The following is a 55058-nucleotide window of genomic DNA, read 5'->3' as shown; positions in this document are numbered from 1 at the left end:
CGTGTTCTTCATCGGCTACCACCACCAGTCAAGGCGGGATTAGGATTTTCGCAAACTCCTCAACACTGAAAAGATGATGGTGTGTCTCTCCCCGCCCTCCCCGCCCCGTAATTACAAATGGAAATGTATTTAGAAAATAAATTAAGATTTAAATCAGGGTGGACGCAAGACCTTCCCTCTAGATTTTCTTAAATAAAAATTCCTAATGAAGTCATCAAAGCTGACCAGTTTTTCTGTTTTCCCTTCCTCTAGACTTAGTTCAACTGCCTGTCCCCAAATCCAGCACTCGCAGGCTCTTAAACCCAACCCACGCCGTGTCTCGCAGGTGCCAGCCCCACCCCACCAGGGATTCCCCCTCCTTCGCTCCTCCCACCTGACCCTTCGCCCCGCCCATCGGGCGCGCCGTCCTTACGGCAGCGCGCGGTCGCCGAGGCCCGGCAGCAAATGAGCGCAGGCGGCCGCGGCCCTCCGTCGTACCCTCGCATGCGCATGCGCGCTCGTGCCGGGCGCTCCTGAAGACCTGGCGGAGCCCGGCGCGGATGGAGGCCTGAGGGCGGCGGGGGCGGAGCGCACCGCGAGCTGGGGGCATGTCCGCGGCGGGCGCCGTCTAGAGGAAGGCCGAGCAGCCGCCACCACGCTCTCAGTCGCGGCGAGACGCAAGCGAGCCAGGCCTAGGGCCGCGGCGGCGATGCAGCGACGGCGGCGCCCTCCGCCGCCAGCTTCTCAGCTGCCCGAGGGCTGCGGGGGAGGCGGCGGCGGCCGCGGCGGGAGCGAGGAGGTGGAAGTGCAGTTCTCCGCCGGGCGTTTGGCCTCAGCCGCGGCGGTTGCGGCGGCGGCGGCGGCCGCGCGCAGCACCGAGGAGGAGGAGGAGCGGCTCGAGCGCGAGCACTTTTGGAAGATCATTAATGCCTTCCGCTACTACGGGTAAGAAGCCCGTGGCGGACCCCGGCGCAGCCCATCGAGGTGCCCGCTGGTTGCGGCGGACCCGCCGGAACGGGGGCGCCCGCCGCGCTCGCCCTCGGCCGCCACGCCTCCGGGGCACCCGGACCGGGCCGCCAGATCTGACCTCCGGGCCCCTGAGTCACCTCGTACCACGTTAGCCCTTCCCGGCCCTGCACAGCCGCGTGTCTGCCGCGCCGTCTGCTGCTCAGCCTCGTGTCTTCCAACCTCAGGATCAGATTAGCTCTCTTGCCTTTCATCCCTCGTTAAAGGTTTGGCTTTGAGGCCGGTGGGGGTGACCGGAAAAGTGCTGTTAACAATTGCAGATAGAAGATGATGGTGGTAAAATCGTCCAGTGCTGGGCATGATCTGTATGTGTTGTCGATGTCCTCCAAACTGAACACACGGAGAACCCAAGTTCACCTACACGTGGGATGCCGTAGGACGAATTTTCCCAAACTGTTGGCCAGTTCTTGTGAGAGCTGCGTAAGATTTCCACCCCAACCCCCTTGGCGCTTTGAATGTACAGGCACATTAGTGGTGAATGATGGCGCTCAATGTCTTTAACTGGTGGGTGAAATTAAGGTCGGAGGTGGTCCGGATGCTCTACAATTTAAGTATTAAAGAGGGAAATGAGAGAAGGCACAGCAAAGAACCGCTTTTATGATCTTTTCTTCGGCAGATATGTATCGAATTCTCACTGTGGGCTGGGCACGGTGGTAGGACTTTTAAACTCCCTAACTTCCACTTTTCTTTTTTAGATAGATGTTAAAATAGCTTAGTCGCAAAATTCTAATTCCGAGATCTGAAAGGGACTTAGATTTTTAGGTAAATATAGCACTTTCATTCGTGTTAAGAGATGAGGCCACCGACGGCTGTGTTCTGAGTCTGCAGTTGGAATGAGATACACGGACATGACCTGCACAAGTAAAACTTGTTCCCTTAGATGGGCTCCTGCTGTGCTTTATGCAGACTTCTTTTTTTTTTTTTTTTTTAATTGCTTGACTGTGACCTCTTCAAGGGCAGGGACTGATCCTTATTTATTTTTGTGTCACCAGAGCTTGGCATATGTTGTTGAAGCTCTATTTTTAACAAATAAGACAAGTAGTAGCAAAGAAATGCGTTTGTCATTCCCAAGTAGTCTGAATTTGTGACAGGTCGGTAGTTTGTTACTTTTTTGAATTGGGAAACTTGCTTAATAAAAACTTAAAGTTATTTAGAATCTGACTACATTTGTAACATGACATTTTGAAATGCAAAGATCTTGGTGAAATAATTTACTGATTAAACCCAAGCACAGGAACCGTGGACTGCATTACTTATGGAGCCCAAAAGGGAAGTAACTCATATGGGTATTTTACTTAGTATCAACACAGGGAGGAAGGCAGAAAACCACAGAATTGAATTTGATGCAAGTATTGTGCCTTCAAGAATCACCACAGGGAGGGGAAACAACTGACCTTAGATTTAGATAGCTAGGAGAGGTAGGTACAGAGAAGTCTGGTACATTTTACTATGAAAATTCTAGAAAGAATATTGGAATATTTTCTGGAAATACAGTGAATCACAGTGGACCCAATTAGTTAAAATGTGTGTTTGTGCAGATTCATATATAAAATTGATACTTATGATTAGGTATCAAATGGCCCTTTTTGTGAGAGCACAGAGACCTTTGATCTGGCACGAGGGCTCAAGTGTGGCAATATAGAGAAGAGTGCTTGTGTGAATGTTCTGGTGGTTGTGATAGTTTCCTATACTCATCCCTCTGTTTAATGTGGGATTGAGGACAGTTTCACTTTTTAAAAACAATCCTTTTTATTTGTGTGTACTCTTTTTTTTTTTTTTTTTTAAGTGTTTGTTTATTTGAGAGAGAGAGAAAGAGAGTCCCAAGCAGGCTCCTATCAGCGCAGAGCCCAATGCAGGGCTCTATCTCATGAAGAGTAAGATCATGATCTCAGCTGAAATCAAGAGGCTTAACTGAGCCACTCAGGTGCTCCTGGCATGTACTCTCTTGATGAAACATTGAAATAGACTGAAAATAGTATTAAAAAAATGTGTTTTAAAACATCACTTGAAGGACTAGGGGGTATGGAAAGCATTTTGTAGCAGAAAATACTCTGAGTTGTTACAGTCCAACATTTTATGATCTTCTAGACCTGCACTGTGGTACCGTAGTCACTAATCACATCTCGCTAAATTTAAGCTTAAATTAATTAAAACTTAATAAAATGTAAAATTCATTTTCTCAGCCTCACTAGCCACATTTCAAGTGCTTTTCAAATGTGGCTGGTGGCTGCCATATTGGACAGTGCAGATGTAAACCTTTCCATCACTGCAGTACGTTCTGATGGACGATCCTGTTCTGAAGCTTTAGTGAGTACTTCTAAATTGTGGAGTTTACTTTTATTGCTAAGTGTCTTTTAGTTATTATATAGGAGACTTAGATTAAAAATCACAAGGCAAGAATTGTCTTGATTAATGTTTTTCCAATGGCTTCCAACTTTGTGTTTCCTACAGATTATGCATAGATGATGTATTTTGATTAAGGCAAAAACGATTCGAGTATTGTAGCAAATAGCAAAAAAAAAAAAAAAAAAAAAAAAAAATTTGTCAGTCCTAAAATGAATGAAGATAACTTGGTCATGGAGAAGATACTACAGTTAAAAAATCAAAGGTCTCGTCAGAAACATCCTGTTTTTAGAAATAGCAATTAGGTGAGATTCAAAACATGGAGAGGTAAAGTTCTTTTGTACAGGTGAAGGAATAGCCATATAAAGAGGCAAATAGCTTGCCCAGGCTTACACAACCAAGTTGTGGTAGAGTCTGGCCTGAAATCCAGAATTGTTCACTAAGATTTTACCCTGCATTAGCAAGCAGTGATACTTAGTAAGACAGTTTTAACTGTGAGGTTTTTTTTTTTAATGTTTATTTATTTTTGAGAGAGAGACAGAGACAGAGTGATCTGGGGAAGGGGCAGAGAGAGGGAGACACAGAATCCGAAGCAGGCTCCAGGCTCTGAGCTGTCCTCACAGAGCCTGACATGGGGCTTGAACCCATGAACCACAAGATCATGACCCGAGCCGAAATCGGACACTTAACCGACTGAGCCACCCAGACGCCCCTAACTGAGTTTTTAATAAATATTTAAAATGGATTGAGACAGACTTTCCTTCTGAAAAGATAATGCTTTGCCGTTTGGAATTCTAGAGTAATTCAACAGGTGCAGAAGAATGGGTCTATGACCTTGGCCCTTGGCTCAGACCCAGCAGTATCAGACCCACGCTGATGAAAGGAGACTAAATCAGAGTTGGGGTCACTGCCGAGACCAGCCTTCCGGAGAGAGCTGAAGGAAATAATATCCCAGAGCTATCCCAGGAAATAATGGCTGCTCACTCTCCTTTCTCCCCTTAGCCACCAGAGGATATGGCCTCTTGCCACTGAGTTCAGAACCAAGGAGAGCCTGAAGGTTATAAAAAATTCCTTAAAAGCTGTTTGGGAAACTTTGTTTAAAGGGCCAGGCAATGAATGTTTTTAAGGTTGAAAGGCTAGGTAGTCTCTTACAGCTATTTAACTCTGCCCTGTATGGAAACAACTGTCGGCAGTATGTGAACAATTGGGCATGGCTATGTTCCAGTAAAACTCCTTGTAAAATGGGCCTAGTAACCAGGGGGCCATAGTTTGCCCACCCCTTTCTTAAAGTACATTGGTAGGGTAAGCATCTTTAGAACAGTGAAGCTAGCCCCATTTAAAATAATATAGTAAGGGGGCACCTGGGTGGCCCAGTCAGTTGGGCGTCTGACTTCGGCTCAGGTCATGATCTCTCGGTTTGTGAGTTCGAGCCCTGCATTGGGCTCTGTGTTGACAGCTCGGAGCTGGAGCCTGCTTCAGATTCTGTGTCTCCCTCTCTCTGCTTCTCCCCCACTCATGCTCTCTCTCTCTCTCTCAAAAATAAAGCTTAAAAAAATTTAAAATAATGTAGTAAGGAGTAGACTCTCTTCTCAACTTCTAAGACCTCCCTTATTTCAAGAGAGACACTGTGGGTGTATGTTATGGATAGTTTGGCACACCATAGAGTAATCAAGGGTTAAAAGATATGCAGCCTCTCATCCTGTTCTGTGTTGTTAACATCACTTCTGTATCAGTAATTGACAGCAAATACGTGTGGGCTCTTCTGACCAATCTATAACTTACCTCAACTACCCTGCAAACGTGGAAATTAAGTAGTCTTCATCGAACATCAAAAATGGCACTTAGGGAACATAACTGAACGTGTATTCACTGCTCTTTGCATATGCTGAAATCTGGAGATTCAGTGGGGACAAGACTGTTTTTTAGAATTCATAGGGAGTGGTAGACTTAGGCCGGGTACAGCATTCCCAGGGAGCAGGCCTCTTAGGAATCTTTGGGAGACCTAATGAGGGCCTGGGAGAGGTAGTGATTTGCAGACAGTTTATGAAGTAGAGTCAAAAGGATCTGGGGCTTGTGATTGTGGGATCTGTGAGAAGAGGCATTTTAGGATGACTCATTTGTTTCTGACCTGAGTGGATGTATGGTGTGCCATTCATCAGCCATATGGGAAGAAGTGCCAGGTTTTTTGGGGGGATGATCGTGTGCTACGTTCAGTGTGTCTGTTGAATTTTGAGGTGTGCTGAGAGAAACGTTGAGCGGCATCCAGTGGCCAAGAATACTAGAAATGAAGTACTGTAAGACTGTTTTCACCATTTGACTGTGAGCTGTAAACCTTCACAACTCCACTGTTTGCCTAACACAGTATGGTCACTTTTAATTATTCTTTAGTGTCATAATCTATTTTATAGGAACGCAAACTGATGCAGTCCTTCTGAAAATCAGTTTGTGTTAACCTGAAAAATACTTACTCTTTTTTTTTTTTTTTTTTTTTTTTTCTTTTTTTGAGTTTATTGATTTTTGAGACAGATAAGAGCATGAGCAGGGAAGGGGCAGAGAGAGAGAAGGAGAGAGAGAATCCCAAGCAGACTCCGAGCTGTCATCGCAGAGCCCGATATGGGGCTGCAACTCACAAAACTGTGAGATGATGACCTGAGCCGAAACCAAGTCAGATGCTTAACCGGCTGAATCACCCAGGGGCCCCTACTTACTCTTTCTAACTTGGTAATTCTTCTTTTGGGAATTTGTAGCATTTTTTTTTTCCTAAAATATAGACCAATTTAGAACAGAAAGTTTATCATATAGACAAGTGCAAGTACCTAGATGTCCAGTGTTTGGGAAATATGTAAATTTTGGTTGCATAGATGGGATAATGAACAGTCATTATATAGTCTTTTGTGCTGTAGTCATTAGAGAACTTTTTTTCTGATCTGGGAAAATTCCTTTGATAAAGATGAAGGATTACAAGTGCTTCTGAAAACTTGGTGTACATGTGAATCATTTGGAGATCTCGTTAAAAGGCAGATTACATTTCGGTAGGTCTTCGGTGGGGCGTCGGATTCTTCATTTCTAGTTACCTCCAAGTGATCTGCTGTTCTGTGTATCACGTTTTGACTAGAAAAGCACTTAAGTGACTTTGTCTTAACGACAAGGAGAAATATGTCAAAAAGTTAGAAGTGATTGCCTCTAGAAGAGGAATTATTAGTAGCTTTTTTCCTGGAGGACTTTTACTTCTCTACATTTTTTTTTTTTTTTTTGTATTTTCATTAGGTAAATTAGATATACCTATATTTGAGCTATGTTTCAGGCCCTGGGCTAAGTGATATGTGTGCATTATTTTGTTACATTTTCAGTAAAATCCATTGGGTTGGCAGAGGAGTATTACGGTAGCCACCTCATGGAATTTTATGGAGATTTTCCAGAATAATCCATGTTTAGTGACTTTTGATGTAGGGCCTGGCTTTTATTAAATCTCAATAAATGACAACTTCTGTCATCATCATCATCATCATCACTGTTATGTATTACCTTGTTTTGTGTATGAGACAATTGGGGCACAGAGGAAGGAAGTAGCTCTCCAAGGGTTGCACAGCAAATAGGTGGCATAACCTGAATTTCAATTCATATATGTGTTTTGACTCCAGAGCTCACTATTACACTGTCTCCAGGGGGGAAAAAGCAAACATGCATGCAGCCACTGCCAATTTCATTTTCATCTATTCACGTTACCTCGCCATTCCCCCCTCGCCCCTAACTACCATAGCCACCACATTAAGCTTCTAAAAGCACAGTCAGGTTATTGCTTTAGTCAAGAGCTTCCTCAGAATGTCTTTAGTACTATTCAGAAATTAGTGATGTGGCATAAAAATGAGAATTATTTGGATGAATAGAAAGGTTCAGTCAATCAAATGAAAAAGTGCTTTTCATTTTTATTTAGTATGGAGTAAATGCCAAAGAGTGTTTAGAAGAAACATAAACATTGACTGACTTGTTTGGATGTATAAAATGTAAAGAACGATACAGTGAATACCCAGAAATCTAACACCTGGGTTAAAAAAAAAACAAAAAACATCCTTTCCCTTTCCCTTCAAAGAACATCGCTTTATTGAATTTTCACTTACTTGCTTTCCTTATAGTTTTTCTACTTGTATTCAGTCCCTGTAATGTATTGTTTATTTTTATAAAAGGTGGAATTGTACATTACGCATTTTTCTGCAACTTGCTTTTTTCGACAAATACTTACATTCGTGAGTTTTATCCATATTATTGTGTCTAGTTGTAGTTTATTAATTTAATTACCTTCCATTGTATGATTATACGGTACTTTCTTCATTCATTTTACTGGTGATGGACCTTTAGGTTGTTGTTTATAACAGTGCTATTAAGAAGATAGTTTCTTGGTGCCCATTTGCGAGAGTTTCTTGAGTATGTGTCTAGGACTATAATTGCTATGTCATAGGGAGTGTGTGTATTAAGATTTACTGGGAAATGCTAAATTATTTTCCAGAGTGGTTGTACCAATTTATGCACCTACCATCAATCAGTATATATATGTATACATATTTATATATTCCTATAGTCAGGCTTTTAGATTTTGCCCATCTGATTGATATAAAATGGCACTCATTGCAAATGTAGTATTTGACTTTTTTAAATGATGGTTTGTTTTTTTTTTCAGATTTTATAAATAGATAATCCCCAAAGTGACCTTTAGAGTTATCTGGAAACTTCTGGATTGCAAATTATGAATAATATCATGTAAATTTCATTTTTTTTTTGTTTACTACTTTTGTAGTGCATAAGATCTTTTGTGATTTTTAAAAATTTAGCTTGGTTGGCTGTTAGTTAATTTCAAAACACATTTTGTGTATTCTAAAGTAATTTCAGAGCAGTATTCTGCTCTGATAGATTTAAAGCATTCAACTAGTTTGCTGAAAATTTTAAGCTTGGAAATTAAAATCATAAAAATAAACTCATTGTACGTTAATCCTCTTCATGTTTTCTTTTACCCCCCAAATGGTGCAGATGTTTACTTTGCTACTTGTAAACTCTTTGTCTTTTGTTTGTCTAAAGAATTTGTAATAAGGTGAAAATATAAAATTTCTAAGTTGGTATCCTTTAAGAAACCAAAAGATTGTAAATAACAGGACAGTATCCAACATTATAAGGAATAATTGTACAGAAAGACAACCTTAAAATAAGATTGGCCCTGGTGAGAATTCTTTCGCCAATTTAAAAAACACCTTTTATGTTTTAGCACCAGTATGCATGAGCGAGTGAACCGAACAGAAAGACAATTTCGATCACTTCCAGATAACCAACAGAAACTACTTCCTCAGTTTCTTCTTCACTTGGACAAGATTCGGAAATGCATTGATCATAATCAAGAAATACTACTGACCATTGTGAATGATTGCATACATATGTTTGAAAATAAAGAATATGGAGAAGATGTATGTGAAAGTTTGTTCTATTTTTATTTTAGGGTTTAACCTCTGTCTTTTGAGGTCTTTATCTTTCTGGATTTCATTTTTATATTTTGCATGAGTCATTTGCTCTACTCAGAGAGTGTTTTCACTTACATGTTCAGGCATTTGATTAGGCTTAATAGGATAGTACGCCAGAAACTGGATTTGTTCACTGATTTTTTTTCTCTAAAAATAGTACGATAATTGTTACCATATGGATATACATTTCACATAGTATTCTGACTGTTCTAGCATGTAGAGTTAGTGACTTAAATTTTTGTAAACAACTTTAGTAGCCGTGTAAAATTAATTTCCCTTGCTAAACTCATTGTCAGTATCTTGTATCTATTGATATTTATCTTTTACTTTAAGAAATTATTTTCACTTCTAAATCTCAAGGGACTGGCAGTAATAGAAACTGAAGTCCTCTTTTTGTATCCACAGGATAGATACAGTTGGGCCACTCCAGTGTGAGCCTCTCCATGCTGCCCCATCAATGACCCGGAGGGACTTTCTTCCCTCTCTTAGAGAGAGATGTTCCGTCTCCATAGGAGCTCAGTTCTGGTCCTCTCCTGAGTAAAGACTGCTTAATTATATGGTGGTTTCATGATTAATGGACCTTAATCTATTGAGGGTAGAAGTGAGACCACCAAGCTCTTTTCATTTAGGATCTCAAGCTGCACTTGAATCCCGGTTGAGGTGAGAGGCTAGTGATTTATCCACTAAACCATCTATATGGCCCCCGAGTAGCATGTCTGTGTGACCATATCCAAAATTGATTACTTTGTCAGAAGCTAATTGATTTCTGTTTTTTAAACAGGGGAATGGAAAGATTATGCCAGCATCTACATTTGACATGGATAAATTAAAATCCACACTGAAACAGTTTGTGAGAGACTGGAGTGAAACCGGGAAAGCAGAAAGGGAAGCCTGCTACCAGCCAATCATTAAAGAAATTTTAAAAAATTTTCCAAAAGAGAGATGGTAAATAGTATCTTATTTTTAATCCATTTCTTTAAAGATAAGCACTAAGTTTTTCTGTAAGAAATGTCACAGTCTTGATTCATTTTTATAGTTGCTGTGTGCCTGTATTTTTTCATATATGGATATGTGGTCTTATGTGTGTTTTTAGATGCTTTGTGTGAAGCTGTGTTAATATTTTGAATACTCTTTGCTGTAGCACTTAATCACTCTAGAAATTTGTAAGGTTAGATGTTCATTATCAGTGATGTTTTCCTTTTATAATTTGCTTATGGCAAAGCAAAAAGCTTCAGACTAATTTAATTTTCCTTATTACGACAAACTTGTAAGTAAATAGGGGATTTATAGCTTAGAGCAGAGATTCGTCACTTTTTTGTGCCATGAAAACCCTACGCAGGCCACTTTTCTGAATAACATTTCTGAATGGATCAGATAGAAGGCATAAGATTACCAAGAAACCAATTTTGAAGCACAGCTATAAAAATATTTAAAAAGCTAATTTGTGCTAGAACATGCTTTGTATCCTGTATTGCACTAAATCAGATCTAGCAGCAAGTATAATTATTGTACTTTAAAAATGCCAGTGTATGTGTTATTTTGAGAATCTCAACAGCTTCAAAATAACAGATAAGTTGCATACATTTTACACTTCTTACATATTCTCCCTAATCACCAGTTCTTAACATTTTACACTTACTTCATTATTTCTTCTTCCTACTTCCCTCCCTCCTTCCCCTGCTTTATAAGTATGTCTAAAACCACGTATATGCACAGCTACTATTTGAACCATTTGAGAGATCATTTTGTGTGTACATGATGTTTTGTTTTGGTTTTTTTACCTCTTAATACGTCAGAATTAATTTCTGAAGAACAAGAATATACATAAATACAGTGCAGTTATCAGGTGGAGTAAAATTTAATACTGTCTTCTAATCTACAGTCTGTATTCAATTTTTATAAATTATCCTGAAAATATTCTTAATAACATTTCTTTCTAGTCTAGATCCAGCCCTGGATATTGTATTACATTTCATTATAATATTTTAGTTTTTAATCTGGAACAGTTCCTTGGCCTTTCTTTTTCTTTCATGACATTGACATTTGTGAAGAATACAAGGAAGTTATTTTATACACTGTTCCTCAGTTTGAGATTATCTGTTTCTTCATGATTGAATCTGGATTATATGTCCTTTTGAAAATAATACATAATTGATACATAATTGATGTGTTCTTTTTAGGATGTCACATTTGGAGTAGTGCAATGTCTGTTAGTCCATCAATAATAATTTTAATTTTGATTACCCATTCAGAATGTCATTCAGTTTCTCTACTGTTCAGTTACTGTTTCTCCTCTTACAACTGATAAGCAGTTTCTGGGGAGACACTTTGAGACCATGCAGTTAATTTCCTGCTCCTCCTCAAACTTTCTCTGCCTTAGAATTGTCAGCCAGTGAGGATTTTTGCATGAACTAATCTATCCTGTGATGGTTATGGAATGGTGATTTTCTTTTTTTTTAAGATTTTTTTTCTTAACATTTATTCATTTTTGAGAGACAGAGCATGAGTGGGGTAGGGACAGAGAGAGGGAGACACAGAATCTGAAGCAGGCTCCAGGCTCTGAGCTGTCAGCACAGAGCCTGACGTGGGGCTCGAACTCACTAACTGTGAGATCATGACCTAAGCTGAAGTCGGATGCTCAACCGACTGAGCCACCCACGTGCCCTGGAATGGTGATTTTCTAACTTTACAATCATCAGCATTCTATTATATCTGTAAACTATTACCTGAAAGGACTAATGGTTCCTATTTTATTTAGTGAGTAATGATCCATTCCTGTTGGTTTGTTGTTGTTCAGATTGCCTCAGCTTTAGCCAGCAGGAGTGCCTTCAAGTTGGCCCCTTTGTCCTTTCAGCGTGGCCCAATTGTTTTTTAGCGCTTCCTTATTTCTCTGGCACAGTAAAATATTTTAGTCCCATTGTGTATCTTCCCGACTTTAGCCTTGGAATTGGATGTTTTTCCAAGGACCCAGTTCCTTTAATGTGGAATGGTGTATAGAAACCAAGATCAGGCCCTAGGCATTTTTGTTGTTACTAAGATGTCACTGCTTTTGAGCCTTTTAGTGGATAGAACACACACACACATATTAGAAATCATTAGTTCATACTAATCCCTTCAGTTCCAGTCTAACCCCAAAGGTTTCCTTCTTGGCCTCCCTGTTCCCTATATCTGTCTGCCTTTTTCCACAGTAAGAACCCTGGCTTCTGACAACATCAATACATTTACTCATTCACTCAGTCCTACAGTACTCACATAAGGCTTTCAGAATTGCTACCTCCATACCACTATGAAAAACAAACTACCCACATGAGTTTAGGATTTGCTAGCAATTATTTTTTCCCCTAAACTAAGGTTATTCACAAAAATATTCTTTACAGGTTACTCAGAGTCACTTCCTTTCAACCCCCTACCCTCAGTGTGGTTGTGTGTTTAATTTGAAATTCAGTACATCATGGTTTATTTCTGTTTGCTTTCAGTTCTTAGGGTTGTTCTGTCCTCCCCCCATTCTCCATCCTTGCTGGTATATATTTATTTTTTTGATTCATGAGCTGTCAGCTATCAACTTGTGATAATCAGAAAAAGTGTCATTCCCTTTCCTATTCCTTTGATAGCCCATCTCTTCAATCCTCATTCTCAGTCCCACACCCCATGTAGGTAATCAGTATCATTGATTTCTTGTTTGTCCTTGTTTTTATTTTTTGTTTCCTATGAATGTAAGCAGATACAGGTTTTCTTCTAAATTGCCTCCTTTTTTCAAACACAAAATGTAGCAGCCTGTATATTTTATGTTGCATTCTGCTTTTTTCACTTAACAGTTTATCTTAGAAATAGCCAATTGTTGGGGCTCCTGGCTGGCTCAGTCGGTAGAGCATTGACTCTTGATCTCAGGGTTGTGAGTTTGGGCCCCACGTTGGGTGTCGAGATTACATAGTGTTACAATTAATGACCATATGCATGTGTATTTTTGTACTGTTGGAAGTGTATCTTTAGTGTAAATTCTTAGACATGGGATTACTGAATCTGAAAGGTAAATGCATGTGGGACATAAGTGTATTGGTTACCTGTTGCTATAAAAGAAATTACCACAAGTTTAAATGCCTGTTGCTGTAAAAGAAATTACCACAAATTTAACTGCTTAAAACAGACACATTTATCATTTCACAGTTTCTGTGAGTCAGAAGTCTGGACATAGCTTAATTGAGTCCTTGGTGTAGGATCTTTAAAAGGTTGCGTCAGGATGTCTCGTGGGCTGTGTTCTCATCTGGTGGCTCGACTGTGGAAATACCTGCTTCCACACACACTCATGTTGTTGGCAGAATTCATTTCATTGGGGTTGCAGGACTGAGGGCCCTAGCTTCCTGTTGTCTGCCATGGGAGTCTGCCTCAGCAGTTTTGTCTTGTGAGCTTTCCCCAACTGGTCACTTACTTCGCCAGGCCGGCAAGGAGACTTTAGAAGCCTTCAGTGGAGTTTTTATGATGTGATGTTATCACATGGTGACTGTTGGTTCGAAGAAGCAAGTCATAAATCCCTGCACACACTAAGGGGAGCAGATTATATATAAAGGCGTGAACACCAGTAGGTGGGGCACTTTAGGCTCTGTGCCACAGTTATTGCCACATAATCCTATAAGGGCTGTACTGTTTTGCCTTCTTGTCAGCAATGTACAAAAGTGCCGGTTTACTCACAGCCTTGCCACACACTGTGTGTTCACAATCATTACCAAGCTTGTAAACTTTTGCCAATCTGATGGGTGGAGAATCGTATTTTGGCCTACTTCTTATTTGCATTTCTCTTGCTATGAAAGAAATTGACTAGTCTCATATGTTTAAGGGCCATTTTATACCTTGTTTTGAGAAATACATATTGGTGTTTTTCCCCTCCTTTTAAAAAGTTGAGGTGAAATGCATGTAAAAAATGTGACAGTTTTAAAGTGAACACTTTGATGGTAGTTAGTAAATTAACAGTATTGTGTATCCATCATCTCTTACAGAGTTGGAAAACATTTCCACAACCCATAATAAATCCCATACCCATGAAGCGGTTACTCCCCATTCTCCTTACTCCACCCCTGACTTCTGTTTGTCAGAAGTTTGACGATGAGTTGCCTAGATGTGGTTTTCTTTGTATTTATCCAGTGTGGGCTTTGTTTTGCTTTGGGAGGCTTGGGTAGATATGTATCGCCAAATCAAAAATCAAAAATTGTTTGCTCTTATTTCTTTCCCTTCTGGGACTGAATCGTATGTTTATGAAACTGCTTGACATGGTCTGTAACGTGTCAGATGGCTCTTTTCCCACTAATTCTTTCTATATTTTAGTTTGGGTAGTTTCTATTGACCTTACTTGAATTTCACGAATTCTTTATTATGCCAGTCTGTTGATAAACCCATTGAAAGACTTCTTTAATTCTGATACAGAATTTTTAAAAAATTTCTAGTACTTCCATATACACATACCTTTCTCTGTGTGTTCTCTCTGTGCTGACATTTCCTGTTTGCATGTGATCTACCTTTTCCACCTGATGTTTTAATGTATTTTTTATGTTTAGGTTTTAAAATTTTTTATTTTTTTTAATGTTTATTTTTGACACACACACACACACACACACACACACACACACACACACACACACACAGAGTGTGAGCGGGGAGGGGCAGAGAGAGAGGGAGACATAGAATCCAAAGCAGGCTCCAGGCTCTGAGCTGTCAGCACAGAGCCCAATGCGGGGTTCAAACTCCTGAACCGCGAGATCGTGACCTGAGCTCAAGTTGGATGCTTAACCAACTGAGCCACCCAGGCGCTCCTATTATGTTTATTTTTAAATCCCTATCTGATAATTCCAACATATGTGCTGTTTGTGGGTCAGTTCTGATAATCGTTTCCTCTCATAGCAATGGGGTACATTTTCTTGCTGCTTTGCATGTCTCATAATTTTTTGATAGAATGCCAGACGGTGTATGTAAAAGAACAGTAGGAACTGAAGTAAATTGACAACCAGAAAAAAGGCATTCTCCTTATTCTGGCAAGCCATGAACTTGGGAGATTGACTGAATCTCTTAAATGTTTTTAATACTTGATATTATTGCATGTATTAGCTGCTTCAATCACGTAAGAAAAAATGGTCTAAACCTTGCATCTAGAAATGTGGCAATGTAACCATTGTCAATTTCTAGATTGAAATAGTTTCTAAGTTTTCATCTGCATCTCACCTTTTACTTCATTCTTGTACATTGATTTGTGTACATTGATTTTACGATCTTTCCTGAATTAATTGATAGGAAGCTGTTTGCAATATTAAGCACTTGGACTCTCAAGGCATGAAAATATAGTTATTTCTTCAGCAGTAGATGACCTACTAGGTCCACAGGAAGCCATTTGTATATTGGAACTGTCCTCTGCCAAAGATAAGATTGAGGCTCTCTTATTTAGTCAGCCTTTTACGTGTAATGACAGCTAATCCACCTTGTTTGAATATCTACACGTCTGTGCCATGCAGATTGTAGCTCAGTACCATGAAAATCACCCACTGTATTTCTCCTTGTGGTCAGTAAATTTTTGGCCCGCTGTGTTCTTAACATCCAGTTGAGGGGATAATAGATTGATTATATACTTGTGATTCCTGTGTCACTTAAAGCTTTCATTCTTTTATTCCATTGTTGATGACAGTTATGACACTTCACTGATTTTCAGTTCTGTAAATATTTCTTCAATCAGATTTATAGTGTTCTGGGTCTGAAACCCAGATATAGCTCAGTAAGTGAGTAACGTTGGAAGCACAGTTGAAATTATTATTCCAGCCATATTATTGCTCCTGGAAAAAAAAAAAAAAAAAGACCAGGGCTTATTTCTACATGTCCAAATAGCCAATCTATAAGATTCAGAAGTAATATAGGTAATAATTCACTGATTGTGCCCTGCAGATATAATTTAGGAAGAAGTTTTCTAATGACATGTTTTTGTAGAAAGAAGTTTATCCATAGGTTTCAAAGCTAGGCAGATTCTGAATACTTCAACTACTAGAAATGCTTGACGTGTATGCTACTCACTCACATTTTTAGTGTCCGCAGACTTGTTAATACATTTTATATTCCAAGTTTTATCAACGAGGATACAGTGGGTGTCTAATTTTTTATAACACTGACTTTTCATGCTTTTATAGTCTTTATTATGTTTGGGTTGAAGATGATTTGTCATAGATGAAATTGTGTGATCTTTGTGATACGTGGAAACCACCCCCCGTTTTTTTTCCTGTATGTATGGTTTCCTTGTTGGATCAATGACTTGCAAATATTTTCTCCAACTCTATAGGTTGTCTCTGCACTTTATGATGTCCTTTGACATACAAAATTTTATAATTTTGGTGAAGTCCAGTTTATCTGTTTTTTCCTTTTGGCACTAGTGCTTTTCATGTCATGTTTATGAAATCACTGCCAAATCCAGTGTCCTGAATACTTTCTTTTTGTTTTGTTTTTAAGTTTATTTATTTTGAGAGAGAGAGAGAGAGAACGAGCAGGGGCGGGGCAGAGAGAGAAGGGGAGATAGAATCCCAAGTAGGCTCCGTCCTGTCAGCACAGAGCCTGACACAGTGCTCCGACTCAAGAACGGAGTCGAAACCAGGAGTCGGATGCTCAGCTGATTGAGCCACCCAGGCGCCCCTCCTCAATACTTTCTTCTAAGAGTTTTATAGTTTTAATTCTTAAGTTTAGGTCTTTGATCTGTTTTGAATTAATTTTGTATATGGTATAAGGTAAAGGTCTAACTTCATTTTTTTTTACATAGGGATATCCAGTTTTCCCAGCACCATTTCTTAAAAGACTAGCCTTTCTGCATCGAATTGTCTTGGTTCTGTTGTTGAAAATCAATTGACCATATGTGTGAGGTTTATTTCTGGGCTCTCTATTCTCTTCTGTTCTGTTGGTCTATACATTGGACCTTATGTCAATGCCATAGTATTTTAATCTGTGTAGCCTTGTAAATTTTGAAGTCAGGAAGCTTAAGTCCTTCAGTTTATTATTTTTCAAGGTAGTTTTGGCTTTTTGGGACCCCTTGCAATTCCATATGAATTTCAGAATCAGCGTTTCCATTCTTGTGAAAAAAAGGTGTTGGAATTTTCTTAGGGACTGTTAAACATGTAGATTGGTTTGGATAGTATTGATATCTTAACGGTGTTAAATCTTCCTATCCATGAAGACATGATGTCTTTCTATTTATTTAGATCTTTAATTTCTTTAGCAGTGTTTTGTAGTTTTCAGTGTACAAGTCTTTTTTTCCCCCCCTTGGTTGGATTCCTTCCTTAAGTATTTAGTTCTTTTCGATGCTATTATTATAAATGGAATTAACTTTCTTAATTTTTTCTTTTGGATTGTTCATTGCTGATGTATAGAAACACAGCTGATTTTTATGTGTTGATTGTGTGACCCTGCAACTTTGCTTAACTTATTAGCTCTAGGAGCTTTCTTGTGGATTCTTTGCAATTTTCTAATATACAGGTTCGTGACATCTGCAAGTAGAGATGGATTTTTACCTCTTCCTTTCCCATTTGAATAGCTCCGGCCAGAACTTCTGGTACAGCATTGAACAGCAGTGATAAAAGGGAGCATCCTTATCATGTTCCGGGTCTTTCTTTCACTATTGAATTTGATGTTTTTAGCTGTAGGTTTTTCATAAATACCCCTTATCATTATGAGGAATTTTCTCTCTATTCCTAGTGTTCTGAGTGTTTTTATCAAGAAAAAGTGTTGCATTTTTCTGTGCCAAGTGAAAAAATCCTCCCTCTTTCCTTTGTTCTATTAATGTTATGTTACATTGACTGATTGTCTTATATTGAACCACTCTTGCATTCCTGACATAAATTTGCATTTGTTCATGGTGAACAATCCTTTTAATAGTTGTTGGGTTCAATTTACTAATATTTTGTTGAGGATTTTTACATTTATAAAAAGGGTATTCTTGATCTGTTCTCTTTTTCTTTTGTGAAAACTCTTGTAAATTTTCTTTTCCTGTGATGTTGTTACCTGATTTTGGTATCAGGATAATGTTGGTGTCGTAGAATGAGTTAGGAAGTGTTCTTTACTTTTTTGGGAGTTTGAGAGGAAACGGTGTTCATTTGTCATTAAATATTTAATGGAATTCACCTCTAAAACCATCTGGTCCATGGCTTTTCTTTATTGGGAGACATCTTTATGTCTTTGACTAGGGAATATTGAGGTGGCAATGTTGAAATATGCTTTTAATTTTTCTTTAAGATATGAAGTCTTCTTCCTCAATAACGTTTGTTTTGATAACTCAGGGCTCAAGTTGGAATAAATAGCTAAAAATCACACAGTTGTTAAAGGCTATCTTTGTTTACTTTAATACGTGCTACAGATTTTCTTATCCTACATTAGGATAACAGTCAGTTAAGCATCCAACTCTTGATTTCAGCTCAGGTCGTGATCTTGCAGTTCGTGAGTTTGAGCCCTGCATCAGGCTTCATGCTGATAGTACAGATCCTGCTTGGGATTCTCTCTCTCTCCCTCTGTCTCTCTGCCTCTCCCACATGCATTCTCTCTCTCTCTCTCTCTCTCTCTCTCTCAAAATAAGTAGACTTAAAAAAGAATTATGATATAATCTCTCATTTCCTTATTTTTCATAAACAAGTGTTTTCAATTTTATGGACTTTTATAAACATTGATATATTGTAGATCATATTGTAGGATGTTATACTCATAGTTTCTAGTTGGTGCTGTCAGTGTATATATTCAGTGCTCTGCTCTAAAAATAATAGCTGAATAGCTTCTATAAACATAAAATCCAGGTATTTCTCAAAATTCAAATTATTTCTGTTTTTGAAAAGTAGGTTATGAAGTGAGACTCTTTATAATTGGAATGTACCAAATTTTGGGTATTTTTGGAAAGCTAAATGCCAAATGCTTATGTCAGCATCATTTCTAGCACTTTCGACATGACTTTGTTCATACTCATTTAGTCACGATCAATGAATCATGTATATTACCATGCTGTCCAGTCAGTATAACAATGTCAGCTATCAGGCGCCTGGGTGGCTCAGTTGGTTAAGCCTCCAGCTTCGGCTCAGGTCATGATCTCATGGTTTGTGGGTTCGAGCCCCGCGTCGTGCTCCGTGCCGACAGCTTAGAGCCTGGAGCCGGCTTCAGATTCTGTATCTCCTTCTCTCTCTACCCCTCCCTCGTTCATGCTCTGTCTCTCTCTCTCTGTCAAAAATAAATAAAACGGTAAAAAAAAAAAGCTTTACGATAGGGCTTGCCATTGTTAAATTTCCTGGTGAACTAATACAGAAGATTATTTTGCTGTTATCTATCTACTGTTATTATTACTATTTCTACTGAAAGATAGAATGTGGACTGGTGAGAAAAGGATGGATTAACTCTTAATGATTGTAATCATTTATTTTAAAATAAAATAATAATTAAATGATTTTGATTTGGTAAAACATATCACAGTATTCAAAAATTTAAAAACTTAACAGCATTTAAAGTCTCTTTCCCATAACTGTTACCCAGCCACCCATTTCCCTTCCCTGAAAGTAAATAATATTATAAAAGTAGACTGGTGTATTTAAACTTTGAATGGAGTGTGCCAAAGTATCTGTTAGCCTTCTTTTTTTGGTGCCATTCTTGGACCTGGTGAGAACCTTTCATTATCTTTTCCTATGTCATTTGTTTTTCTTGTTTAATGTAGGTTGGTTTCCTTATAGTTGGTAAGATGAGCTGTCATAGAACCTTAAAAACATGAAGCTAATAAAACAGTAAAGTCAATATCTGTATTAAAGTCATAACTTTGCCATAAAAAAGTAAACCCCTCGTCCTTGGAAGGGACATTAATACAGCCCTTCAGAATCCAGGTTGATTCTTAGCTCAGTCCTGGTCAGTGTTGAGTCTCAGATAAATTTCCAGGCCCCTATTTATGCCACAGCAAGCACATGGGAATTTGATGTCTTCATATTTCAGGCTGGATTTGACTCGAATTTATGTCTGCTTGGGTTCTTTTTCTTTTTTTTTTTTTTTACTTTTCATTTCAGATATTCTACTTTTATTCAGTCTAAACAAAACTGGTATTGGTCAATAACAAATTTATCAAGGCAAAAAATTTAGTTTTAGATAACAAGTCTGGAGGGAAAAAAGCTCTTTTACTTCACTCTGTACACTCACTATTGGTTTTACTCATGATTAAGTAATTATCACTCATGAAGAAAAACAATTTTACTGCCTCAAAGTAAAGACTAAAAGTACACTTCTTCCTCTTTTTCAATTAAAAAAAATTATTGTGGGACAGCAAAGTCAAATTTGCATTTTATAGAACATAAATTACCAACAAGGTCCTGACCTAGTAATCAAAAATTAAATCTCAAAATTTAAAACCAAGAAAGAGGCTAAATTACACACATATTTTGACCAAACAAATTCTGGAACATTTCCTAAATAAAAAGTAAGCACAATTATTACATTCCAGGTTTCAGAGAAGAGGCATTAAGGATTCATGCCATAAGTTTATTTACAAACATATTGAGTATGTTGAATTCAAGAGTTTGATCCATTTTTCAGAGAGACTGCACTTCTTAAAATGCTCCTTTTCACATCTGTTTAATGGATTAATTAAAACATCCTTATTTCTTTTTTTTTTTCATTTTTTTTTTTTTTAACGTTTATTTATTTTTGAGACAGAGACAGAGCTTGAACGGGGGAGGGTCAGAGAGAGAGGGAGACACAGAATCTGAAACAGGCTCTGGGCTCTGAGCTGTCAGCACGGAGCCCGACACGGGGCTCGAACTCACGGACCGCAAGATCATGACCTGAGCCGAAGTCGGATGCTTAACCGACTAAGCCACCCAGGCACCCCAGACGTCCTTATTTCTTAAGCAGTTGGTGTCTTACTATAAAAAAAAAAAAAGGTGCAGCAAATCCAGGTCCAAAGTACGTAGTCATCATAACAAGTAACCACCACTTGTTTTCCACTGAAAATGGCAAATTCTTCCCTGGGCCCTCCTCATAGTGGCTCCTACGGACCACAGAGGTGGTGAATCTCCGATGCTTTGTCCCAACATAGCGCTGTTGGAAGTTCTGCGAAAAGCGCAGCACCCCCAGAGATAGAAACGACAGCACCAAACCAAGTTGTCCTCTTTTCACCACCTTGTTCCCTGGTGTGTTGGGTTCTTTCTTTCTGAAATTTTAGTGGAGGCTTTTTCTAACTGAGCCGTCTCTAAAAGAGAATATATTTAGATATGCATAGAATTAACTATGCCTGTGATCATTAAAATATTTTTTTCCTATGAAAACACACTTGTCATGAGTTGGTCCAGTTTGTCTCTGTTTAGAGTTTTTATTTTTATTTGTTTGCTTAGAGTTTTTAAATGCCTGAATTTACAAGCACAGGCAGCTTTGAAGCCACAGATTGACACATGTATTGGGGTCTCTGTTCATTAAGGAAATGCTGTTTAATTGTGCCGGATGCCAACCATTTCAGTAATTACTAGCTTCTAGTCTGTTTAGGGTTTAAATAGACTTGGACTCTGCTTTAGTGAGCAGAGTTGCTCATTGAAATTAGCAATGTAATTTTAAAGCTTTTTCTTAAATACGAACATAAGCACAGTAACATTTCAGTTGGTGGTCTGAACTGAATGGATGGAGAGTTTTAATTTTTCAGGTGACTATCTAATCATTTAATCATTTGAATTTAAGAATTTTATGCTATAAAGTTTATAGCTGCTAAGGAAAGAGAGTCTTGAGTCCTGAGATGAAAAAGCACAGCCATGTGAAACTGTATTCTCTTATGAATTCTGAAAACTGTCAGACTGTATATTTAGGTCCTAATTTCATTAGCCCATCCTAGTTTAGAAGAATTTGAAGTGGTATTTTGTTTGTGTGTGGGAGAAATCTATCATGTCTGCAGTTCACTCCAAAGAGATAACAGGTACACAATTGCCTAGTTGAATATATTTTTGTCTCATATAGTTGGGCATTAGGATGAGCTTTAAAGAAGCATTTTTTTCTACTTAGATTAAAATAAGGACTATATAATTTATGAAAGGATTCTTTTAGCTAAAAGAAACCATTTAAAACGGGAAAATAGAGGAAATGTAGACTGCCAAATAATTGAAGAGTAGAGCCTGAAAATTTAGATATACCCCTCATCCTGAAAGCCCTCTTAGGCCAAAGACAAATATTTCAGATGTCTTTCAAACAAGATCTCAAGCTCTTAAAATTCAGGATTTCAAGTGCTTACAAATCTAGAGTAATATCTCAGTGGGAAAACAATGTATACTAATAACCCAGTAGAAAAATAGTGTAAATAGACAGTACACAGAACACGAAATACAAGGAACTCCATCTCCTAAGAATATGCAAATGTGAAAAACACACTAAGATGCCATTTTTCACCTATTACAATGCAAAGTTTAAAAATTACATAACTTACTGAAGACCTGAAGAAACCTCTAGCTTGCTGATGGAAGAATAAATCAGTACAATCTTATGGAGGGCAACTTGGTAATATTTAACAAAATTTTAATGTTTATCTTTTGACTCTTGAAATTCAATTTTGGGGAAGCTTTCTACAGATATATTTATTCCTGAATGTGAAAGATCATCTATGCCAAGGGTATTAATTTTAACATTATACTAACAAAAGATGGGAAAGAATGGAAATGTCCTTAGTAGATTTTGATACATTATGTTACAGTCATGTAGTAGAATACTTATTCAGTCATAAAACAGGTTAAGGAAGCTCTGTGTAGGAGTAGGAGAGAGGTTCCAGACGTGTAGTGTTGGGATGGCAAACTTCTTAAAGGGCCAGCTAGTAAATATTTTAGGCTTTTCTCTGTTGTTGGGGGACACAGCCACAGACCATATGTCTATGTGTATGACTGTGTTGCAATGAAGTCTTATTTACAGAAACAGGTGACTGGTCTGTGGGGCATAGAAGAACTTGGAATATAAACTATAACAGAGGTATGAAGTGCTGAGAGCACTGGGTAGTGAGTTCAAGCTTTGCCTGGGATATTTGGGAACGACTTCATAGATGAATGAGGTAGGTGATCATTTAAACTGAGTTTCTGTGGGTGTGTAGGAGCTCTGAAGATGAAGGTGAGGAGGAGGTGTTTTCTGGAATTGGTGAGGAGTTGTTTGATACGTGGAGTTCTGTGTTGAGAGTGGAATGAAGAGGTAAACTGGGATCATATTTTTGAAGGGGCTAGACACTAATGGGGTTTCTAACCCATTTTCTACTTCGAATAAAAAATATTTGAATGCCTACCTCTGTTAGACCTTTAAATTTTGCCATATTTACTTCAAGGCTGTTTTTTTTTTTTTTTTTTTTTTTTTTTTTTTTTTTGCGTGGGTTTTTTGGCATATATTTTGTAAAAGAAACATTATAGACACAGTTGAAACCGTGCCCTGCAAACCATGCTGAGTATATATTCTTATCTCTTTCCAGAGATAATAGCTAATATGAATTTGTTACTCTAGCCTTCCGACATTAACTACATGTTCATACACCTTTATAAACAATATATTTTATTGTTCTTTATATTGTAAAAGTTCAAAGAATGGTTTGTGGTGTCATTTCACAATTGGCTTTTGCTCAAAATTGTGTTTTTACCATTTCTGTGTGTGGATCAGCCCCGGTCAATGGAAATAAAATGCAAGCTGTATATGTTATTTTAACTTCTGTAATAGCCACATAAAAAGTCACAGGTGAAATTAATAATATACTTTAATAGCCCAGTGTATCTGAAATATTATTTCAGCATATAATCAGTATGTGAGATTATTAATGAGGTATTTTACACTCCTTTTTTATACTAGATCTTTGAAATCTGGCATCTGTTTCACACTTGCAACACCTCTCAACTTGGACTAGCCACGTTTTAAGTGTTCAGTAGTCGCAAGTGGTTAGTGGCTTTTACTGTATTGAACAGAGAACTGCTACGGTTCAAGCAGGACGGAACACTCCCAAGTGCTTGAAAGTTGCGCGCGCTCCTGACCTCCAGGGGTCACGTTGACCCAAGAGAAAGTCTTTTGTGTTTTGGAACTTGCTAATCCTGCAGCCGCAGCACAGAAATCATTCTGTGTGCAATAAAGGAAACCTCTCTCAAGAAGAGCAATTACTGCTGCTGATGGATGGTTGGAGCACGGAGCGCGGGACAGGCACGATGCACGGCCTCTTTAGACACGCAGGGGCCCCTGCCCTGTCCTTACAGGAGTACGCTCTTCATTCTTGCTTGTCTGGGGTAAACTGCTGAAACTTTTCCTGCTCTTCTCAGGGGTGCCACATTGGTAGCAAACATACTGCTTCTCCATAGTCGGACCTTAGTAAGTAGGTAGACCTGTTAGCTTACATTTCTTTGCGAAGAATCTCCAGCAGCATCATTTGATTATTGAGCCCCACGTAATATGCCTCTATGCCTGGTTTTCTAAGTTTTAGTCAAGGTTAAAGTCACCTCACCCCAAAGTCTATATGTAGACTTCTAGTTCTCTTACTTATCGCAGAAATATCTTCATTGAAATGCTGTAGAGTTGACCTGGAGTCCTAGCGGAAACTGCCTTTTAGCATGTTTTAGTTTCATACACATTAAATTAGAGACACTTTCCATTATGCTGTTAGTATCCCTCATATAATAACCCAATGAAAAACAAATCTAGCTAAGGACAAAAATTTAGGGAAAAATTCTCACCATGTCATTCATTCATTGCTTGATTTTTGACTGTTTTTTCAATTCTGTGGCATTTATTTTAATGTGTCTTTTATATACCCACATAAATATATATTACATAATAGATAGATCTATCATGATCTCTGCTCTTAGTCTGGGGCCTTGATATAGTCTGCATTGCACGGCTTGATAGCTTTTTAGTAGTTTTATATGGCACTTTCTGCCACAAGGTGGGGGTAGAGAGTTCTATAGGCCTTTTTAGGTAAGGAGAATTTGGTCATAAAGTTTAGCTTTCCATAAGTTAACAAAATAATTGTCCGGCACCATTGTTAACACAACTGCCCCTTAGGGTTAGCAGGATTTCTAATTTCTTCATGGTAATATTTTACTCAGCTCATCAGCCATTCAGAAATTATTAGTGATTATTTTTTATAACAGTTTACTCTATGAATTTACTTCCATATCATTTACTTTTTGTTGCATTACTTTGCCTTTTTTTTTTTTTTTATTTTTTAATCTAAGGTGAGAACGGTCACTTGGGAAAAAGGCATGTTTTGATTGGGCAAATAGGAACTGAGAAAAATAAAGAGGTAATTCTGGGAGAGTGAGGGTTTTGGTGGATCTGATAGGGAGTGGAAATGAGAGAGGCAGGCCTGGGTGAGGTGTCACAGTGGCATGTCCTTTAAACAAAGGGTAGCAAAGAGTTCTATGGCTTGTAGTTTTACAAATTTTGATAATAAAAATATGTATATGCTTGTTAGATACTGGTGCAGGTAGGTCTACACCAAGCGAGAGGACGTTACCCATTCTCTTCATTAGAAATGTAATCAGGGGCGCCTGGGTCAGTCAGTTGAGCATCGAACTTTGGCTCAGGTCACGATCTCATGGTCTGTGAGTTCGAGCCCCGCGTCGGGCTCTGTGCTGACAACTTGGAGCCTGGAGCCTGCTTCGGATTCTGTGTCTCCCTCTCTCTCTGACCTTCCACCATTCGTGCTCTCTCTCTGTCTCAAAAATAAATAAACATTAAAAAAAGAAAAAAAGAAACGTAATCAGAGGCACCCGGCTGGCTCAGTCAGAAGAACGTCTGACTCTTGATCTTGGGGTTGTAAGTTCGAACCCCACGTTGGATGTACAGATTACTTAAAAATTAAAAAAAAATTTAAAGTTTAATCTATAAAGTCAATTAAAAATTAAAGTGTTGGGGTGCCTGGGAGGGTCAGTTATTTGAGTGTCTGATTCTTGATTTCAGTTCAGGTCACAATCCCAGGACCATGGGATTGAGCTGCATATCAGGCTCCGTGCTGAGCATGGAGCCTGCTTGGGTCAGTCTCTCTCTCTCTCTCTCTCTCTCTCTCTCTCTCTCTCTCTCTGTCTCTCCCTCCCTCTGCCCTTCTCTCCCACTTGCATTCTCTCTCTAAAAACAAAACAAAAAAAGAAAAAATATTAAAGTGTTCACACATAGAGACATTGTGCATAACCTGAAATAAGAAAGCATTTTATTTTAGTGAAAACTGTTCTATGACCACTTGGCATCAGTTTGCTCATATCAAATATTAAAGAATGTCTATATCAGAATAAGCCTACTTGTCAGAAATAATTTTTAACAAATCTTGGATGTGCCTTACTGTATATATAAAATTAAAGAGTGAAACTAAAGAGACTTTGTTAAGGTTGTTATGCAAATACATATGTAATATGTTTCAGACTGGATGACCGTGGACAAAGTCCCACGTTACTATATTTATAGACTGAATTGTCAAAAGCCCCATGGTTCTGTTTGTTTCTTCTTCATTTCAGAATGGGAAATGCTGAGGTTACCATATGGGCCACTAGTGAAAAGACCTGTTGCTATTTGGTGGCGCACACCAAACTTAAAGACCATGTGGTATAAAGATTTAAAAAAGAGTTCTACATGGGAGTAGATTTGGAAATTGGATTTTTTTTTTTTTTTATAAATTTTTTTAATGTTCATTTATTTTTGAGAGAGACTGAGCATGAGCGGCGTAGGGGCAGAGAGAAGAGGGAGACACAGAATCCGAAGCGGGCTCCAGGCTCTGAGATGCTTAACCCCCTGAGCCACCCTGGCGCCCCTGGATTTGATTTATGAGCTAAATTTGGAGAATGCAGATGATAATGAAATTCCTTCTTAATTGACATGATGGCAGCTGATGTCTATAAGATGCCATTTTGGTTCCCCTAGAGTTCTATTTGACTGGAATTTCTGAGAAAGTCCCTTGCTTTGCTAAGGCTGTTAGCCATTTGAAAGTGGATGGTGAGTCTTACGGTGAAGAGAAGTTGTGACTGTAGTGTGATGCTAATCGGTGGAGAGCCAGTGGTTTGGTGTGACCTGCTTGCCACTATCTGTGCTCAGTTAGGAGGCGCTTCCTCACTTTGCCCATGAGGACACCCTCCCTCCAGGTTCTTGTGCCGGCAAAATCCGTAGACTCTTACAGATACACCTAACACGTTAAAATCTACATACATTTTATCTTAGTCACACAAACCATTGTATTTGCTACAGACTTTAGAAATAATGTATTGTTTTACTGTTCCATGATAAAATAATTTTGTTCAGTCTTTGTGTGTATCGGGATCCCTTCCCTGGGGATAATTTGTCTTCTTGAGGTAGTTGTTGTTCAAGTGACAGCTACTTGGGAATATGAGTGTCTTTGTAAGTTAGATATAAGGTGACTCCTTTTTTTCCTGAAAAATATTTAGAGCATGAAACCTTCATCCGATATCTGCACATGTGATAATTCCTCATACTCTTATTTTCCATTTATGTTTAGAAGTACTTCTCAATTTTAAGAAGTCAGAGTCTCGAGTGAACTTACTGAATATCTAAGTTTTTAGTTAATGTGGATTTTGTCTTTTTTTTTTTTTTTCTTTGAGGGGTTGGACATAATTGCCTTATTTCATTTCAGGGATCCTTCTAAAGTAAATATTCTGGTACCTGGTGCTGGACTAGGAAGACTGGCCTGGGAGATAGCTATGCTAGGTTATGCTTGTCAAGGAAATGAATGGAGTTTTTTTATGCTCTTTTCTTCCAACTTTGTACTCAACAGGTATTTAATTTACTTTTTGCTAGAAATAGTAATTTCTCAGAATCAGATTGACTTACCTATTTTTGAGCAATTCTGAATTTGAAGATAAATACATAGTGTTTGATTACATGTGTCATAATTGTTTCTTATATTAACATCAAGTTGCTTATACAAAATACCACTTTTAATCAGTTCCTAGTTAGCAGAATGTTGAAACAGGATGGATAAGTGACTTTTTAGAAAATGATGAGGTATCCCACAAAACAGAAATGCTTCCTGTGCAGAATTGCAAGACTGTATGTATGATCCGGGAAGGAGTGTTTTCTCTCTGTTCCCTAAACTTCTCCACCCATTGGTTTCTTTAATGGAATCAGAGTTCGGTGTAGCAGTCGTAACTTCTTCCCTTAATCAGATATCTTATAAAGTGGCCAAGTATGCTCCTATGACTGAGTTGGAAACATCTCTCAGAATTTCTGTGGCCTGTCTTAGAAAATAGTAGAAAAGCGTTCTTATTTTTAAAGCCAGAAGAGGTGCATTGGGAAAAAAAGAACTAGCTGCCTTGTTTAAATTAAATACAATGTTTTCTTGGTGGCAGTGTGAGTTAGGGAGGGGTGAGAAGGTTAAAAGGAGATAATTAGAATAGTTGAGTAGCAAACGAAACCCATACCACTTTTTTGAGAAAATAGTGGACTGTGTTTTTACTTGAGTCTGAAGTTTGGAAACACATTTTTTAAAATGTGAGTGAACGACACATTTATATTTCTGAATTTACTTTAATTTTTTTCCTGTCTTTTAATTCATGATTGGTTGCTCATCTACATGTGTATGTGCATTTTCAGATAATTGGGGAGGGGTATAGTGGTAGCACTTTTAAGTATTAATGAGTTTTATAAGTAAACGTTCAATCAGATTATATTTTAGTGTTTAAAGTAGATTTTTTTTGGTGAAGTTTTTAGTTAACACTGAATTTTATGCTCCTATTTTGCAGATGTTCTGAAGTTAATAAATATAAGCTTTATCCTTGGATTCATCAGTTTAGCAATAACCGGAGGTCAGCGGATCAGATTCGACCCATCTTTTTCCCTGATGTTGATCCCCACAGTCTTCCTCCCGGTTCTAACTTTTCGATGACAGCAGGAGATTTTCAGGAGATTTATTCAGAATGCAGTAAGTCCAAAACAAGCATTTAAACGGTCTTGTTCTTTGTTCTAAATTTAATGAGCCAATTTTATACTAAGGCAAAGTTTTGGTCATTCACTCTGATAGTAGAATGTGAGGTATACTTCAGTGACAATTTAGGATATTCAAAGACATATGTAAGGTAATGATGGGAAATATAAAGAAGGGTAAGATTCCACAATTCAGAAATGTAGACTCTGTTGGGTCTATTAATATAAGATGACATGTAAATAAATTTCAGTGAGTAATGAGTACAGTAAAGCTAAAAGTAGATGAGTGTGGGAAAGAAGTTCTTTGTAGAGAGAAGGCTGTGACTTCAAGAATAGGGAGAGAGAGGTAGTACAAAGAGATGAATGAATAAGATCATCGGAGATGGTGACACAGCCTGACTGGAAGGAAAAGAGAGGTTGGTTTGGGAGCTTAATGGCAGATGTGGCTAGAAAAGTAGGTTGGTTCCAGATTGTGGAAGACCTTTATAATCAGGTTATGAAGTTTGGACTTCACCTGGGCAAACTGTCGAAGTTTGAGCCAGCATTAGAGAAAAGGAGACGGTAATGGAGAGAGGGGCAAGGGGAAGTGGATTGGCAGTAAAAGCAAGAGGAAAAGTAGAATGCTGAGAGGTCGGTAAGGTCATTAATTCAACAGGTACTTTTCTGAGCACCTGCTAAGTCCCAGGTGTGTGGTAGGCATTGGAAAGAGAGCAGTGAGCAAAGCACAGTCCCTGTACAGGGGTTTCTATTCTGATAGGGAGTGAGGGGCAGTGACATGAACATTGTGAGGAAGAATACTAAGGCAGGGTGACAAGGATATAGAGTGGCGGGGGAGGGGCTGCTGTTCATCGAGTTCTCAGGGAAGTCCTTTCCAAGCCAAACTTTAAAAAAATGTTGAGCAGAGAACCTCGAAAAAGTGAAGAGGCAAGCCATTAGATACTTGGGGGGGAATGTTGCAGAGAGAAAGAGTGGCGAGAGAAGGAGGATTCGCGGTGGGGAGGGCGCTTGTTCTGCTCAAGGAAGAGCGAGAGGCCACTCGGGCTGGGGTGTGGTGGGCAGTGGGCACCGCGGTGGGAGGCCAGGTTGGGGAGGGTTTGATTGTACTCAGAGAAGTGGGAAGCCATTAGAGGGATTATTGAGGTAGGTTTTTGTTTCTTTTTCCCTGAACTCTGACATTGGGAAAACCTGTACTTTGAAGGTGGAAAGAGTGAGATGGAAGATGTTGGGTGCTGGGGATGGAGAGCGAGGGCTCAGAATAGAGCTGAAATAATGGGAAACATCAGTTAGGCGAGTCCAGGGGACGTTGTTCTGCAGCAGGATTTGGGAGAGCAGATGGTGACACAGGCCTCCTCGGTTGGATGCGTGCCTTTGTCGTGCCAGCATTTGTACGGAGGCCTGCCTTAGTTCAGCCTCTGTCCCTGTCCTGGGCCACAGCCTCCAAGGACACTGCTGTCCAGGGGGTTCACTTGGCTACCTGGCCCCCCTTTTACACCGGCCAGTATCCGGAGCACTGGCAGGTAGTTTGAGTATTTTGATGCCATTCATTTCTTACTTGGCAATAAGTGCCTACAGTCTTTCTGAAACTTGCCAGAATTGATGGTTAACATTGGCTTAAATCACAGTTTAAAGTTCAGATAACTGTTTATCTTAATTGATTTGAAATGAAGGGTAGACATTGAGTAGATTATAAACAAAACTCTTACGAGTACCTTTTGGTAAAGATACTAGTAATATAGGCTATCGAAAATGGTTTCCAAGCTGATCATCAAATTCTTTCTTTTTTTAAAAAAACTTTTTTAATGTTTATTTATTTTTGAGAGAGAAAGAGAGAGAGAGAGAGCGAGCATGAGCAGGGTAGGGGCAGAGAGAGAGAGAGGGAGAGGGGCACAGAATCCGAAGCAGGCTCCAGGCTCCAAGCTGCCAGCACAGAGCCCGATGCGGGGCTCAAATCTGAGAACTGCGAGATCATGACCTGAGCTGAAGTCAGACGCTTAACTGACTGAACCACCCAGGCACCCCGACTATCAAATTCTTAATAAAAACTTTTATGAATTGCAAAGTATCTCATAAATGATTGTTTGGTTACCGTAATTACACAGTTGATTGGAAGAGTTTAGCTTCTGTATTCCTCCAGTTAAATTAAATATTCATAGTCTCTTAAGACATAGCTGGTACATTTATGGAATTAATTAAAAGAAAAGGCAGAATAACATAATTAAATGTAGTAACTTGGCTTTCCTTCACTAGATACCTGGGACTGCATTGCTACCTGTTTCTTCATAGACACAGCTCACAATGTAATCGATTATATTGACACAATATGGAAAATACTCAAGCCAGGTGGAATTTGGATAAATCTAGGTAAGTTCCTCGGTATTTATTAGAATCTCATACAGTTATCTGAGTACTTAGAGCAATTCTCTGTTTGGTAATTTCACAGTAACCAATGTTCACAGAGGTTATAGTTAGTTAAGTTGTACAGTATCCTTTAGATACTATCCTAGTCAGTCATGCAGTTCCTCTGAAAGCAGTGGAAACCCCAGAAGTTGTGTATTCTCCTAGGTCATTCTCACAGCAGTCCTCGTTTCAAAGAGTACAGTTATTACCCTGATAATCCTTCTCTCATCATCCCCACCCTCCCCTCCAGTGACAGCAATCTGTCAAGAAGGAAGTGCTCTTTTTTTCTTTCAAATGAAACATTTGAAAGAAAGTCCTTAAACCGCCCCCCCCCCCCCCCCCGCAACTTTCTCCGAGGTACAAATACATAGTGGGAAAAGAGTAGATAAGGTGATTTTCAGGACTGCCTTGAGTTTAAGAGAGAATATCATTTCATTTATGCAAAAACCTTTTTACTGCATCCTACTACTAGGTGATGAATATTCCCATCCAGCATCTGGAGGAAGTTACCAGTTTTATCCTCCTCCTTTAAAATAAAGGGAGAGTAATAATACCAAGGTAAATATACTTGTCTCTTTTAGTTAGATGTATAATCCATGTTAAGAAAGACATAATGGCTAGGGGCGCCTGTGGGCCCAGTCAGTTCGGCGTCCGACTCCTCACTTCGGCTCAGTTCATGATCTTACAGTTTGTGGGACTGAGCTGTGTGCTGACAGTGGGGAGCCGGCTTGGGATTCTCTCCCACTCCCTCTGTCTCTGTCCCTCCCCTGTTCCTGCTCGCTCGCTCTCTCTCTCTCTCTCTCTCTCTCTCTCTCTCTCAAAGTAAGTAAATAAACTTAAAAAAAAAATAGACGTAATGACTAGAATATAAAGATTTTCAAGATGAGGGTTATTACGTAACATAAGAGGACAGATACACCTTGTTTGAATCCATGGCCTTCAGGATTGGTCTAGTTTTGTTGTTGGTTCTCTCATGTGCTCTTTTAAAAAAAAAAAATTTTTTTTTTTTTTTTAACGTTTACTCATTTTTTGAGAGACAGAGACAGAGTGTGAGTGGGGGAGGGACAGAGAGAAAGGGAGACCTCAAATCTGAAGCAGGCTGCAAGCTCCAAGCTGTCTGCACAGAGTCTGATGTGGGTCTCGAACTCATGGACCGTGAGATCATGACCTGAGCTGAAGTCGGACACTTAACTGATTGAGCCACCCAGGCACCTCTGTGCTCTCTTTTTAGTGATTGGAGTTGACCACAGATTTTCCCATTAGGACTAAGACTAGAGGCAGTATTAGGTCTTTTCAAATTTCTCTTTAGAATTTCATGGGGGCAAATGAGAGTAGTTGTAAAATGTAACCATCATATGAAACAATTATCTCAAACCTTAGATCCTCTTTAAAAGTGGTCACTTCTTTAAAGCAGATTTCTTTAAAAATTCCCCAAGAAATGATTGAACTGTAATACAGTTGACCCTTGAACAATGTGGGCATTAGAGGGATGCTGACCCCTTGCACAATAAAAAATCTGCATATAACTTTTTTTTTTTTTTAATTTTTTTAACATTTATTTATTTTTGAGACAGAGAGACAGAGCATGAACAGGGGAGGGGCAGAGAGAAAGGAACATACAGAATCTGAAACAGGCTCCAGGCTCTGAGCGGTCAGCACAGAGCCCGATGCGGGGCTCGAACTCACAGACCGTGAGATCATGACCTGAGCCGAAGTCAGACGCTTAACCGACCGAGCCACCCAGGTGCCCCTGCATATAACTTTTGACTCCCCAAAAACTTAACTACTAATGCCTGCTGTTGACCAGAAGCCTACTGATAACATAGTTAACACATATTTTGTATATTACATGTATTATATATTGTATTCTTACAGTAAAGGAAGCTAGAGGAAAGAAAATGTTATAAAGAAAATTATAAGGAAGGTGGGGTCTGTGGGTGGCTCAGGTGGTTAAGCGTCTGACTTCGGCTCAGGTCATCATCTAGCAGTTAGTGAGTTCTAGTCCCGCATCGGGCTCTGCGCTGACAGCTCAGAGCCTGGAACCTGCTTCAGATGCTGTGTCTCCCTCTTTCTCTGCCTCTCCCCTTTTCATGCTCGCTCTCTCTCTCTCTCTCTCTCTCAAAAATAAATAAAAAAATATTTAAAAAGTTAAAAAAAATTATAAGGAAGAAAAAATACACTGAGTACATTAAGTTTCACTGGCATGTATTTATCAACACAAAACGTGTGTAAGTGGATCGGTGCAGCTCACACCTGTGATTTTCAACGGTCAAATGTATTACCTACTGGTTATTTGCTCACTGGGGGTTAGACGGTGTGTGAGCCACTTGTAAATACATTATTTAATCTGAAAACAGCCCTATGTAGAAATGGTATGTCTACTGTCTTACAGTTGAAGAAACTGAGTCTTGCTTTTAAGTAACTAGCCGTGGGATCTTTGGGGTCCTTGGCGTCCTGGAGCTTATATATGGCAGAGACAGGCTCACAGCCCAGATCCAATACCTCGAATGCCTAACCAGCTAGCCCTCCGGCTCACCCTGGGTCAGTTTGTGACTTAGCAGTAGCACTCATGTTATGTAATTAATACTTTTGACCCCAATTACTGAAACATGGTAAGGATCTGTGTATTTCCAAAGCATTGGGTTAAGTTTCACAGAAACCACTTTTCTGTTTGAACTTTTAATTGGTTTATTAATATTGTATTAAGTTATATAATAACAATAATTATTTACAACTGCCTGGAATAAATACAGTTGGCCCTGCCTAAGCATACTGTTTGATAAGAATGGATGTGCTGGGCTCTATTGTGATCTGTCCCAGGCACCAGAGGGAATAGGGCACATTGGTTAGTGGGAGGTCAATGAGGAGATCTTCTACTCTTCTTACCAGAGTTTCAAAACGATTCTGAGAATTAGAGTAGTGGAGAAGCATAGTCCTTAAAAATACTTGTTCGGAAGGTTAGTATTTTCCAAGTAAAATTCTTTTAACATATAAGCTGAGGGGCGCCTGGGTGGCTCAGTCGGTTGGCGGCCAACTTCGCCTCAGGTCATGATCTCACAGTCCGTGAGTTCAAGGCCCGTGTCAGGGGCTTGACAGCTCGAGGCTGGAGCCTGCTTCAGATTCTGTGTCCCACCCACGCTCTGCCCCAAGCCCACTTGTGCTCTGTCTCGCTCTCTCAAAAAGAAATGTTAAAAAAACATTAAATGTATAAGCTGAAGAATTGTAAAAATACTAATTATGTTAGGGTGCCTGAGTGGCTCAGTCAGTTGAGTGACTCTTGATTCCGGCTCCGGTCTCGATCACAGGGTTGTGGAATCCATCGAGCCCCACGTCAGGCTCTGCGCCCAGCATCGAGCCTGCTTAAGATTCTCTCTCTCTCCCTCTGCCCTTCACTCCCGCCCCCGCTTGTGCGCTCTCTCTGAAAAACCAATTGAAAAATAAAAATAATAGTAATTGGCTCGGTGAATATACCAGTGATACTGTTGTGCTCCAGGTGTCTGTGCAGAACAGTGTTGTTCGCTTCTTAGGCCACGTGCTCGTCTTTTCCTAAGCGTCACTCTTACTGCTGCTTCTCCTATTCTTTCATCTCTCTGGTCCACATACCTCTGTTATGTGCCACGCCACTCGGTACCAACTTGGGTACTTCGGAATCGAAGAGAACCCCCTGTCTTTTCCGATCCGTCTTCTGCACAGATTTCCCCCAACCGGAAAACTGTGTGTTCTCCTTAGCCCTCTTCTTCCTCACCATCGGCACCTAGCCACAAGTTGTGTCTCCTAAAGCTTCCTAATAGGTCTTGAACCTCTTTCTATCTCAGGGTTTCTCAGTGGCAGCGCCCTTGATATTTGGGTCAAGATCATTCTTCATTTGGATGGGTGGAGAGGGAGGGCTGTCCTGTACAGTGCAGGGGGGTGGGGGGGGGGTTGTGCTGTACTCCACAGGGGGGCGGAGAAGGAGGGCTGTCCTGTACAGTGCAGGGGGGCGGAGAGGGAGGGCTGTCCTGGACAGTGCAGGGGGGCGGATAGGGAGGGCTGTCCTATACAGTGCAGAGTGGTGAGCAGCGTTCCTGGCTTCTGCTTACTCAGCCGCAGTGACACCTCCTCAGTTGTGACGACAGAAATGCAAAATCACCCTAGTTGAGAAGCACTGCTCCAGTCTCCTGCTAGTTGAGGGCTCAGGCCCTCATCGTCACTTGCCTGGGTTATGCAGCAGTTCCCGGAGTGTCCCCCACGTCCAGGTTGTCTCCAGCCTCGTGCCTCTTCTAGTTCTCTGTGTGACCCCTGGAGTGATCTTCCCCGCAAGCCGATCTCTTGCTGTCCCACTCCCCACATAGAATTCCAGCTTTCCGGATGACCTGAACTCTTCAGTATTGTGCATGGTGCCCTTTGTGATCTTTGCTGTGTCTTGTGTCTTAGCTTCATTTTTTTTTTTTTTTACCTCCCCAGCCTTGACCTCAGTGCCAGCCCTCTGACTAGAAAGCCTTTTCTGTTTTCCCTCTGTTCTCACGTTGGCTCTTTGCTGTGTGCGCTCAACACTCAGCTCAGGTGATCCTTCAAGATGGAGTAAATTTTTGTTGTCTTCCTCTTTTATGTTCTCGCAGAATCTGTGAGCATTTAACACAACGTCGTGTTGCCACCTGTGTTTTTGTTTTCCCCGTTGGTCTCTGAGCTCAGTGAGGGCCAGAAGCTGTGCTTGCTCTTTAACCTCCCTCAGAGCCCGACAGTTAGTGGCTATTTAGGGACTGTTCTGTGCATGAGTGTGTTGTTTCAGTATTTGAAAGCGGAAACAAAGTAATGGTAGAAGATCGGCTGCCAGGAGACATGACAAAGTGGCATTTATATGGGTAAATTTGTAACATTCCCATGGTTTTGGCTTCAGTCGTGTGGGCCTGGAAAATTAATTTTACATATAAGCCGAGAGCGTATCAGCCCCTGGGGGGTGATTTCACACTCACCATGCTGCCCTAGACCAGAACATTCATAGGGAAGGAGTGCCGGGTGCATAACTAAAAAGCTATATTGGAAGTTAAATTATAACAAAGATATTGTCTACATTCTATGAAATCAGAGTTGGGAATATGGTTAATTTGTAAACTGCTTTAAGGGGGATTTGAAGTTCTCTGATCTTCCTCAGGTGAGGGAAAGCTAGTGAGCTTTTTAAGGGAACTGTTTACATGTGTCCTTGGGGAAACCTTTTGTTCAGTTTTTCATGCTGACCAGTGCTCCCTAAACGCATGATGGGTAATGTATTTTAAACCGTGTGCACGGGTGTGCATATGTCTGCACTGACACTTAGGTCCAGCACTGGAGGGCAGGCGATTAGTGAAGTGAATCTAAACTTCATCTGGAAGAATAAACAGGTGAAAGTTCTCAAAAGAAAGACCCACAGTCTTTTCCTTCCTACTGGGATAAACCCATTTCTCCCTAAACACTTCTGACACATCTGGACACCAAATGAGGTGTTTTCCTCCACAATAAGGGATTCTCTTGGACACCAGCTGGGTGTCCTCCAGTTTAAGTACTTCCTATGTTGTCTTCCTGGAGATAGTGTAAGATACCATGGGTTAAGGGTTTAGCCTCCAAGACCTCCGCCCCCACCCCTCCACACACTCAAATGCTAGTCACAAACTGTCCCCTGTGCTTCTGACCAGCTGTTGGTCTATAGGCTGTAGATTGGAGGTTCTCTGCCAGAGACCAATATGTATATTTTCTATTATCTTACAAGCACCGAAGGAGAACTTTATAAAGTGTAATGAGAGATGAGTCCTATATTTTAAGCATTATAAAGCTTGATATTTTTTAAATGTGGGAAATTTCCTATAAAAGGTGGGTATTTGACCCATTGCCTCCTTTACTCACTGAGACTTTGTTACAGTGATTGTAAAAATAGAAAAAAGTCTAAAACAATGACAGAAATGGCAGGGATGTCATTAAGGGACAACAGAATGTAACAGTTTTTCAGAAGATACGGTAGGTGGATAAGTTTTGCAAAAACCAACCAACCAACAAATAAACAAAAAACAAAACACCAATGTGAACAGAGCTGGTTGACCTGGAATAACCCTGGAAAATGACTATCTGTGTGGAAGATCTGGTTTGATCCTGGAACATGAGTGGCCATATGGGGAAAAACAGGAATTGAAGGTCAGCACATAGGGACCAGTTCATCCCTATGTAACCAAGTAACCAAGATGCCTCCCTTATGCCCATTCCAGTCCATGCTCAGGCAGAGACCAGAAATTTAATTTACTGGAAAAAGTGACTGGAAAAGAAGAAAATTTAAGAAGATGTGACCTAGTAGAGAGTAAGCGTGAGACACAGGACAAAAAAGAAGGAGACTGATTAAAAGTCTGCTTTGGAAAGCAGCCCGTGACTAGCACCCACCCTCGCCCACAGTGCCTCCCTCCTTTCCTGCCTGTAAAACTTTCTGTTGAGGTTTGAGTGCCAGCTCTTTTGTTCTGGACAATTGCAAACCATGTTTCTGTAAGTGGGCATGTCAACAAAGCTACCACAAGCTTTCTTCGAGTTAATGTATAGGATATCTTTTTCCAGATCTTAAGTCCTTTCTTTGTTTCAGAAATGTCTTATAAACTGCACAGTTACATTTTGTTACCCAATCTGACTGTCTCTGTCTTTTAACTGGAACTTTTAGAACCTTAGAAATACAAATGGTTTAAATTAACTTGTCCCAGATTTGGCAGGTGGGTACCCCCTTCTCCTGTGTCCTTTGGACATATCCCTTTTGATATGTTCCTCCTTTGTGGAAAAGCCAGGCATTCTAAGCACATCTTGTACTTTCTCTGCCAGGCCCTGAGATAAGCCATTTTACCCCCAAAGATTCCTGGTTCTTTTTAATAGAGAACGGTATGTAGAAATGCTAGATTAATTATATTTGTAGACGTCTGAAATCTGCCCAGAGATATTTGTCGAATTACTATCTGTAATAGACTGTAAAAAATACAAACTATAGGGGTGCCTAGGTGGCTCGGTCGGGTCAGTGTCCAACTTTTGATTTTGGCTCAGGTCCTATCTCATGGTCTGTGGGATTGATCCCCACCTTGGGCTCTACTCTGACTTTGCAGAGCCTGCATGGGATTCTCTCTCCCCCTTCTCTCTAGCCCTCCCCTCCTTTCTCTCAAAATAAGTAAATAAACTTTTAAAAAATTAAACACAACTATAGTAGTTATCTTTGGGTGGTAAAATTACAGATGCTTACCTGTACATTCACTGCTATGCTGGGCATCATTGTGAAACTGAAAACATGTTCCTTTACTCATGTAGCTTGCAATTTGGTTAAATTTTTCATGATTACATGAAAAATAATCAGTGAGCAATGCAACACTACATAAAATGAGTTTTACGGTGTGGTATATTGAGAGAGTGAGCAGTAGGGCTGGGAACTTGGAGGGATTATACTAAAACTTGATTCCAGCAAGGTTTTGGAGCATGGTTAAAGCTTGAGTTGGAAAGTTGGAGCTCTCTAAGTGGGACACAGCATGAGTAGAGGTACCATAGGACCTGAGGGTGTAAGAATCATTGGAGTGGGTTCATTTAGATACAATAAAACAATATTGTTGGAGGCTCTTAAAATAATGGCGCAGAAACATCATACACTTTAGAGCAGGACAGACTACAGTGCTCTGTGTGTTTATAAAAAGGCTTCCAAGGGTTCAGATGGTCGAGGACACACAGCAGGTACTCAGTAAATGGTAGCTCCTGTCATTTTTATTAGTACTAATGAAACTAACAGGAAGTTAAGCTTGACAGAATAGTTTGATAGGGAACCATTGTTGTCTTCTGAAAAAGAGTAATAACATACATGTTCGTCGTCATTTTTTTAGTGTTTTATGTAAGGTTAAAAAGAGGAGCGGAAGAAAAACATTTTAAGTCTCAGTAAGTATGTTCCACAGAGTGATGAGCCGTTTGGGAGGAGAAACTGTCCTGTTATTCTTATTTCCTGTGATTAGCACATTGTGTGAGGCTTAGGGGTCGTGAGTTGGACCTGGGATCTATAGTTAACCCAATGAACTGGTAAAAAAAAACAAAAACAAAAACAAGAAACCAAGATTGTTTAGTTTAGTCCTGAAGCATAACTGTTGAATGGTAGCGTTGCCTGGACAAGGCTGATGCATTGGGCAAAATGTGAGAGATGGAAAGATTGAAGAATCTGGTTTGAATCAGATGATAGTTCCTCGGACATGTGGAATTAGAGGATAGTAAAAGGAGAATGTCATTTTAAAAAGTTGGGATTGCTGTCATTTACTCAGTGCCTTCTCTACACTGGGTGCACTGGATGTTACCCGTTAGGTGGAGCGAGCCAGTGGCTTGCCCACAGGCACACAAGTAGTAAGTGTTGGAGCTGGGATATGAGCTGAGCACTTAAAAAAGGCAGCCCCAATGTCACTTCCTCCTTCCAGAAAGCCTTGCCTGGAACCTCCCATCGTACCCACACTCTCTCTCACCCAGGCTAGCTGGAGGACCCTTGTGTTTTCATGGGACGTCCAGTTTGTGGCTGCCGTTGGGCATTTACTTAAGGCATTATAACTACAGTGTACCTTTGGAAGTTAGGGACCTGGCATTCCCTGATGCAGTTGCTCCTTCCGTAACAGGTGTAAGCGCTGTGATGTGGAGAATCACAGGGCAGCCCTGGTATACCAGAGGGACTCACTCCCCGGGAGTGCAGCCCCAGCACTCGAATGTCAGCTACTGGGCCAAAGTCTCAGGGGTCTGGACACGTGCCCTTGGCAGACGTAAACGTTCTTTACGTCTCCTTTTTATGTTCCGTCTACTGCCCAACTTCTAATTCAGCTTGGAGTTGTATCTAACACAGCAACTGGTGCATGTTTATATTTAAGTAATTCATTCATAGTATCTTTAAACCATAGGTCCTCTGCTGTACCACTTTGAAAATTTGGCAAACGAACTTTCCATAGAATTGAGCTATGAAGATATAAAAAACGTTGTTCTGCAGTATGGATTCCAGGTGGAGGTAAGGCTGGAATGAAGTACGGCCACGGTTTCACTTCCAAAGCTTTAATCTTAGGACAGTTACAGGCTTTCACCTCTTCACCTGTGTTTTCATCCCTGAAGTGAAAATAATACGCACTCAGCTTTTAGAATGATAAAGATTTGGCATAATGTATGTGTAAGGAGAAAACTATAATCGTCAATGTGATCAGTCACCTTTCCGTAGTACGTGGTAGCTGACCATGGTCCTGGCATCAGCTCCTGTAGACTCACAGATACCAAGTACGCTAGGGTCTGGACCAGCAGAGGTGGGAGGACAGGGGGTATCGTTCACTATATGTACTTTTGTAGTCTTCATTTCTTATGTGGGATTGTAAGATTGTCTGATACTTTGACTTATGTTTTAATTGTGTGTTTATTTAAAAGTATTTTATTCATTTTAAATTTTTTTTTTTTTTCCAACGTTTATTTATTTTTGGGACAGAGAGAGACAGAGCACGAACGGGGGAGGGGCAGAGAGAGAGGGAGACACAGAATCGGAAACAGGCTCCAGGCTCCGAGCCATCAGCCCAGAGCCCGACGCGGGGCTCGAACTCCCGGACCGCGAGATCGTGACCTGGCTGAAGTCGGACGCTCAACCGACTGCGCCACCCAGGCGCCCCTTTATTCATTTTAAAAACAACAGATTCGTTCTTCAAAATAAGGAGAAGTTGGGGTGTCTGGGTGGATCAGTCGGTTAAGTGTCTGACTCTTGATCTCACGGTCATGGGATCGTGGGGCTCCACACTGGGCATGGAGCCTGCTTAAGATTCTCTCTTTTCCTCTCCTGCCTCTCCCCCACTTGTTCTGTCTGTCTGTCTGTCTCTCTCTCTCTCTCTCTCAAAAAAAAAAAAAAAGAGAGAGAGAAAGAAAGAAGAGTAACGTATCAGTGACGTAGAGCTCAAGCTCTGGAGTTAGACCGCCTGAGTTGGAATCCCAGTTCTTCCACTTACTGGTGGTATGACCTTGAGCAGTCTGTTCTTTGTAAAGTTAGGATTACTAATAATGCCAGTATTGGGGTATCTGTATGTACTAAATGAGTTAATATGAGCTCCCATCACTCACAAGCACTCAGGATCTGTGTCATCGTCATGCTCATCACCATTCTGGTTGTTGTTTGCATTCCAGGTTGAAAAGGAATCTGTCTTGTCAACATATACTGTGAATGACCTCTCCATGATGAAATACTACTATGAATGTGTCTTGTTTGTGGTCCGTAAACCACAGTAACGTTCTCAAGTGGTATCAGCAGGAAAAAAGCTTAATAAGAGCAAATGCTGAAATAAACGACTCAAAATCAACTATCCCATCGACAGGACACAACCTCAAATCAGTGGTGCCTTCTTATTCCTAACAAAATTTAGAAATAGCGTCTATTTTCTTAATACGTCTATTGCTTTTTCAGAAATATACTATGCTGTGCATATTTGTACTACAAAAGTAAAAAAAGGAGGAAATGTCTTCAAGTATACTTTTTCCTTGAAGCCCAGAATTGTCTTTCAGTAGAAAAACCCATCTCCAGTGGTCTTCATGAAGCTGTCTATTGCCAAGTCCGCCATGTTCACGACTACTAGTATTGAAGTCCCCCCCAAATCTTTCTGTTCTGTGTGCATTGCACATGGTACTTTTAGAAGAGTCTGAGGATCCTCTCTCACATTCAGCATCTGGAATTGGGACTTTTGTTTGCTTTGGACCGAAGCGATCCCTACAGAAAATGTGCGCCCTTTTATCATTCAGATTGTTTTTTTGCCAGCTCAGCTGAACTTGGGCATCAGACGTTTCATTTTTATGAAATGCTAAATTTAATAAGATCACAGGCCGGTAAAATGCATTCAAGTAACTGAGAAAGTGGTCTTTTGGGCACACTGACCTGAACATTATTTGAAAGCATACTCATCATGAATCGCTCTGAAATGTAGAAGGTCTCAGCACTCTTAAGTGAGGCACAAAAGCCTTTATGAGAGGTACTGCTAGGAAAATGGGGAAATAAGAATAAAATCTGCCCATTGGAAATGTCTGATTTTAAACTAGAAGTGAATACAGTCTGTCAGTGAGATGTTTACAATAATGTCTTTTCTTTAAATTACCTGGATTACAAAAGCACGCACTTTTTTTCGTTAAAAAATTAGATACGAGTAAAACTGTCATGATGGTATTACCGTGGGGAAATTTTGAATACGAAATTCAGGGATAAATTACTGCCCGTGGTCTGTCTTCAGTATTGTCAGCAGCAGCCGTTAATGTAATTTCAGATAACGCCAGTTTTGTTCCCTGATAGCTGGAGTTAAAAGAATATATGCTGCTTTAAATTTCTACCTCTAGCAGAATCTTTATTGGAGAGAGTTTTCCTTTGTATTTTTTTATGTTTGTTGTTTTGTTTCCAGTAGCTTGGAAAGCAGAAATGACTATTAACCTTTTCTTGGAAAAAGGAAGTGCTCGCGTTGAATATTTCCACAGGTGATTATGATGGCGTTAAATGACCTCTGTGGCAATTTGAATTAGATAGACTTAATCTCAATAATGTGCTGTAGGATTCACGTCATGTTTTAATCGGAAAACCTCCTTGTGAATCTTTAGACCTCTTTTTGTCAGTTGGGCTGGGGGAGTCGACACAGTCTGGCATGTTACCGTTGGGAGCTTTTCTGTGTGCAGTAAGGGAGCTCTTGTTCCTGGAAAGGACTCCAGGAAAGCTATTTGACTTGCTAAATTATAGAAGCCTGTAGCCTGTTGAGTTTAAAAAAAAAAAAAAGGGAACAAAACACAACTACTTCTCTTTGGTGCCCCATCCCCATACTTGGCAGATGTCCAGTTAATTAGAATTCTCACTACCACCTGAATGAATTTGAAATTAATTTTTAGGGAAACCACCCCCAAATTTTTGTTTATTTGTTTAAGAAAGAAAAAAACTAAAAGGATCCTAAGTATTTAAAAAATGCATTGAAAGGAAAGGAATGCATGCTATTTTTGAGTAATGTAGAAAGGCTTTTTATTCACTGACTAGTATTCACTTTTTTACTTGTATCCAAACACATGATCTTGTTTTTCTCCTAGAGGCAAAAATGTGTTGACAGCAATGGGTTGGCTTTATTACTTAAAAGTTTTGGCTATCAGGTTTTATTCTTTAATAATGTTACTTATATTTCTAAATCAGAGCTTCATTTTAGTTAATTCTGAAATCAATTATTTCATTTGTTTTTAATCTCTCATATCATGACTACTGTTTTTCAAATGTTCTGCACAAATTTGCATCACTTTTTTTTTCCTACTGCTTTTGTAGTTAATATATTCTAAACTTGAAAATTGTGTCAATCGGTAATAGAAGTGTCACTGGAGGATTTAATTTTATATTATATGTAGTCCTAGCTACTAAAGTGTGTAAGCCTTAAAGTTTTGTGTTCTTTTTCCTTGCATTAGCCCTATACACAGATGTTTCCATTCATTGCCATAAAGCAGGAGGAGATAGGTCATTGTGCTTGCTTTCCAACCCTCTCCCCCCTCCCCCCCCCTTCCATATTCTGAAGTAGTGTAGGTTAGGGTCTGTTAATCAAGTGAGCAAGACGGGAAATGTGAAGTATGAAGAGGAGCTGTATAAATCACAGTATAAAATTATGAAGTTTGGGAACTGTAAGATGTACTGTATTTATATGTAATTCTCATTCTAAAAGTTGCCACAAAGGCTGAATTGGAAGCTTCATGTCTGCATGAAATTTCCTATATTTTTAACGTGTATGATGGACTTAATTTTTCTTGAATATTAAAGTCTGCCAATTGCTACGAAACTGTATTTGCTTGGTTGTTTCCATCTAGGTTAGTAGTAACTGTAGATGTAGGCATTTTAATTAGTTGAATGCATGCTTTTGAATCTTTAGATGAGCCTATTCTTGTATGCTTCTAGAAAGTCAATAGTAAGAGCACTTGGTCTTAGAGTATGTTAGGCTTTATACTGATTAATCTTGATGTTTGGTTTTGTTAAATAATAGACAAATAACTATAAAGGAAACCAGTACCAGAGAGTTCCAGGACCAGCCATTAGTTGGATAAGCACTGGGCATGACACTTAAATACTCTGGGTTTGTTTTCCTGAACTTCTGTTTGTGATCTCAGGCACAGCGCTCGAAGTGTGTTTCCTCATCTGTAAGAGAAGACTGACACCACCGACTTCAGAGGGTTTTGATAAAGTCATGCGCGACTGTGTGCAGTCTTCTGTGTGAACATGTGAAAGCACCTGGTAGACAACGCAGTTTCAATCTGTGTTGACGCTGTGCAGTGATACAAAAAGGTGAAGATTAGTAACAGGACATCAGTTTTAATAATGCTGTGGCGGAAAAAAGTTTCAGTGGAATCCTGGGGCTGGGGGGAGACCAAGAGGACAGGTATGTGTGGATAGATTCTTGAATGTTCAAGTCTGGTGGGAATTGTAAAGAAATAAAACAGTAGGTAATGGGAGAGAGGGCACAAGGAAAACTTCATGGTTATTCCCACTTTTAGAAACATGACAGTACATGCCTCTTGTGTGTTTATTTCTCTTCAGTAGATACATAGAAGCAGAGTCATTGAGCCAGTGTGTATGTGCCTCTTCAGTCAAGTTGCCTTTCAAAAAGATGAACAATTTACATGCCATTGACGGTGTTTTGGAATAACTTTGTTTTCATTCTCTGCTCAATACTGGATTTTGCTAAGCTTGTCATTTTTGTCAATATGATAGGAAAAAGTATCTATTTTAATATTCATTTCTTTAACGATTAGGGGAGCTGAGCAGTTGTGTAAGTGTAACGCCCAAAGAGGAGGGGTCTTTGATCGGCCAGTCGGTCGGTTTTCACCCGGCATAGCGGACAGGTCATTGGCAGCACTCCAAAAGTTGGTAAAAATGTGTCGAGCTTCATCAACAGGGGGACTGGCCAATCTTGAGGACTGCTTGAGTTCTCTCCACTGATAGCAGTGACCATATCTGCTTCTGGTTTTACAGAGCTGGCACTGAGGCTGAACAGCTGCAGCCCGATGGACCCCACTAGGTGTCCACTTAGCCAGTGCTCGGGGTCCAGGAGTTCAGGGAACGGCGGTGAGTCGAGAGCCCCACTGAACCAGCGGCTTTGCTTTAGGTGGCAGAGTGAGGCATAAAGTTGACTCCCAAAGGAACAGCTGCCATCTTATCATGGCACCAAAAGCTGCTAGGGCCAGGCCAGCTGCACTCTTGAATATGCTATTTATTTGACTTGTAATTCCCGTTGGGTATTTTTCACCTTGTTAGTCAGCAAGTCCGAACCGACCCACCTGCAGATGAGAATGTGAAACCGAAGAGGCCTAGGGCCACCATACGCCATGCGTTCAGTCCCAAAAGCTTAGTAGCAGATTAATAGCTTCCTTCTTTTGTACCAAGGCATGTCTGGTGATGGTCAGGTACTTAATCCTGTTGTAGTGCCTGGCTATGGCCTGTGAGAATTTGGGCAGCCGTTAGATCTTTGAAGCTGTGGCTTCCGTCTTGGAGTTTAGTATTATTTCTGTGGGACCACCCAGGAGGGGACAGTCCATGCAGTAGTCCTTGAACGTGACACTGCAGGCATGTAATACATCAGATCCATCATACGTTTATTGAATTGGTCCAAAGCGCCTCAGTGAGAGGTTATTTTTGAGATCTCTGACTCCAGGTAAAAAAAAAAACAAAAAAACTATGGTTTTTTTTTTTCAGGCCTGAACATAGGTAATTACCTGGCAGGCTCGTGGAAGAAAGCTGCCCTCCACTTACCAGACTTGGTGCACAGCTAACGTACAGCAGTCTCTAGTGGGACCTGCAGTCAAGGACACGGGCTTTTATTTTTTTATTTTTTTAAACGTTTATTGAGAGACAGAGATAGGGCGAGAGCAGGGGAGGGGCAGAGAGAAGGGGAGACACAGAATCCGAAGCAGGCTCCGGGCTCCGACGCGGGGCTCAAACTCACGAACAGCGAGATCATGACCTGAGCTGACGTCGGACGCTTAACCCACTGAGTCCCCCAGGCGCCCCAAGGACACAGGCTTTTATTCACAGCCGCAGTGCTACGTAGCCAGTGCCTCTATTCAGAGCCTCTTTGTCACGGGCTTCAGCAGAAGCATTCCTCAGGTACCTTTACTGACACCTGCTTATAGGAGGGAAGGGGGTTAACTTGAAGACACCTTTCTTCGCTCTCCGGACTTTTTCCACTCTTAGGCCCTCCTCCTGTTTCACTTCACCCCCTCCCTCCCCCCCAGGTCTACAAGCCTTCAGGAGCCTTTGTAGAGGAACCTACGCTTCATCTGATTTAGTCTGTCGCTTTTACTGTTGAAGTGATCAGAGGCTTGACCGTAAGTTTCATTTCGGCCTCTTATATTAACCTATTTCAGCACTTGGGGACTGCTCTCTCTGGCTCAGAGGGGTCCCTAACAATTTCAGCTTCCTTCCCCACTACAAGCCTTGTCCAACCCATCAGTTGAATTCAAGTGTCTTTTTTTCTCAATAGGATCACAGACCGAGAAGTTTAACCCACGTATCAGGGGCTACAGCACAGATGCCAAGAGACCAAGTCACCCCAGCTGGGAGATGGAGGAGGCTGTCCATGGGGACAGTGGGAGCAATGGTGGGGAGGGGGAAGGGGGGAATCCGGATTTTCTCCATTAACCTCTGGCTGCAGATAATGCTTGAGCACCGCTGCTGCTTCCTCCCCCAAGTGCTCCCTGCACCCAGTGAGTGCCCATCCTCGGGGGCCCTTTACTTCCTGCTCACGCACACGCCATTGTGCTGCATGCAGTCTTCCAGCTTTGGCCACCTTGGCACCCAGAGCCCCATCTTCACTCTCTGCCAGGTTTGGCTGAGACTTTGCGCTAACAGGCAAGGCTTTCCTCGCCTTCGAGGGGCCACCCACACTCCATTTCAACCAAATGGACTTATGTTTTCAGGTCACCCAGAGCTCTCTATCGAATAGCAAAGTCCTCATCACTGACAACATTAATCTCAGTTTCGAGGTCTCCTTTCCTTCCGTAGCATTCCTAGCCCTGTTGCCTTCCTGCTGGGGCCATGGGGCTTGCTGCTCTGCTGTGCTAACATCCCTATCTCATCCTGCCCAGAAGAGGGAGCAAATTTGGGTTGCCAGACCGACGTCAATCCCGCATCTAGCTGTTCATCGTCGTTAATAGGAGGTAGGGAGCTCGTTACTTTGTTTCCGCGTTAACCACTTAGGCCAGAGCATTTGCTGCTGTCTCCCAGGAGGTCTCGTGTTCCTGACCTGGCCTGTAGGACCTCTGCCTTCTGATCTGGAACGCCACGCCTGTCAGCATCCCAGACCTGTCCACAAAACTGCCGAGTCCAGGATTTGGTTTTACCCTGTTTACAAATGGGTAAGCCTATTCCGGTTTCACGGCTGCTGACAGAAGACATGAGAAGTTACACAAAAGTAGAGTTCCTGGGTACCCTTCACCCAGCTTCCCTCCCCCAATAACATTTCATGTCGTCCTAAGACATTGGCCAAAACTGTGAAATGGACGTTGGCATGATTCTGTTATATGTACACCTTGTTTGAAGTTTGCAGGGTTTTGCACGCACTTTTAAAAATGCCTTCTACTTTTAAACTTTATGATTTGTATCTAAAATGGGTTTCTTACTGACGGTATATAAAAGGTCTTGCCCTCTTTTTCAATCTGATTTGGGGGGAGGGAGGTATCTTTTCATTGGGTGTTTAAACCATTTTCATCTTAATTATTTAAAAAAATTTTTTTAATGTTTTTATTTATCTTTGAGACAGAGAGAGACAGAGCATGGGGAGGGGAGGGGCAGAGAGAGAGGGAGACACAGAATCCAAAGCAGGCTCCAGGCTCTGAGCTGGTAGCACAGAGCCTGACGCGGGGCTCGAACTCACGGACCGTGAGATCATGACCCGAGCTGAAGTCAGACGATTAACTGACTGAGCCACCCAGGCACCCCTCATCTTAATTATTGATAGGAGTGAATTTAAACCTACCATTTTGCTAGTTTTCTATTTGTTCCATTTCTTCCCTGTTCCCCCTCTTTTCTCATCTATTTCTGGACTATTTACTTGATTTCATCTCCACTACTGGCTTTTATTAGTTATAGCTCTTTACCAAAAAAAAGTTTCAGTGGTTTCTTAGGGCTTCCAATATATATTGTTAGCTTGTTACAGTCTACCTTCAAAGTATTACACCACTAGATGTATAGTTGTTAGTAACAATTACAACTCTTAGAATATACTTAACAATTCTTCTCTTCCATTATTCATGGTATTGTCATGCATTTTAATGTGCATAATAAACCCCAGAATACATTGTTACTATTTTTGCTTTAACTGAATTCTTTTAAAGCAATAAAAATGACAAATATATTTTATGTTTATCTTCATTTTTATAGCTTCTAATGGGTGGTGCTTTAAAAATCTCTCCACAGACTCTTTGATACTCCTCCCTTTGGTGCAGCCTCATTCCTCTCCCTCTTCAAGTGTGGACTGTAGTGACACAGTTCTAATGAACAGACTGAGGTAGAGACGTGAGATTTATGTCAGCTCCCCTCAGCAGCAGCAGCTATGCTGTGTGTGTGTGTGTGTGTGTGTGTGTGTGTGTGGTGTAAGTCCCTTGCTCCAAGTTCTTATTTTGAGCCCCCAATGGAAGGCCATGAAAGAAACCCTTGTGTCTGAGACTCCCAGCTCTTCCAAACTGAGATGGTAACCACAACTGCCAAGAATGTGAAACATTTTGCAGGTCATAAAAGACATTGTAGCTTCCATTTTTCTCTCTGATCACTTGCATTAGGGGAGGTAAGACAGGTCATGAGGACATTCAAATAGCCCTGTGGAGAATCCCACGAGGTGAGTAACTGAGGCCTTCTCGAAACAGTCACATGTACTGGTGGTGGTTCATCCAGCTCCAGTCAGGCCTTCTAACGGCTGCAGCCCCAGCCAACATCTTGACTGCAGCCACACGGGCAACCCTGGTCGGCAACCCTAAACTCCCCAGCTAAGCTGATGTTAGAACTCCTGACCCACGACCGAGAAAATGTTTGTTGGTTTAAGCCACGGAGTTTTGGGGTAATTTGTGACAAAATGCTCATTTCTTAGTGTGTACCAAGTTTCCACCTGGAACCTGAAGAACTTCCTTTAACATTTCTCATATCAGGTCTGCTGGCACCGAATTCTTAGATTTTTTTCTGAGAAGTCCTTTGTTTTAGTTTCATTTTTTAAAAGATTTGCTGAATACAGAATTCTGGATTGACATTTATTCTTTAAAGACGTCACTCCTTGGGCCACCGGTGTGGCTCAGGCAGTTGAGCGTCTGACCGGCTCAGGTTACGATCTCACAGTTCACAAGTTTAAGCCCCGCACTGGGCTGTGTGCTGATAGCATGGAACCTGCTTGGGATCCTCTCTCCCTCTCTCTGCCCCTCCCCTGCTCATGCTCTGTCTCTCTCTCAAAAATAAACATTAAAAAAAATTTTTTTAAGATGTCACTCCAAAAAAAAAAAAAAATGCCATTCCATTGTTTTGATGAGTACTCTGCTAGAATTCTTATTTTTGTCTCTCTGAATGTGTTTTTTCCTCTGGCTTTCAATATTCCCTCTTCAATTTTCATTACTTTGACTATGATGTGTCTAAGCATGTGTGGTTTTTCTGGTTTGTTTTTGGAATTTATCCTGTTTGTCATATCTGTGGTTGATGTTACTATTTCTGGAAAATTCTTACCTCTTCAAATATTTCTTCTTCCCTCTTCTCTTCCTGGAACCGCTTTTGCAGGTACATTAGGTTGCTTGTTATTGTGCCGCAATTCTTGGAGCTGCAGTTGTGGTGGTTTCTTGTTTTTATTTAGTTTTTACTCTTTATTTTTTTCTTCATATTTCAGACACAGTATTTCTTCTACTTCAAGTTCCTTAAAACTTCCTTCGTCCGTGTCCATTCTAATAATAAGCCTGTTAAGAATTTTCAAGTTATGCTTTTTTATTTCAAGCATTTCCATTTATCTTTAATTTCCATCTCTCTGCTGAAATTCCCTGTGGCTCAACACATGGTGTCTGCTTTTCCCACTGTATCCTTTAATATAAGAATTTGACTAATAAAGAGCGATAACCCCAATATCCTGGTCACCTCTGAGTCTAGTTCTGTTCATTGCTTTGCTTCATCTCTTGACAAGGTTTTTGTTTGCTTATTTTCTCCTATTGCTTTCTTTCTGAGTCTTATAGTATTGAATTCCATTTGCTGTGTAGAAAACGACAAACCAAGATAAACGGTATTCATGCGTGGGTATGACTATATGCCTGGTAGGCTGGTGCGGGAGGCCAAATCAGTGTCACAAGAAGTTGAGTTGGTTTGCGTTATATCTGCACTGCATCACAGGCTTCAACCTCTGCTAGCGGTTACCTGTTGTTACCTTGCATTTAGAGTAGAGGACAGGATACCAGAGGGCTTTTCCCAGTGTTCTTGCATGCTCTCTAGCATTCAGCTGTGTCTGCATGCCTGTGCCATAAAGGAATCTTCACTACATGCTCCAGCCTCTTCCCCAGGGGTAGACTACTGGTCCTTGTGAGTCTGTGCTAAGTTCATGGTAGGGAAAACGGGAATTCTTGTCGTAGTGTTGCCTCATTCTTAGGCAGGCTCTGTCACCCAGGCCTCGTCAGTGGGTTTTTCCTCAGCATTCCCATCCTCTTCCCATGTGTTTGTGGTTGATCTTAAGCAGGAATATCCTGATCTTTGCTCTTGTCCTAGGGATGAGAGACGTCTTCCTATCTCTCCCCTGAGGCGGGGGGTTTGCTTCTACTCTTCCCCACAAAGAAATAATGTCTGTCCCTTCCAGCCTCCTGCCCTGCCCCAAGTCTTTGTCTGGAGCATCCAATGGAAGGCCATGAAAAAAAATCTTACGTGCGCAAACATCCTTTGTGTAAGAGACTCCCAATTCTTCCAAACCGAGAGGCTAATCCACAATCGCCAAGAATGAAAACTTTCTGCAGATTTCTTAGCAGCTTATAAAGCAGCCACTTTTGACACAAAACTCCTACATCAAAGTCAAAGGAGAGTTTATAACTCACAGCAATAGCACTAGCCAGAGTATTAATTTTGCACAGTACCCTGAGACCCAAATCACATAGAGGGACACAAGAGAGTTCTAGGTGACACCTGCACAAGCGTTGGGTTGCATCAGAGAACTTTGAGCTTAAGAAACCTTTTTCTTTTAGGGTGGGCTAGCAGTAAGTGTGATTGACTTTTTGCCCTAGGAGAAGATACTATGCTAGACAGTAAACAAAACCTGCCCTTTGTTCTAGAAGGAGACACTGTCTCTCTTCCAAGCCTGTTCTCTGTACACGTATCCAAGAAAAGATAATCAGGAATACAGTTAGCCAGTACTTCTGCTTGTGAAATATGCTGAAATGGAAGAAAAAAAAGCAAACAAACATGGAAAACTGACTCCCAACAGAAGATTACAGAGGTCACAAGCTTTTAACTGTTGGCATAAAGGAACTTGTAACCCACACAAGTATCATTGACACTAAAATAATCTGAGGTGGCCCAAAGATGTGTCCCATATGCCCTCTACCCATGTTTCCTAATATCCCACCCAACTGACTATTAACAATCTTGTCCCAGGAACATTTTGTGTAATACCAAAAAAATGCAAATATACATGTGTGCACATATATGTACATCCTCTACTGTTTCCTTGGTTTTGGCCTATATACATATACATATATATTTTTTGACAATACATTTTGCCAATTGTTCTATATCCATACGTATAAATTTACGCCATTTAATAAAATCTGCATGTCTGTATGTATAATACATACACACACACTTACATGCAATGCTATCAAGTAACATTTAGGTTGTTTTTAACTTTTTGCTACTCAGCACTATATTACAAGGAATAGCCTAGTACATACCGGCTCTGTGTCTATTCTCTGGACACATTTATACATCTGGTGTAAATTCCTGAAGGTGGCAGTGCATTTTTAAATTTTCACAGATGTCAGATGGCTCTCTTAAAAGCTTACACTTGAAAACAAGGAGCGTATCTGTTTCTCAATATCTTCACCAATACAACCTATTATTAAACATTTAAATGAATAATCTGATGTTGAAAACTGCATTAAAATCCTTTGAAATATGCAATGTTTTTTTTGTGGGCTTTTTGTTTTTTTTGCTTTCTCGTTTGATTTTTCTGTTTTTGCTCTTCACTATCACAGGCTGCCCGGTAAGGAGGAAATAGAATGGAGATAGATAGACCTGGTCAGTATCCCAGCCTCACTATTTACTGTGTGGTCTTCAACTTTTTCATTCACCTCACATTTATTGAGAACGTGCATTGTGTCTGGAATGGCTTGATCCTGGGGATTCAGAGGTCAGAAGATAGTTTCTCCCACCAGAGCTTCCATAACAGAAAAAGATGTCAAACAAGTAATTACAAAACCGAAACCGAAACTAAAAACCCAAGTAATTACATAATTGTAAGAACTGAGCAGTAGGGACGTGCTGACTTAGAGAAGACTTCCCTAAAGAAATGATATTTCAGCTGAGACCTGAAGGAAAACCAGAACTTCTCAAACACAACGTACAGATACAATCAAGTATCCACATTTCATTTTTCAAGTGTTCCTGCCATCATCTTCATTTTCTTATACCCTAATTAATACAAAGAGGGAAACTGGTATTTTTCTAGTCTCTGAGAAAATTTATACAATTTTCTTTACACGGGTTGAGTTCTTGCTTGAATAAAATCAGGTATGTCATAGTCAGTGGTTTGCATATTACAAGGTTGATGACTCTCCTTTCATACATTATAAATATGTTAATTATGTATTAATACACATTAATATATAAGATACTAATATATAATGAATAAATACAATCTACAACAAATGAGGAAACAGGCATATCTCCAAGTTAAAAGTCACACACAATATGACCCTAAAGTCAAAGTGAACTCTTATAGTAAGGCATTTTCGGCTTCCGGGCAAGATGGAATAATGGACTACATTTATCCTCCCACCTAAAACAACCCCAAACCTGGACACAACATATAAGACAACTGCCAACAAAGGACAGTGATTTCTGAGAGACAGGAAGCAAGCCTGGCAGTGTGCCTGAACTGAGGGCACATGCAGTTGACGGTCCAGGGAAATCAAGACGGCTAGAGTTTGCGGGACTGAGTACCCGACAGGAGAAAACCACATACAGAGAACCTCTGAAGATCTGAGCACAGTCCCCTAGAGTACTGATCAGTACATGTGTGTGAGATAACTACCCAAGGCCAGAGAAAGAAGCACCAGGAAAGTAAAACTCGTAATACCTGGTATCCAAATAAGAATTACCACGTATACAGGGGTGCCTGGGTGGCTCCGTGGGTTGAGCGTCCGACTTTGGCTCAGGTCATGATCTCACAGTTGGTGAGTTCGAGCCCTGCGTCGGGTTCTGTGCTGACAGCTCAGAGCCTGGAGCCTGCTTCACATTCTGTGTGTCTCTCTCTCTGCTCCTACCCTGCTTGCGCTCTATCAAAAATAAATAAAAATATTTAAAAAAAAAAAAAAAAGAATCACCACATGTACAAAGAACAAGACAACACCCATAGAGAAAAGATCAACCAATGGAGACCAACCCAGAACTGACACAGATGTTAGAATTAACAGAGAAGGACATTAAAACAGTAGAACTGTTCCATGTGTTCAAAAAGTTACTGAGATGTGTGAGACTTACACTGAACTTCTGGAGATGCTAAGTGCATTGGAATGAAAAATACAGTGTATGAGATTAACAGCAGAAAAGGCATGAGAGGAGAAAAGGTTAGCTTGAAATCATAGCAATGGAAACTAGAATGAAACACTAAGGGAGAAAAGGCCATGCTGGCTTTTTTTTTTTTTTTTTTTTCTGCTGTCCCAAGCTCACGCCAGGCATGCTCTTGCTTTAGCACATTTGCATTTGTTACTACCTCTGCCTACAATCAGTCGCCATACATACTCAGCTCACCCCGATTTTCCTCAGGTCCCTGCTCAGAAGTCTTATCTGAGACACCCTCCTTGACAACCTAATATAACCTCCCCCGTCCTTCTTAATCTGCTGCTTTTCCTCAGCACTTGACATAGGCACTTGTTTATTGTCTATCTCCCTCGATGCAAGTGTCAGTGGGGGAGTCACAAGACAGAGATGTTTTGTTTACTGTTGTAACTCTAGAATTTTCCCTGCTATAGCAGATGCTAGTTTTCAAAGAATAAGTTAATGAGTGAGCATAAGTTTGTGAAGGGGTACAGTTATACTTCTGATACGAGTTCCTGGTTGGATGAATGATGGGATACAGGGCACATGAGAATGACTAGGAGATGCCTGTGAAACATCCAAGTGAAAACGAAGCATAGTCATTTGTTCAACAAAGAAGTACTGAGCACCTGATACGAGCCAGGCACTGTGCCAAGCACTTGAGTATATCAGAAGTGAAAAAAACCCCAAAGAATCCTACTCGAGGAGCTTACTTTCTAGAGAGGGACACAATAAGAATAATAAATAAGCGAATTATGTAATAGATTGAAAGGTGATATGTGCTATGGGAAAATAAAAATGAGGCAAAGGGAACCTCAAGAGTCCCGGGCAGTGCTGAGCCAGCTCCACTTTCAAATGGGGTGGTCAGGGCTGGACTCATTGGGAAGTGGCCAAGGGTCTGATGCTCTGGGGTGAGGTTTATCTGTTAAACTGGCAATAATATTTGCCACAGAGTTTTAAATGAGATACGTTGTTAGGAGGTCTGGCAAATACATAGCTGCTAAAAAATTTTAAACCACTTCCCCACCCTAAACCACTGTAAGGCTTTAATCAGTCTGAAACAGGCCAATTGTAAGATAAGCAGAGTAAGTTTGTGAGTGTGCATCCCTACTTTACCAAGAACACACTAAGAAAAGTTTCCTTCTTCGTTGCTTTGCTGTTACTAGTGATGAGTTCTG

The 55058-nt window shown here is 40.4% G+C and overlaps 1 protein-coding gene and 1 long non-coding RNA gene across 4 annotated transcripts; one reads left to right on the top strand and one right to left on the bottom strand.

Annotated features, from left to right (window-relative positions):
• The first annotated feature begins 508 nt into the window (after positions 1-508).
• CARNMT1 (carnosine N-methyltransferase 1) lies at positions 509-43909 on the top strand. Of its 2 annotated transcripts, XM_030292968.1 has the most exons (9): positions 836-924; positions 8024-8103; positions 8603-8798; positions 9634-9797; positions 27442-27582; positions 28550-28728; positions 30978-31091; positions 40010-40113; positions 41259-43909. In XM_030292968.1, exons 2-9 carry the CDS (start codon positions 8090-8092, stop codon positions 41358-41360), a joined length of 1014 nt encoding a protein of 337 aa, XP_030148828.1. In that variant the 5' UTR covers positions 836-924; positions 8024-8089; the 3' UTR covers positions 41361-43909. The 2 variants fall into 2 exon arrangements, with proteins under 2 accessions (XP_030148827.1, XP_030148828.1); XM_030292967.1 differs by lacking the exon at positions 8024-8103 and having other exon boundaries at positions 509-924.
• A 2165-nt stretch (positions 43910-46074) lies between these two features.
• LOC115499213 lies at positions 46075-53501 on the bottom strand. Of its 2 annotated transcripts, none has more exons than XR_003964075.1 (5): positions 53420-53501; positions 52014-52174; positions 50995-51127; positions 49825-50048; positions 46075-47503 (listed from the first exon to the last, which is right to left on the bottom strand). It is a non-coding gene; the product is annotated as an uncharacterized LOC115499213 (long non-coding RNA). The 2 variants fall into 2 exon arrangements; XR_003964076.1 differs by having other exon boundaries at positions 46075-47500.
• Between the last annotated feature and the right edge of the window lie 1557 nt (positions 53502-55058).

Source organism: Lynx canadensis, chromosome D4, assembly GCF_007474595.2.
Source record: "Lynx canadensis isolate LIC74 chromosome D4, mLynCan4.pri.v2, whole genome shotgun sequence".
In the NCBI taxonomy this organism is placed as follows: Eukaryota; Metazoa; Chordata; class Mammalia; order Carnivora; family Felidae; genus Lynx; species Lynx canadensis.
The sequence above is the reverse complement of the archived record's forward strand: the minus strand, read 5'-3'. Positions and strand labels throughout refer to the sequence as shown.

Excerpts from the sequence above, each read along its gene's own strand:
- CARNMT1 (XM_030292967.1), top strand. The coding sequence starts at position 689 with ATGCAGCGACGGCGGCGCCCTCCGCCGCCAGCTTCTCAGCTGCCCGAG. Across the intron at positions 27,583-28,549 it reads TCCAACTTTGTACTCAACAG|ATGTTCTGAAGTTAATAAAT; the intron begins GTATTTAATTTA and ends CCTATTTTGCAG. Across the intron at positions 31,092-40,009 it reads TGGAATTTGGATAAATCTAG|GTCCTCTGCTGTACCACTTT; the intron begins GTAAGTTCCTCG and ends TTTAAACCATAG.